The sequence below is a fragment of the Lutra lutra genome, chromosome 1 (genome assembly GCF_902655055.1).
Source record: "Lutra lutra chromosome 1, mLutLut1.2, whole genome shotgun sequence".
Taxonomy (NCBI): Eukaryota; Metazoa; Chordata; class Mammalia; order Carnivora; family Mustelidae; genus Lutra; species Lutra lutra.
Window position 1 is genome coordinate 67,572,229 of NC_062278.1, and position 72,089 is coordinate 67,644,317.

At 43.8% G+C, this 72,089-nt stretch overlaps 1 protein-coding gene across 1 annotated transcript; it reads right to left on the reverse strand.

Moving 5' to 3' along the window:
• Positions 1-650: 650 nt before the first annotated feature.
• On the reverse strand, positions 651-52,581 carry FSTL1 (follistatin like 1). Its single transcript, XM_047726073.1, has 11 exons — positions 52,428-52,581; positions 52,215-52,271; positions 17,958-18,062; positions 15,775-15,904; positions 14,706-14,738; positions 13,224-13,354; positions 9,830-9,948; positions 8,380-8,492; positions 7,937-8,047; positions 6,127-6,203; positions 651-3,360 (listed from the first exon to the last, which is right to left on the reverse strand). The coding sequence occupies exons 1-11, from the start codon at positions 52,428-52,430 to the stop codon at positions 3,316-3,318; spliced, it is 924 nt and encodes a 307-aa protein (XP_047582029.1). The 5' UTR covers positions 52,431-52,581; the 3' UTR covers positions 651-3,315.
• Positions 52,582-72,089: the final 19,508 nt, after the last annotated feature.

Sequence of the window (72,089 nt, forward strand, 5' to 3'; positions counted from 1 at the left end):
CATAGGACTAAAATTAAGAAAGCTTAAGCCTCATCAGCCAGAATGAGCGATTTTGGAAGACAGAATTACTGGGATTATGGAGTGGACCATAGCTGTAAGACTTGCACAGGGAGGTGGAAACCAGGTATTGGTCATGTGTCCCCAAGATGAAGCAGAACAGAAGGTTTTAACCAGCCAACAGTCAGTTCACTTGGAAATGTTTACCCTTATGGGGTATGTATCAGACGAAAGCCATTAAGGCTGTCTGGTCGGAGCCTGGCTCCCTGGGTCACTTTCCCAAGTTTACTTGGCCTCTCAGTTTCATCCACAGCCAGCCTCATTGCGCATCATTCCAGTCAGGAATGGGGGCTTCAGGGGCTTCAGGAGCCATTTACTTTAACCTCTTCCCAGTATAGAAGTGCTCCCTGACTTCTCATCCCTTCTTACTTCAGACCTGAGGTCCAGGATTCATTTAAATAAACTTGTTCTATTGGTCCTTGAGTAAACTTGCCCTCCCGGCAGCTGTCCCACACTTTATTAGGAGAAACTCTTTGGGCCTCTTTTAAGGCTCCTGAAGGCCAAATCCACTTTTATGAGATAAATGGTTAATGTTCTCACAACTTTATTTGGTCTTGACTGGGGGTGGGGGAGGGGGGAGGAAAACAATACAATGACTATTTTAATTTCTTTATTTATCAATAGTATCCAAATTAAAAAAAAAAGGGAACAACAACAAAAAAGGATCAAGAGTTACAAAAACAAGTTAAATGCAATATGGAAGCCTACTAATACAAATACATTTCACAAACACATAAGCAACGGAAACCTGTTCAAATGTGCTTCTGGAGATTTGATTATTTAAAAACTTATGTGTAAAGGAAAGACATTCAGATTTGTCTACATGGGCTTATAAGCAGGTGGAGGAGACCTGCTTTCTAAAAAACAGTGATGGAATCCAGAGTCATGGCATGTGAAAAGGTTTCCATGAATACTGAATCTTAACAGATGCTGTAATATGTTAATAAAATCACATACACACCGAGAAAGCCCTAGGAAGCTTGCAGTCTAAGACCCGTGCTTATAGAGAGCTGGAGGAACTGAACCTGGTTTAATCCTATTTGCTCCATGCAAAGCTCTATGCAATGCTCCCCAAACTAGGCTACTTAGCAGCTTTCCATGAATGGTCATCAGATAGTGCGATTCTATGGTGCAGACAATAGTGGCCCTATTTACAGGAGGAATGCAGAGTTATTCTTGGCGATTCCATGTTGCAGGGTAGGGTAGTCTCTGATTGCAACCACTGTCCTGAATATAACCGGGGAGGAGACACTCTGGCTTCTTGCTTTAAACAAATTGGTACTCCTGCCCTTGCCCTCTGTCCAGGGGCTGGCAAAACTCAGTCAAGTTGTGCTGTTGGGAGTTCTTCGAGGTGACTGGACAGGAAGGTGCATTTCAGCGTGCACAAGTGGGGCTCAAAGAGACCTTTTAAATGGGATGTATATAAAAGCTCAGAATTCTAAACAAAATGGAATGCTGTCCTTTCAAAGGAGAATAAAGAAACTTTAGAAGGAATTCCACATTCAAGCACAACCTTCTCAGAGTCACCTGGGCAGTGTGATCTACCTAATTTCCCTCTCATAGTCTGTAATCTACTTTCTGAAAATGAGCTCTCAAGTGTTTAATCTTTGTTGTTCCAAGTGCATCTTATATATGGTAAATAGTGAGGTTAATAATCAGAGTCCAAAAGATAGGAATGATGGACTTCCTCCCAATCATGGTTTGAAGACTTCATTTCCATTCCCTCCTGCCTCCTTAAAATGTGAAATCATCTTTTGTCCTCATCTTGAAAGGGAAAGCTATTTCTGTTTCCAAGAAGGTTAAGAATGGAGCACAAAAGTGAGGGCAAAGTGGAAGCGTTCTCTTTCCCATTCTCTTCCTGGATAGACTTTACCCGAGAGGGCTCTACCTCACAGCACAACCCGTACAGCCTCTGAGACAGAGGTCAGATTTGGTCATCTTGTTTTTAGCTGTCAGACCCTTTTGTTTTAACAGTAAAGTTTCATTTATCCTAAGGAGAAGGGAAATCATAGGAACCTGTACCCTTCTGGACCAATTATCAGAACCACAGAATTTATAATTTATCAGATTGAAAGGTTAATGCATTCCTACTTGTTCACTGAGGAAACTGAGGCTCCAAAATACGAAGAGACTAGGTCAAAGTCCCCCTCCTAGCTAGTGGTAGATCAAAGAGCATATTGATAGGCTAAGCCTTGCTTGGCTACACTTGTCTCCATCCTTTGGAACGCTGATTTGCATGAATGTATCAGAATAAAATGGAAACAAACTAGCTTTTTGGACCTTAAAAACTTTGTATGGAGATGCTTTGTATTCCCCTGGCTTCTGTCTGAGCACCCACTGGCAGATAGCCGATCCACTGGAAGCCAGGGGGACAGAACTCTGGGCTGTGTCTAATATATGGCAGGCTGTGTAGGGTCTGGGTTATAGTGGTCCCTGCACCACAAAGAACCGCAAACTCTCCCACCCCTGAAACGGTAGGACTACTGAAGAATAATTACAAAAGCTTAATTTCTAGTCAAGAAAATAAAATACTAAACAACAACAATAATATAATGATAATAACTGAAGAATGAAGTCAACTTGCCAACAAAAGTATTACAGAAAAATAGCACCTTTGGTAAAAAGTATTTTAAAAATTTGGTTCAGTCTCTAAGGGGCTCAAAGTGGACAAGTATCTGCATCATTTGCATGTACTCCCCCCACCAAATTCCCAAGTCTAAGGGACACCAGGTACCTGGAAGGATGGCTGTGTTATCTAGAGGCAGTGGTTGGGGCCGTGAGAAGCACAGATGCTGGAGGTCTGTTAGGCTGATGGCGACAGAGAGGGCTGGATGCAGAATGCCTTCCTCTCCACTGAGCCTCCAACCCCCCTCACTTCTCTGGGGCAGCCTGTGAAGTTCGGGCCAGCATTGCCTGCACTCCCCGTAGCATGTTTACTGCGGTGGCAGACTGGGGTTCAGATCTGGGTCCGCTCCTCTCCCAACTCTGATGCAGTTTCCTTACTTGTCTCCAGCCCCTGAGAACCATTTACAGTTTCTCTCAAAGCACTCCTAGAAATGAAGGCTATGGCCCTGCCCTCCTAGCCAGCCACCCCCATTTCCTTTATTGCAAAACAAATAGACAAAATAAAAACTCATCGCTATACAAGCAAATACTGGTGATTGGGCGATTGTAGCAGACACTTGCATATACTGGACTCAGCGCGGAAGTGGAAGAGAAGGTGCCAGGCTCTGGACACCCTTCCTAGGTGCCTCCTCTTTAGATCTCTTTGGTGCTCATTTTCTTGGTCTTTTCAGCGGTTTCCTTTGAGAAGCAAGAGAAAATAAGCATTGTGAATTATAAAATAAAGAATCACTAGCACCTATCTAGTCCTCAAGATTTTACACAGCATTGGCAGAGACATGCTTCTGCTACATTTTCGTTCTGTTACTTGTCTGTCTCTTCCGTGGATGAGAACAACCTGAGGGAAAAGATCATGTGTTCTTTTTGACATGGTCGCATAGGGGCTGTCATTAAGAGCTGAGCCCATTTGAATGCCTGTGAAACCACAGGTCAGACACAATTATCCCCATTTTAAAGATGAAGAAAAGGATGCTAAATGCAAGTGCTACAAGATGTGCCAAAATCCCCGTCCAGAGAAGGGTGAAGCAAAACAGGCTCTGGAGGCAGACGGTCTGAACTTCAGTCAGGGATGTACTCCTTTCTGGGGGACTTTGGGCAAATTATAAAAACTGTGCCTCAGTGTCTTCATCTACAAGACGAGGGTAATAAAGGACCACCTCTTACAACATGTCACATTCCTCCAAAGAAGCCATTCTTATTTATGGCCAGTAAGCACAGGAGAAAATGTTCAACATCATTGGTTGTTAGGGGAATACAAGTCAAAACTACAATGAGATGCCATTTCACACCCACTGGGCTGGCTAAAAGAGAACATAAGGGACAATGACAAATGCAGTGAGTTTGTGGAAAAACAGGAACACTGCTGGTGAGGACGTAAAATGGTACAGCCGCTTGGAAAACAGTCTGGCGGTTCCTCGAAAGATGAATCACAGAGTTACCATATGACCTGGCAATAGCACCCTATAGACCCAAGAGACCTGAAAATGTATGTCCACACAGAGACTTGAACAAGAATGTTCACTGCATTCATCATAGCCGAAAAGGGGTAACAACCAAAATATCTGTCAGCTGGTGAACAGACCCACCAAATGTGGCTTATCCATACAATGGAATGTTATGTAGCCGTGAAGAGGAGTGAAGTACTGACTGATGCTAAAACAAGGACAAGCCTTGAACGCATTATGCTGGGTGAAGGAAGTCACACCAAAAACACCATATAGTGTATGATTCTATTTGTCTGTCTATGTCCAGAATAGGCAAAGCTGTAGAGCTGGAACGTAGATGAGTGGTTGCCAGGGCCTGGGAGAAGAGAGAATGGGGAGTCACTTCTAATGGGCCTGGGTTTCTTTCTAAAGGGCTGATGAAAATGTTCCGGAAATAGTAGTGATGGTTGATCCTCTAGTGAATATACTAAAAACCACTGGACTGTATATTTTAAAAGGGTGAAATTTATGAGATATAATTTATATACCAAAATCTCTGGCTGCTGGAGCCTGCTCTACCCACACATGCTGGCAGGCCAGAGATGCTCGGGAATTCATGCTGCTGGTGGCGGCCCTCGCCAACGGCGGCTGGGGAGTTTGTGGAGGAATACTCCTGCTCCCTTCCCACTTGGGCTCGGGAACTCTGGTCCCAGCCCTCTGCAGAAGGACTAAGTGCCGCAGGAAGACTAAGTGCCGCAGGAGGACTAAGTGCCACCCACCCACTGTGGTAACATGCCTGGATATACACTCTTTATTGCTTCCTTCCTGTCCTGGGCTTGCTTCCCAACTCCCCTTCTGGTGTCTCCTAGGATTGCTAAATCAACTATTTGTACTCGAGTCCTTGCCTTAGCGTCTACTTTCTGAGGGAACTCACATAAAAGGCATAAAAATGTGAGCTATTATAATTCACTCCCCACTGTCTACTCTGATCATTTCCCCACCCCAGAGGAAAGGAATTCCTATTAAGTTCTTGTTTTCTTTTATGTGGTTGGACTTGTCTGGAAACTCAAGGCTGATGAAATATGGAAAAACAGAAGGCCAGGAGCTTCTGCTTTCGCTTAAAAAACTGACATGAAGATTCTACATTATCAGTGACAGTAGTGACAAAATGTGTGTTAAAAACCACTAGTATGAGCAATTATTATTTTTGAGCACTTAATATTAATAATTATTTTCAAGTCAAATACGTCAATCACAGCAGCAGTTCTTGCGACTGTTACATTCCCTCAGAACTTAAGTCAGACAGAAGGCTTGTATACCAGACCCAGTCTGCAGACAGGTGACCTACGGCCCAATTTCCTTCGTTAACTACGCGGTAAGCCAGCAGGAAGATAGGCCCTTAGAGGCCGCATATCCGTGTTTTCCCTCCAGCCCTTACCAAAGTATGTCAGTGAATCCCTATTCTGCCAAGAGCCTTTTTCCCAGGAAGGCCTTTAACTTAATGACATAGCACCTGAGCAGAATTTTTATTTATTATATTCTCAAGTCTCCAGGAAGCAGAACCTCTAAGTACTCTGGCCTTGTCAATCCCAGGCTGTTTTCTAACCAGCTTGGCATTTAACTGAAATCCTTTCCGCTGTGGTCCATGTTCACTAATTTCCTGTTCACTGCCCCCAAGGAGCAACTAGTCTTTGGGTTTGGGCACTGCTCGTGATAGGAAACAGTAACACTGCTCATTTGCAAACCACTGCCAACCAATTTACAGATCACCACCTGCCTAATTCTTACCTATAAAGCAATTTACCAAATTGTAGCCTATATCTGCTGAGACCTGCTGGACCCTGGAGGGACTCCATCAGGTAACTATCTAGATCATGGTTTGATACTGTGGGTTTACCATTCAGGACTTACTGTATGGGCCAGAGTGGCTCCTTGGTCTCCGGGAGCATTAGGCAATATCTGAATGGTGGAAGGGCCGAATGGCAGCAGCAGAACCCAAGACAGCATGGACGCGGCCACTCACCTGGTGCTTTTGGAGCTCCTGGACATATCTGGTCATCTCCTCTTCTGTCTGGCTCTGGGCCCCCTTCTGATTCTTTCCTGTAAGAAGAACCAAAGCTCACTGCTGGGGACACTGAGGGAAGCCAGTTCAGAATCCCACCAATAGCTACCTTTTAGGGTCTTGATTTCCTCTCCCATTAACCTATGGAAAGAAGGGTGAACTGCCTGCATTTCTGTGAATATGAAGTGTCCCAGTGTGACGGACACCTTCAGAGGAACACTGAACAAATCAATCTCCTTCCCTTGCTCATCTTGGGGCACCCCCATTTCCAGTGCTGTTTATACCCATAGAGAGCCGTGAACCTGGGCCATTTGGAGAGGGAGGATGAGCTGTCCAGTGTGGCTGTGGAAATGGGCATTGTCTGATGGAGGCGATCATTTGGGTTTTGTCTGATGCGTGTGATGGGGCTTATTATCCAGATGTTCAAGCTTATTCTGCATGACAGCTAGCTATTTAACAATTGCCTGTGTCCTGGAAATGGATGGCTACCCTTCCAAAACGAGACCAGGCGCAGTTAGGTGTTGAGAGCTACCGCAGGGGTTTTGGGAAGATAAGTGTAGGATGCTTCTTGATTGAGGCATGCTGGGTAGAGTTTTGAGACATTCTCTCTTGACTTCAATAGCTACAGTGTGCTTAGCCTGGCTCCGCTGACTTAGTTTTGACTTCCAGCAACTTCTAGGATTTCTAGTTTCTAAGCAGCCTCTTCCCACTCTTCCATTTGTCTCTGGAATTGTGTTGGCTTCTTGCCTTCCCACATGGGGAAGAGACTTGGTCCCGGGCAGTGACAGACTAGGGATCCCCTGGCAGGTCTGAGCTCACTTTGTACTGTTGCTGCTGCCTAGGCTTCATATCTACAACTACCTTTTCTGGGTCCTTGACCTCTCTCCCGGTTACCGTCTTTCCTGACCTTTCTGAATATGATCCCAAGACCAGCCTGTTCCTTTTTTGTCTCAGTTTTTTAAAGATATAATTTTAAATTCACCCCATCTGGTATAAATTTTGGGCTTGCTTCCTACCAACTGACCTTTCTTCTCAAACCCAGTGTGACTCTCCAGTCTAGAACTGGCTTCACCCTCACTCTCTTTCCTCTAATCTGAATGGTGCTTGTTTTTCCCTATGACCTGGCTCCCATTTAAGCATTTCTTTTGATCTCTGGCATCATTCCAACATGCTCTGGTCCCTCAAACTCTCTGATGTCTCTATCTCTTCAACCCACCCTGACCATACTCAACTTTTTTTTCTTAGGGATTACCCAAGTCTGTTAATTCAAAGAAGGCCTGTAAACAGTTCTCCTTTTTCTGCTGGGTGTGGATGGCAAGGAGGAGACATTCTGTCTTCCAACCACATGAGTCTTTTACACAGAGGATTTCCTAAGCTGTCCTAAGGATTAAGTGGGTTAATATGTAAAGTGTGTAGAAGAGTGCCTGGCGCACAGCTCTCACTAAGTATTTGCTTTCATCATCATTATTATTACTATTTCTATCATGATTAGGCCAGTCTCATATCAACATCTGATCTTGCCCTGCATCTTAAGCCTCTCTGCTGCCACACCTCTGGAGCGAGTATTGAACATAATGCATCTGGCAGAAGTGCTTTGCCCTCGATGCTGCCCACGGGGTGTTCGGACACTACAACTGGAGTCTGTTCCTTGCTCCTAGTCCCTGCTAGGATGACTCTTCTCCGTCACCCCCACCCTGACTTCTCCTATGCTGAGTTCATAAAGGAAGCTCTCTCCCCGCCATGCCTTCCTTCTGCCTGAGGGACAGCTCACCGTCACAGGTCATGGCTGTGCAGACCCAGTTTCCGCAGGCACAGACACAACGGTTACAGTCCACCTCGGTCTCTGCTCCGTCTGCATAGGTCTCATCCTCCAGAGCACACTCTGTTGGGACCGGAAATAAGGGGCAATGGTTTAGGGTGAGGATGGAACAAGACATGCTGGCTACTCTCTATGCACTTTACCTATCTCCCAGACAAGACCTGCTTCTGCTTATCCTTCAGAGGCAACATATCTGGATAAATGATGTCATCGATCCAAGGATTTTTGGATCAGCAAACATGCTCAGCATGTTGATGATGGGCTAGGGCCCAGTCTAAAATTGTGGGAGGGAATTTTCTTAGCAAGCTCTGCAAAATTTCATCAAGTCTCTCTCTCTTGGCCCTCCCCAAAGGCCCCCATTTCCTACAGCTTCATATTTCTTAGGTGAAGCATACTCTTCTCTGGAGGATTGAAGGTCGGGTTGAGGCACTTGAGGAACTCTTGGAAGCTGAGTTTCCAGTCAGCATTTTCATCAGACAGTTCGATGAGAGCATCAACACAGAGTCCTCTGGAACAAAACACAGGAGAAATCAGCAAGATCTCAGCTTCACTCCCACAGAAAGGAACAAAACATTGGGATCACATACTCCTGGGGCCTCCAGAGGAGGCCAAGGGGGCAATTGTTAACTAAAGAACTTTCTGCACTGCCTTCCCACAAGCATCATCCATCCTGGCTCCTGTGAATATCCAACATTTATTTTGTTATACTTGTCAGATCATTCACACGGTTCAAATGTTCTGCCCAAGAAGACTAAAGTTTGCTGAGAGGTTTTGTCCACTTTAACTGACAAATGTTCTCACTGCCTATGCAGCACCTTCCATGAGCAACTGCCTTTCCCCGCAGTATTAGTCAGGTCAGCCAAACTAGGGAAGTCAAAACAGAAGGGAGATGAATAGATGACAGGAATGGAATGTGCGACGGAGTTCAAGTAGGCATCATCACCATCACTACTCTAGAAAGATAAACGTATGTTCAGAAAAGTTTTACGGAACTCCAGTTCCCTCATTCTCCCCTTGGCCTGGATTTGAGCCCTGGTTCAATCACTTCCTACCCAAATGGCCTTGAGCTAGTTCTTTAACTTTTCTGAGCCTGTTTTCTCATCTGTAAAACAAGGACAGGGAGCCCTCCTTCACTGGGATGTTAGGAAGATCAAACATTGAACTTGTAAAATATTATCTAATTTCAAGTGATCAAAATCTGAAGGATTTTCAGGTATTATACTGTAAGGTCATGGACTGCTAAGAAAGAATCATTCCAGAATCTGGGCTTCATGCTTTCGATTTCTTCTGAACAAAAGAGGTGCTGTTCCTATTTTTAATTCTCGCTGATGTATTGGAACCACATTGGAAGTTTCTTAGGGGTTAATTTTGATTAATATTTACTCTGGTATAATGTCAGAAAAGGACAGGGACACGCTCTCATTTGTGACAATTAGGGTTCTCTATGTGAAATAGCACTGATTATCTTAAAGTCAGAACCAAAGCTATTTTAGACTTGCAGTTAAATAATATAATAATGTAATTCCTTTAGAAAATTAACCATTAAAACATTACACACGACACTCAGGAACGCTTTTGCTCTGATATGACCTTGATAATTTATTTTAAGATTACATTCTATTGTTTGCAAGTTCTGGCCAAAAACTAACTACTTGATCAGATACCAGGGGTGCTCAATATGTTAGTTCATAATGTTCACAAAATAGACCAGGACAGAATCCCTATTTTTGCTTTTTACTTTTCATTTGCCCTGGCGGCTCCTTGCAGGTAGGAAGGGGTTCAAATTCCCATTCCTATCCAACCTTTGCCTCATGGACCACCCCCTGAGCCCTCAACTCCACTCACCTAAGCAGTTTGTTGTCCTCCTGGTCTGCATACGTGGTGATGTTGATGGCAGTTTCATTCTGCTCCACGAATTTCAGTAATTCGCTGGAGTCCAAGCGAGAGTCACCATTATCGACGTTCTAGAAAGGGGAAGAACTCTTTCAGGAACACTTTGTACAACTGTGTCCCATTTAGCTTGACCCATCTTTAGTTCATCCTGCTCATTCCAACCCTGCCCTGGCCTCAGAGCTCCAGCAACACAAGCTTGGAGATGTGAGACGGCACCTGCACCCTAAGATGAGAGAGTGAAGGTGTGTGGGCAGAGGCCACCGAGGGCCTTTCAAACCCAGACCCTGCTCAGAGCAGCAGCTGGGACACAGGCCTGTGTTTGCCCAAGCGGCCTGGGGTGCTTGAGGGCGCTCTGTGGCCTCATCCCTGACACTGTCCTGCAGACATTCTCCAGGGAACATCTGGGTTCAAGCAGCCACCATACCCTGTCCTCAAACCTCAGTGGACATGTAACAACAATGTTCTGAATCAGAATCTGTGGCAGAGCCCAGGATGTGTGTTTCTAACCAGCTGCTTGAGAACAGCAATGCAGGTGACCCTCCGAGCTCACTCTGGGAGTCACAAGACCACTTTTTGCTACTTGATTTCCCTGGCATGCTCTCACACCTAACATTCACACTGGTACCCCTAACCAAGCACATCAGTGAGAAGTCACAAGTAAAGGCCCTGAATTGATAACCTGCAGGCAGAGGTGGCGCAACCCCCTCCCCCCACCCCTCTGCTGTGGGCTGGGGGCCCCACTGCAGATGTGTGCAAGGTCCTTCACTTACAGAGCACAGGCTTCCTCATGACCCAGCTGACATCCCACAAGCACAAGGTGAGGGTAAAGTGAGCTCAGGTATTACCTCTCTTTGGCAAGATGCTAAACCTAAACCATAACCATTTGGGACCATTAAACATGCTCAGGCCCCCACTGCAGGAGAAGGGTGTCGAGGTCAAGGTCTTATCAAATTCGAAGTTGGTATCGCTGCTCTCCTAAATAGTTCTGGTGGGGGAAAATTGTTTTTGAAAAATTCTTTTTCCCTAGGCTGTCTTGTCCTGCTGCCTTGGGAAATACTCAGCATTCCCATGTTACTTTCAGGGTGGCTCCCCAGATGGTGTAAGGGCTTCTGGAAGAAAAGTCTGTCCAGGCTCCCAGGTAGAAGGGTCTCTCCTTCCATGGCTGTCATGTGTCACATACAGTCTACTCTAAGGTGGTAAATCTTTCCATAGTATGTATAATGCCAGGTATGTCTAAAACAAAGCATGCCAGCCCTTGCTTAATGCCTTTTCATCATTCTTGTCTCCATACCCAGCAACAGGTCTCAGATGTTCTCTAGTCCCTATACATCCACCCTGAGGAAACCGCCATTCACCTTGTGAAGGCTTGATTAACTAATGGAGAGAAAGGAAATAAAGTTGGCCAGGGGTCATTCTTAACAGTGCAGAATATTCTTGAATCCAAATATTCCCAGTGCTAGACAGAAAGAAGCAGCCCTCACAGACCCCAACAGAGTTCACAACCTAATAAGAGTGAGCCTGATGAGGAGCTACACAGCCATGGCTGCAGACCTGGGGCCACGTGACCCCTGGGGGCACCAGGAAACTGCCACTATGGCCCAGGCAGCTCTCAAAAGGCAGTGCTAAGTGCCCACACTACATGTTCAGCAGGGCCAGAATCCAGGCCTGAAGCTGAGGGGAGAGCCAGCCAGCCTGCACGCTCATCTCAGGAGGACCAAACAGGCCTCCCAGGCCAGCTCTGCATGTGGATCCAAAGGAAAACAGAGGTCTGGTACCTGCCCCAGAACTAACCTGGACTGCCTGGGGGCCTGCCTCAGAGGCCGTGATCTTGGACCATGACCCAACCTAATTTACTTGGCCTCTGTTCAGCCAAGCAGTGACAGAAGGCACAGTACCTCGTGTGCCTGCTCTCCCTGCTTTATGTATACTTGAGGTAGCACCCCTTCCTTCTGTGTAACTCCACGGTTCTAACAAGGCAAGAAGGTGTGGAATACAAAACCCATGTTTGGGGCTTATTGCCAAGTCTGGAGAACGTTCAGAGGATGGGCTAGGACAGGCACTTGCTCACACACAGCTGCTGTGGTGATGGGGGACACGATACCTGGGTAACGGAGGTAAGAAGTCTGGCTTCAGCTGTGGCCCTGGCCACCAGGGGTATGCCACCAGGAGTCCAGCGTGTGTCTACAACATGGGCCATGACCGGCTCTCTCTACCTGGGTCTGTTACACTTTCACTGGAGAAATCATGAATGAATCACTAGGTGAAGTGAGAGTCTGGTTTTGGTCTTAACCAAATTCTCATTAGATTTTCTTTTCAACTAATTTTGATGTTAGGAATACCAGCTGAGCTGGAGGGCAGTTCCTGGTTCAGAAACCGTTTCTGTGAGATATCCATTCTCTCACCAACAGGCAGTTATGTGCCCAGTGGAAGGCATGTCCCTTTGAAGACTGCACAACACAGGACTCTTATTAGATGGCTATTACCATCAAAAGGTAGATACTGAATCCCCTATTTTCTCAGAGGACACTGCCAGAATATCTAGGAAAAGCAAGCCTTGTTGTGTGTGTCAGTCATGATCAAGCTTTCTGCTTAGATGGCAGAGTGAGCATGTGAATGTGTGTCTGGGAGGAGGTTGTGTCTGTGTGGGGTGTGCATCTCTGTATGTGGGATATGTGTGTGTGTGTGGTGTGCATGCTTCTGCTTGTGGTATTTATCTCTGGGTGTGCTGTACATATGTGTGTGTCTGTGTTCTTGTCAATTAGCTGGAAGAGTATCTTTAACTGCTTCATTCACAATGTCTCAGGCTCTCTGAAAAATCTCCAAGCCATGGGAGCCCTACTCATCACTAACTACTAATTCCGACCTTTTTCAAGGAAGCATCTCTCCTGTCTCCCACTGGAACAACCTGTTTCTTAAACTAAGCGATGGGACAAGCAATATGTAGACTTCGCAAAGAATCCTGGACCCATGGAATGCTGGTCTGTGGATTCTTCTCAGATGCTGAGGAGCTCTACAGGCCAGGGACAATCAAGTTAATGACTTAAAGAAATGTCAAACTGGGTGGGAAACGCCTGGATCTGGGTGCGGTCAGAAAGTATACTGTATCAACAGCGAGCTCTGTGAGGTAGAGGGTAGGGGATACATACAGGGTAGGGGGATAAAGCTTGGCCATATACATGAGCAGTAGATCCCAAAGCCTCTACTGCTGGAATCTCACTTATCAAACACATCAGAATGCAACCATCATAGCTTCGTGGGATGATGGGAAGATGTGATCAGGCAATGCAAGAGGAAGTCTCCCCCTCTGTCTGGGGCTGAAGAGTATTTGACCCCAACTCTGGATTACCTTAAAATACTTGTCTAGGATTTCACTGTAGTTGCTGCCTTTAGAGAACCAGCCATCTGGAATAATCTCTGCTTCCAGCCACTGGATGATGCGACGCCGGAGCTCATCACGGTTGGACTGATAGCAAACGACTGCAGGAAGGGGGAGGGAGGTCAGCTGAGCGGTGAGGACCCCAATGTCCCCAGCATCCACTACATGGGAGGTTCTGTGCTGGGGGCCCTGCATGCAACATTGCATTGAATTTTCATAGTGTTCCAGGGACACAGAATTATCACACATACTTTAGAGAAGTCAACGAAGGGTAGACAACTGGGAAGTGACTTAACCAGGATTCAAGCTTATGTTTCTAAAACACTTAAAAGAAATGAGAATATTGAAAGAGACAGACTATGTTGCTTAGGTGAGAAAAACATCAGCAGAAAAATAAAGGACATTTTCATTAACTTTAGGAAGCTGAGGGGGAAAAAAATCAATCAATCAATAAACAGCTCTCTTGGCTCAAAGATGAGCTGAACTAATAAGAGAATGAAGGAGCACATTATAATTTTTCATGGCACCAGATCTTAAGTTCTCTATAGCTTTTTCCTCTTAACAACTGGGCTTATCAAAACTCTCCCACTTAAAATTTTACCCCTTATTCTAAACCACAGAAGACAAGGTCAAGAAAGGGCCATGCTGAAACTCTGCTCTGGACAGCTCTTGCAAGACACATGGCAATACCAGGTGCACTTGGCAATACCAGTCGGGTAGATGGGGGACAGGGGAGGGAGAGCCTTGGCAAGAGGAAATTCCTGGAAGACAACACACACTGGGATGTGCTAAGGGCCCCGAGCCAGGGGAACGGAAATCTGGGCTGCCACTTCCAAGCTATGTAATGCAGGGAAATTCACTTAACCTGAGCCTCGATTTCATCATCTATGAGGTCATTACAATAAGGTCTGCCTCTCAAGATTACTGTAAAGATCTAAGGAAAAGCATATGATAAAGGTTCTGTAACTATAATGATGAAATTTTAATTTCAATTCATAGAAAACCATGGAAAAACTCCTACTGGCATTTCCATTATCTCCTTTCAAAAAAAGTTATGCCTACTGATTCTGTGCCTTCTGTGACATCAGCCTATGTTACAGAGCATCGAAGGAAAGATTCAGTGGCTTTCCTGTCCTTTTAATGGACTTTTAATACTTTTAATACTTTTAATACTTTTAATGGACCTTTTAATACTCAGCAAAAACTGAAAACACAACCAACATTCGGATCCAACTAGCCACTTCCAAACGTCAAGCACCACACACACACACACACACACACACTAAAAAGCAGTTTTGCAGCTTTTCTGAGCTGTGTTGAGGAATGACCAGTTCTGGGTCACAAATTCTGACACAGATCTTGTGAGCTTCAGCAGGGAATGTGAAACACAAAATTCCATCACAAAAAGAATTTCTTCCCTAAAGGCACCCTGGAGAAAAAATAGGCTCTCACCTGGGCTGGCAGATGGACTTACGGATTTCTTCTCTGCAAGACAAAAAGGAGAAAATGCATAAGGCCAAATGAGGACCAAAGAACACATCTGTGTATCACTGGGATTAAAATCATCCCATGTTCAGGGGACCACTTACAATCTTTTCATCATTTTGTCCTAGTTGCCTGTCTCCCTTCCTTCTTCTAGGGCCTAAGTATGGAGTTCTCTTCTCCCCTGCTCTATTTGACCTTTTTGGGCTACTAAGTTGCCCTCCTGGTCTCATTCCTCCTCCTTTCAGGTTGAGCGGTGGGGATGGGTTGCTGGGACTTTGAGAATTCCCATGGAATCATTATATAGAAGGTAGTGCAGTGGAGACCCACGCGTGGAAACAATTTTTTGTTTCACCAGGGCAGTTCAAGGCTGGGAGGGGCTGAGTGGGGCTGCGGCTTGGCAGGATGCTGGTGTCTAATTAGCAATGAGCTTGGGATCCCCTCCCTCTTATCCTAATGGCAATGGTTTGAGTATAAAATAGAGGAAATATATATACCATGGCTGAGAGGTGCCCAAATTTAAAAAGTGAAATTCAGGTTGCCTGGGTGGTTCAGTCGGTTAAGCATCTGAGTCTTTGTTTTGGCTCAGGTTGTGATATCACAGTCATGAGATCGAGCCCTGGGTGGGGGCTCTGAGCTCAGCATGAGGTCTGCTTGATCTTCTCTTTCTCCCTTTCGCTTTGCCCACACCCCACCGTACTCTCTCTCTAAAATAAATAAATCTTTAAAAAATAAATAAAAAGTGAAATTCGCCTGCTTTTTAAAAAGGCATAGAGTTCGTTTAAACACTTTCTTATTCTGTTGATTATTGATGTGGTTCCCTACCCACTGCAGACAGTACTGGATGCTCCCCTGGGAGGTTGATGCAGGAAACCCCACGCAAAGCCAGTATCCAGGGCAAAGCCAGCAGGCTCATGAGTGCCAAGAGGACGCATCTCCAAGTAGCTGAGTGGTGTCCGTGACCCTAGTGGAAAGCAGCGTGGGACATCCCCTGGCTCCTCTGCTGGACCTGGGAGCTGGTGGTAACAGCACTCTTTACCTTTGCAGTGTCCATCGTAATCCACCTGGATTTTGGACCCAGTGAGGCAGGCATCTCGATGCAGCTCACAGTGGTTGAGGTAGGTCTTGCCATTGCTGCCGCACACAGGCCTCTTGTGAGGTTTGCATTGCTGAAATAGACCCGAGGAGGAGGTCTGTGCACTCAGGGTGCCAACCCACGCACGCAAGCATGCACATGCACACACGTGCAGCCTGTGGGTACACCCTGGTAGGGAGCCTCAGCTCTGGCCATCAGTGACTCTATCCCACTCAGTGTTGGAGGCACCCACCCCCTCACTCTGCAGCCCTGCATAGCCCCCCATGCTGATGCCCGTTCACGGCCATCTCCTCTATTCAGTGAAGAAATGGACAACCCCGACACTTTCAAATCAGCAGGAAGGGCATTTTATTAGAAGCCAGGAATCTGGACACTGCTTCTTTGGGGAAAGTCACTCGATGTCTTTGGATGATCTCAGTTCCCTTAAAACACCAACATTCTATGACGCAAGAGCCAGAGCTGAGAGTGGGGGATGTGGAAACTGACAGGCAGATGCACAGACAGGCATGTGTGCGCGCACACACACACACAAACACACACACCCCAATGCTTCAATTCTTCGGGGGTTTAATTAGAAGGATCTTTGCTCTCTTGTTTTGTGTAGTATTTGGGGGCCATTTTGTTTTCCTCTTGATCTTGCAAAGGCTGTTGTGAGGCAAGGCTGGGGACGCTGGGTCTCTGTGAAGTACTGCAGAAAATCGTTATGGAGAGGAAAATGGACTCAAGTTCACTTGCCAACTCGGCTCTAGATTGGCTACTTAAAGGGCCACGGTCACAGGCAAGGTCGGTTTCTTTAGAATTTTGTGGATTTTGAAAGGCGGTACGGGACAAGCAAGTTCAGCTCAGCCCTAATGAAGGCACCAAAGCCAGAAAGAGCAGATGCGGGAAGAAGAAACTTCCAGAACACTGGAGCTGGAAGGCAGCCCTGCTTCTCCAACTTTAGATAAAAATACCAAAGTCTGGGACGACAAACTATTTAACCAATATTTATTAGGGAGTTCTTACTAAATATTCTACATGCTGGGCAAACACGGTCTCTGTCTTCGCAGCATCCAGCGGCAACTAACTTGTTCGAAATCACACAGATGTATGTGGTTAAGGCGAGTCTAGAAATCAGGTTTCCTTACCCTAAGTACAGGCTCACATCACCACACCGTGGCCAGCTACATTCTGGGGAGGGCCTCCTAGGGTTCCCAATGGATCTGGCTATCACATTTCTAAGTTGGGGGACTTCCCTTCTGAGACAATGAATCTGATTCTTCAGCTGGGGACTAAATTAGGTGTATTTATTTGCAGAAAGGCAGATATATTTCTAGGCTCGTGTTGGTTTGACAGAAAGGGGAAGGATGGGATTTATGTTTGTCTGAAGAGTGAGAACTTGTCAGCATCCTGCTTACAAAAGAAGTAGTCCTCAAAAGCTCACATTGCTTTTTAAACCTTATTAAAAGCAAATAAATGAAAACCCCTAAAAAAAAAACACCCTTCATTTCATCTAGTAGTTTTCTAAAAATGTGTGTATCCTTTGACTTGGCAAGCCCTAGTAGGACTCAATCCTATAGAAATAAAGGCTGCAGCATGTAAGGGTATTTGCACAAGGGTGTTATTGTTTCCAGTGGCAAACAACTCAGGAAACAACCTAATGTCCACCTGTGGGAAAAATTATTGCATAACTATGCCATTACAAATTATTTATTCTGATCCCATTTTTGTATAAAATGGGGGGGACCCTGTATGTTTATAGGGGCATAGAAAAGCAAGTGGGATAATATATACTGAACTGTGAACACTGGTCATCTCAGACTAATTGGATTTGAAGGTTATTGGGAAGATGATTAATTTTATGTTTATACAAATGTCTGTATTACTTGACTTATATATAAAGCATTATTAAAATTTTGACTTAAAAATCTTATAAAACTAAACATCTTTTAAAAAAAGAAAGAATATCCCTGCATTTGCATCTGGTTTTGAACTTCTGGGACCAAAATCCCTTGTCCTTCAGATAGACACGGTATGTTTTTATAAAGGTGATGAAATTATTGGCTCTGCCGTGCTGACTAGTGGCTCCAGCAAGGTCACCATTTGACCTTGGCTATTGTCCTCTGGCTCCTGAGCTCAGGACTTACCTCAATGCAGAGGCAGGTGGGCTCTCCCTTCTCTGTGACTGCACATTCCCGGCCAGCTCCACAAAACACATTGGCACAGATCTTGGATTTGCTCCTTAGTTCTTCCTGAAACACAAAATCATAAAGGAAACCATGTCACGGAGATGAGACTGTCAGGGTGTAAGCCAGTGGTTATGGCAGTTACTTTCCATACTTAGGTCATGGTCAGGAGTTGCAGCTCAGGGTTGTTGGAGGGTCCTGAAAAGCCATCCCCAAGAGCCAGCCCCAGACTTGCTGGCACTGCTCCAGCCTAGGACTAGCTACCTCGAAGTCCTTCAGATTGTTTCTCAAAGAGCAAGAGATGCTTTCTTACATGCTTCCTTTCTTTTAGAAATGATTACTGACCACCCCTTCTATGTGAACACTACAGTAAAGAGCCATAAAGGCAGTCTCTGTCCTCAGAAGCTCCATGGCTCCCTGAGGAAGTTCCCAAACAGAGACTTAGAAACATGGAGATGCAGGACCAGGAACACTAGGAGTCAGAGGGCAGAAGGAGGGCAAGAATCAAATGAGGCTTTCTGAAGAGAGGATGCCTTAACTAATTCCTAAAGGATGAGAAGAGTAAACTAGACAGAAATAGAGACATGTGAGAGAAATACTGTTATCTGAAGGACCAAAATCTCACTGAGTAGTGTTCAAGGTCCTATCATTTCAAAAGGCAAAAGAAAGATAGCTAAACCATTGGGAACGTGAATTTGCTATTATTCAGTATGGTCTTATTCAGCCCCTGTCCATATCTGCCTCTGGCTTCAAGACCAAGAGGGCCAACCCTGCCGACAGACAGAATTATCCTCAAACCACTTGTGGTCACACATTCCTGTTCAGACATGCTCAGCAGAACCTGCAGGCAGGGAATGGTCCCAGTCTACACCACTGAAAATGAGAGTGTCTGTAGGCACTAATCTGTTGGTGACACATTCCTTCTCTCACATTAATTGGTGGCTAAAAAGCAGCCTCACCTCATTTGCCACGCAGGCCAGCAGCCGTGGTGGTTGAACAAAGGAGAATTGTGATTCCTCCAGCCTCTGTCTGACTGCTGAGCAGGCAGTCACCACAGGCCTCCCGCCCCGCCCTGGGGTAGCAATGACTGTGACAAAACCAACAAACATGGCAGGAGCTGAGGGAGGTGTCAGTAAAGGCAGAGGAGGAACCTCAGATTCCACCCTTCCAGCCATGCAACTCACAAAGCTCGTAATACTAAAATTCTTGTGGTCGGTAAATGTTTCATATCTAAGAAGAGGTCAAAGAAAACAAAAAACAAAGTAGATATTGAGAGCTCAGGGCTGTGCCCAATACAGCTGGTCTGCTGCCACCTGGAGGCTGCTTTGCAAACTCCAGGTTATTATTGTCTCCCTTCAGCCATCTTGCCTGTCTTGCAGGGATCCCATTGGTCCAGAAACTCGCGCCATGCTCACATTTCATTGGTTCATAGGCTGTTGCTAAACCCATTCTTTTTTGGATGTTGCTAAGGGGAATTCAATAAAGCTGGCAAGCAGGGAAGAAAAGAGGAAGTAATTCCCAGACTGCTGGGATGACTGGAGCTGTTGTTTCCTAAACCAGGAGTGGAGATAAAATCAAGCATATACTCCGGGCAGGCCCTAACTGTGCCTGGGAAGGGAAAGCAGCTCTAAAAAAGGAAGAGGAAAAGGTTATCGCTGACCAGTGTAAAAAATCTCAGATAAGACCACCTTCTCGCTCCTTCATGAAACAACACTCTAACCAAGAGATACAGACAAGTAAATTCATAAAAAGGCATGCCCTGACATAGGCCTGCACTCAAAAGACACCAGTATCCAGCTCCACGGGCAGACCTTTTACACTCGGCTGTACGTCTGTAACTAGTCGCTTTAATTCTTTGAACCTCAGTTTCCTCATCTGTAAAATAGGGGTAAATACCAGCCCTGCCTTGCGAAGATGAAAAGTGTATTTGGAAGGTCATCATAAACTGAAAAGCAAGCAGCTTCCTGCAGAATAGCCTGCAGCACGCACAGAGCTTCTTTTACCTTCTGTTGTTGCTTTTAGTGAATATTAAAGAGAAACGCTTTTCCTTCCAAGTTGAATTCAACCTAAGTCATTTTTTTCAGAAATAGTTCTCCAAAATCATTTGAAGAAACCGATACTCTCTATTTAAAATATAAAGCCGCACATTTGAACAGTCCAGTTCAAATTTACAAACTGTTTTCACACATACGATTTCATCTCACTGAATGAACAACCCTGTAAGAACATGTCTATTATTAACCTCATTTTATAGGAGAGGGAACTGAAGATCAGAAAGGTCAAGTGACTTGCCCAAAGGTCCCAGAGCTATAACTGGAAGGAGCTAGGATTCCAACCTGGAACTTCAGACAACAGATGAGTAAATTCCATTCACCAATATCTGGCACTTTGCAGGCTGATTTGGATTACACGTTATCTCACTTAAGCCCTAGGATAACACCAAGAGTTAGACATTATAAGGTTCCCCATTTCATAGATGAGGGAACTGAGCCTTAGAGGTTAAATAACTAGAACATGACAGAGCTGAACTCCTACCCAACCAAAGGGAAAGCAGTTCTTTTCTATTTGATTGACCTTCATAGCTAGAAAACTTAAGGTTAAGGAGATTGTGATAACAATGTGACTTACATAATTAGCAAATGTGAAAAAGCACTTACAGGTGCGTCAGAGAGCTAGATTTGAATTCCCACGTCCCACCTCTGCTCCTTCCTTGCCACAGCCATGGGCAAGGTACTTCCTTTAGACCTCAGTTTCCTCACTTGTGAAATGGGACCTCTTATCTCCGCGAGGGGTGTGTGAGCAGTAAAGGAGAGATACTGCCTGCAGTAGCGTGCCTGCCACATAGCTGAGAGCTACCATGGTTACTGACTCTCAGACAATTTCCCTGCTGAGTGCTGTTCCCACCTTGGCTGCCATGTCCCCCATCCAGCTGCGGTTACCCTGAAATGATAATACTGAGAGCGGGAGGACTAACTGAATGGAAAAAACCAAGGGCTAACCATCCGCCTCCTTGCGCCTCCTTGCCCGGTTAAGACCAGAGAGAAGGAGGGGCCCCCCCTCGCTAGTCACACAGGCATTCCTCTTTGCAGGTGGCACATCTGTCAATAGGTGGCAATCTCCCTCTTTGTCTTGCAGAACCCGCCGCCGCAATGCAGAGCTGCAGCCTTTGCTCCTGCAGCTCCAGCTTCCCAGCCAGGGAGCTCTGGGGCAGGAGGTGGGAGAGCGGGGTGGGGCGAGCACCCTACAGCCACAGGCAGCAGGTACAAAGAAGGGGATTTTTGCCGACTTGGAAAGAAGGTTCTACCTGAAAACTTTCATCCTCCCCAGTTCTTCCCATTCACAGGCATGCTTCCATGCAGAAAACAATAATGAAAATTTTCTACCTAGAGGGGGCCTCTTTGTACCATAGAAAGCCCTTCAAGTCCTCTCTTCTGGGGGAACAGGTTTTCAGGAGCACCCCTGAGGCTCCTAGAAAGTCCATTAGCATGGTGGGTGGCCCTACCCCTCTGCTAAGCAGAGGGGAAGAGCATCTTGAGAGGAGATACATATGGCATAAACAGGCTCCCGGGACAGGGCAATCAATGGCTGTCTTTTGGGGAGACGTGGTGGGGTGAGAGACCCAGAAATGAGGCAGGGCAGCAAGTGACAGGGAGAATGTGGTGCTTGGGAATATTAATTTGTGTCTGGTCCCTTCCACCTCAGAAATTCTGACTCAAAGTACAGGGAAGCCTCGATGGAGAGAGGCTGGAGGCAGGGGAACCTGCCAGGTGAAAGGTCGTGATCTAGTGGGGGTGACAAGGGCCTAAGGTCCAATGCTAATATTAATTAGAGCACCAACAATTGAGTGAGACTCTTCATAGTGATCTCTGTCCTCACAACACCTGTACAAGTTTCCATATCTTTAGTCCCATCTAACAGATGGGGAGGAATTCAAGAGTCAGAAAAGCTCTGTGATATACAGAGGCCACATAATGAGGGAGAGCTGAGTCAGGACCGGAAGGCAGGTCAGCCTGACTCCAGAACCTCAGGGACGAGTCAAGGAAGGGAGCTGTGACCAGAGGGGACAGCTATAAGGGCTGGCACAGTGAGAGGCCACAGAGCACAAGGCAGTTCCTTTAGGAATTAGGTCCCAAGGCTATATGAGAATTCCATCTATGACTAGATAACCACATTGGCATATGAATTTACTCTAGGAATGGGGCTGGGGAGGGGGGCATGTTCTGAAAGTGTGGACACTGATATGTTGATAAAAGTCAACAGAATACTTGCTCCAAGTGGAGAAACATTGGATTTCTAGCTTTGACGTTCTGCATCATCGCCATGACCTGCTTCTGTGTAGTCCCCTTAGTGAAAGACTGACTGGGAACATTGCTAACTTTCACTAGGTGAAAACCTTGCTCTCTGAGCAACTGTTAGCCATTGCATGACAATAATACTTTATACTAGCACAGCAATTTCAACTAGTCTGTAATTTTCACTATCATTTTTAATTCTCAAAACCCTTTAGGATAGGTGGGCAGGAATTACCTCTAAGGCACTTCCAGACTCAAAATCAATGACAAAGAAGAAACTGAGGCTCGGGGCTACCTGTGACTGGTCCAAGCCCTCACAGTTGCAGAGCTGGGTCCTGGCCCAAGGTCTCCAGACTTTAATTCCAGCCCTCTTTCCACAAACCACTTTGCCTCCTTACAAATCAAAGCTAGAAAAGGTGTTGCTGGGGGTCCAAGGTCTAAAAAAACAAATTAGTTTTGCAATTAAAAAGATCCTTTGCAAACAAAGTCCAAAGCAACTTATTTGCAAAACTGCCAGAAAAGGTGATGGTGCGTCTGAGTCGCTGGGCCGACCAGCATTACATCCGAACGCAAACTATATTTTGAATGTTTAGAAAAAAAAAAAAAAAGTCTTCTGAAGTCAAACAGTTTCTGGAAGAACAGTGTGCTTTGGCAGGGGAGGAAGCTTGTAAGCAAAACCATAAAACTGTCAGCCTAATAGATCATCATTTCACTAAAGCGAACTGGGTCAGGTCTGAAACCCCCATCCCTTTCCTCCTTCCCAACTTTCTTTTTGGGAAAAAAAAAAAAAAAAAGCCCTACTTGCGCCAAGGTGGAATTTTGGCTCCACTGGCCACTATTTTGTGACAGAGCAGCTTTGTTGATGTGAGAAAGGCTCTCCTTGCTTTGCCAGAATTAGTCATGGAAACTTCACAGGAACACCAGGGCCCCTTGGATACATTGAGCACCACGGAGTTTGGGACAAAGGAATTCACAGAACTGGGGAGAGCCTGGGGGAGGCCTGGGTGGGGCACAGGGTGGGACGCTGGCTGCTCTCAGGCGTTCTGGAATGGAACCCAGTAGCACAGGCTTGAGAGAGCCAAACCTCTTCAGGACCTTGAAATCTAGCTGGAGTGCCATGTGACCTTGCTCAAGTCTCTCCGATTCTTTTGCTCTGAAAAGGAATATCTTGCTGCATCGCACCTACACTAAGGAAAGAGGTGGAAGGCGATTTCTAGCAGCTGTTCTGAAGCACGGGGCAGGAGCTCTACATCTGCAGGGACGGTATGCCTCCCCAGACTTGGTCACAACCAGCCCCCTCACCTCAAGGTGAATGCACCAGGGCCACCGGGTTTGAGGGATCCTGAAGCTTAAACAATTTGAGGGGCCCTCCCTGAGGAAAAGAATACACAATTATGCAAAATTGGGCTTGGGGCCTTGTGAGTAAGGTCTGAAACTAAAGCTTAATTAGCTCACAATAAATCTGACTCTCTACCTACCCTATTATTTTCTTCATAAACAAGAAGGTCTTGGGGCCTTTAGTCTATTAGAACCCTCTTTAATATTTTATACATGTATAGCTTATCTCAAGTGAACTCCAAGTGTCTGCACATTTTGGCTTCTGACACACCCACCACAGTGCCCTGCCTGAGAAAATCCACAATAAATGTTTTTTACATTAAATTTCACTGGCAGGGGGGAGGGGTCCAAGTTAGTGCCAATGTCAGCAGCTGGTGACAGTGGCACTCAGGATATTTGGGGGAAAGTGTGGCTGGCCTTCGTGACATCAAAATAAGGGATGTATCACCCCAAAAGGATTAGCTTTAGGATTAAAAAAATATATAAAAAGTCTATTATGGACCTGTCATTTAAGAACTACTAATTCTCCTTTTTATTAATTTCTTCGTTTAAAAAAGATCTTATTTATTCATTTGTCTGAAGAGAGCATGAGCAGGGTGAGCGGCAAGCAGAGGGAGAAGCAGGCTTCCCGCAAAGCAAGGAGCCTCATGAGGGACTCGATCCCAGGAGCCTGGGATCAGGACCTGAGCAAATGCTTAACTGACTGAGCCACCCAGGAGCCCCTTTGTGTAATTTCTATGTTTAGCTTCTATCACAGCTTATGGGATTAACATGTTCCTGACATTTTCGTCTCATTATGTGATAATGTATTGTGGGTCTAGAAATTACTACTTTCCAATTTCCAAAGGGACAAGGCTGTTTACCTTAACCATTATCTTACGGATTCTGTCACATTCTCTGTGTCTGTCTTGTCAGACTCAAGGATCTAAACTGCTCCTAGGAAAGCTCCCTCATTCTCCCAGTGGCACATTCACCATCCCTGGAATGACTCCCACTTCATATTCTTAGGTCTTTCTTAACATGGCCCAGCCCCAGCATGGCAGCCTAGATGCTTGGTTTCTATACAATCCTAAATCCCATTTTCTGTGATGGCCTTGTTTAGTCCTAGCAGAAGTATAGCAGCATTAAGTAAACACAGAGTTGGAAATATGTTAGGTTCTTTCACCCAGGACTGAGAAAAATCCCACGCGGGTCTATGAGGTCTGAGGATTCATCCCTTTGGCAGTGAGGAGGCTCTGACTCTCCGGAGGGCACTTCTGCTCTCATGCCCTCGTAGCATGAGTCACAGTGATGCACTGGGGTGTCCCTGTGCAGTGCCACACTGTCTCCCCAACTTAGGCACATCAGTGACTCCACTCTGACTGACAGGGTCTACCAGGCTCCCCGGTATCCGTCTATAGTTCTCAGAGTGATTGCTGGGAGTTTCCAAGATATCCTGTCAGTCTTCCTAAGAAGCGTTTTTGGTAAGGCCCCTAGTTGTACAATTGTACCCTTTAGTTTCTTTAGAATTCCTAGGTGGGACCTTTTAAGCCAAACCACTTTTTGCCCTGAATTAGTTTGTTAGGTTTGATAGTCGTATTCATTTTCCATTCTCCAATCATTTGCCTAGGACCTGTCCACTTTAAAGGACAATGTTTGGGGTATGGATAGTCCTACAGTCTTCTTCAGTAAAGACAGGGACAAGTAATTCAAATCCACTAGAGAGCATATTTGATAAGTGCCTATTAAAAAACCCATGAATGATAAGAGCCTGTGACCGGTGTGATGCAAGCTCCATGTCATAAACTCTAAAGGAAGGCAGGATGTGGCCTCCACCTTCTCAGGAGTTTCTAACCTTGGTCGGGGGCAATGAAACTCACAGACACAGATCAAAGTGCAGGACTGAGTAAAGGGGGCTGCTGACTCCAGGAGATGGGGCTTCATGGATGAGAGGGGACATGAGCTGAGCCCTAAAAAATGGTAGGATCTAGATGGAAAAACTTTAGGTTTTTGAGCAAGAGGGTCTTAAGTCTAGTTTGGCAGTGGTTCACAGGAGGAAGTGGGTGAGGCAGAATTGGGGGCACAGGAAACTGGGTAGAAAGTGCCAGGAATGATGAAAGTCTCATGTATGGTGGTGGCATGGATACAGAGAAAGGCGGGAATTCGGGAGAAAATTCTAAAGAACAGAGATCTGGCAACAAAGCAGATAGAAGAGAGGAAGGTGAGAATCTAGGGAACTGCCAAGATCCTTGGCTTTGAGAGGCTGAAGTTTGGCAGCGTCGTCTTCCAGAATCAGAGACGAGGCAGAGACTGAGGAGGGGAGGGGTCGGTGAGGATGAATCAGTTATGGACTTAAGTCTAAGAGGACAATACAGCATCCCACTGACAGCTGAGAATAAAGGATTAGAGAAGCACATCTGGACATGATCCAGGTAGGAGTGAGAAATGGGGCCAAGGGAACAAATGAGCTCAGGAAGCAAGGGTGGGCATGGAGGCCTGAGGTGGCCAAGGAGCAGGAAGAAGAGGCTGCCACTCCAGCTCCCACCTGGGGGAGTTCTGCAAAGAAAAGGTGCCTTCCCATTGAAGCAGATGTGATCCTGGGCCAGGTTACAAGGCTCAGCAAGCCACGCAGGTTGGATTTCAGCTGCCTTCCCCTCCTCATGCAGTGAACAGCATGTATGACTGTCAGGAGGACTCTGAGGGCAAAGCAGCCAAGAAGGCAGAGCAGGCACATTGAGAAAACTGGGAGCAAAATCAGGATGTCTAGAGAGCTCCAAGAAATGGCTGAGGAATGCCATTGTAGGAGAAATGATTTGGCAAATGTTGGGATGAATCAGCAAAAACAAAACAAAACAAAGAAAAAACTATAAAACAACTTTGAAACTTCTGCCGAAACCTGAACCAGAAGCCAGATCAGACAGAAGCGGTGAGGTCCTACGTAAGGAGAACCTACACAGGAACCTGGAGAAAGGCCCTGAACATACCTCTCTCTGCCTCCCAATACTGGGTGTGACTTAAGGCAAGGTGCCTGATTTCTCTGGGCCTCAGTTTCCCCATCCATAAAAGAATTGTAGATGATGCCCAAGTCCCTTAAACTGTTAAGATTCTCTTAACTAGAAAACACAGACATTTGCCATTTCAGATATTCTTGAATCTCAAACTTTAATCTCCTGAAGAAGTTAACCTAGAAGCCCAGACTAGAGACTGGTTATGTACAGAGCCTCCTGTGAGTATTTCAGGGTTTTTCTGGTTTTCGGTGGTGGAATTAAAGTTGAGTTTGTAGTCCAAGGATTTTCATAAGCAATGTCTTTTTCATTCCCTCCTAGGTCATGACAGAGGAAATCAGAGGAACAGTAATGGGACCCCAACTGAGTGGCCTGATTTCACTCTTAGTTGACTGGTTGAAACCCTCTACTCCCTTTGAATGCCATTAATGACATTTTTATTCTATTTGTGTTTGCCTTGCAAGAAGAAAAGGGAGAGAATAGCTAAAGGAAATTCACATGAGATTCACAATTCTTCATTCCTGCCAAGAACCTGTCACTGAAGTATGTCTGGGACTGCCAGGGCTCACATTTACTCAGCATCCATGCTCTAATTATTTCCACATGTAGTTCAAGGCAAATGGTTGATTAAAAGTTTAAAAAAAAAAAACAAACACCCACACACCTAAATCCTAGTACCCTCCACTAAGAAGATGGGGGAGGAGCTCCAGGGCAGCTCCAAGAGGTTTCTGAGAGAACGTTTTGGAAGTGTCCCCTGTAGAGCCAGCCACATCACACCAACATCCCCACACATCCCCACATATTCCCAGCACTCCCATCCCAAGCCAATCCTCCACCTCTCCAAGCTTTCCCAAGCACTGAACCAAACACAATTCATATTCTTTGAACTTCTGAGTGGAATGTAGGATTTATTCCTGCTTTGGTAGAAGGCCTAAGAGATGGACATAGGCTAAGAGCTATAGGTTCTCTTCACCCCTTTTGCCCTGGGCTCTACTGAATTTAGGTAGACCCTGGGTAGATCCTGATATCTCATACTAGGGAAGAAATCCAGGGTGTGGAGAACAGTGGTAGCTTCCCCAAGTAGAACAGTCCCCACATCTTCAGCTCCTTTCCATGATCCCAATTTGCAAATGGCTTCTGCTAAAACTAACTGGAAGTTAACCCACTGTTTCCCAAGGTGGTTCACGTGAACTGGCACTGATTCAGATGCCTGACACTGTCATCTACTGATATCTACTTGGCCGTATGTAACAAGGCCTTTGGCAGTGACTCAGTCTTCTTCCTGTCTCCTGGGTGATTTCATTGTTTATGTGGCCTCAAGATCCTTGACCTCCTCACCTCCAGTAAGCCTCACTTCTGAGGTCCTCTGGCTATGGGGAGCTTCAGGAAGTGTCTGTGAGTACAGTAGGTAACTGTAGCAGACTAAAATAAAGGGTACAGGGCTCCGGAGGTCCTACATTTTGAAATGAAAATTCATTACCCTTTGAAAATGTCAGCACCGTGAAGTATTGTTAGATGCCTCTCTAACCTTCAAATGGGCAGAGAATGTCCCAAAGGACCAGCTAAAAAAACAATGTCACCATCTGGGAAGTCTGATTTATTGTCTGAATTACACGAATTCTTTCTGTCCTTCTAGGCTCAGCTCAAATTACACAACTCTATCCTCGGTGACCTTTCCCTCTGAGTGTTATGAGCTCCTCCTTCCATCTCTAAATTTTCATTCTTCTCTGCACAAACTCATTTGATCACTTTCTAAAAAATGTAATTGATTATGCAGACTTTGTCTTCCCAGCTGAACTCTAAGTTCCTAGAGGACAAAGCTTATGTTCTGAAGTCTTTCATAGGTCCAGGCATAGTACACGGTGCCACGCCATCAACCTTTGCTGAAAGTATCCAAGAGCAACTGAGCCATACTGCCCTAAGGACCTAGAGCAGGGGCAGAAAGATGGCCCCTGGGCCAATTCCTCTCCTAGGGCTGCCTCCTTTCAGGATCGGGTTTTCTTGGCAGGGGGAGGGGGGAAATAATCTAAAGAACCGACCCTTCTCCACAGGCCATAAATATTCAGCCTGTAATCTCCCTAATGAGAGATTGTTTTTGACCAGCGGAAACACATTGGGGTGTGGGTGTGTGTGTGGGGGGGTGATGTGGATAGGAGAGCAATGGGGGGTGGAAAAGGCTTTCAGTCATTTCCTTTGTCCACAATTAATGTATAATCTAGCAGTTGTGCTGAGGGAATGAGAATGGGAAAAGGGAAAAGAATGGAAGAGGAGACAATGTGGGAACGCAGGATACTTCGAAGGAAGGCAAAAGTGGGTGGGACTTCAGAGTGTAGGGCAGAGATTGACGAAGAGCTGACTGCCACCTTGGTGACCTGTACAAGGGAGAAGCAGAGACAAAGATAAGTAAGAGGGGCCAAGAGAAATTGTGAAAATGGGCCTATTACCCAAGGCAACTGTTTTGTGTTAACACTTCTCAGGAACACCGCTCTTAACATTGTCCTATGGTAGCAGGGAGGCAAGATGGTCAGTCTGCCTAGACATGAGAAAGAATAAATTTCCATTGCCTTATCCCACCTCTCCCCCATGTGCAGAAGGTTCTGGGGGTCTCCAAGCACTCCCTTCTGGCCCATCTGCTAGGCTGACTTTACTGTGGGCTGGAATACACTGAAATGGGAGTGGCCAGGGAAGGGCTAGACCTTTGCTGTGCCCAAGCGTTTTATTTTCCAGGGTGCTGGCCATCTTGAAAGGACCTGTGCTGTCCAACCGAGAGCTGAGACCATGTGACAGATGGGCGGGGTCAAGGGGGAAGATAGCAAGGAGGTGAGGGCTGACTGGAACAAAATGGAGCAGAGAGACCCCAGAGACCGGTGTGAAATCTCTACTTTAAAAACACAGACAAAGCCCTGGGACTCCGGGGGAAGTGTGGCTCCAAGGCAGCCATCAAGTTTCTAGCATCCCAGCAATTATTCTCCAGCCCGTGGAATGCATAAGGGTTAAAACACAGCAAGAATCTCCACGCTAAATGAAGCCACCATATGTGTGGCTCCGTATGGTTCTAGGAGAAGCAGACAGATGTAATTAGAAGTTCTTAAGACACTGTGTTGCCATGGCAACTGTCGGCCAGGAGAACTGGAGTCCAAGGAATACAGTCTTCCAAGGAAATGCCAGAGGCGGGTGGTGTTCATCACCCTCCGGTTCCACAGGCCGGGCCTCTCTACCCCATCCCCCTGCCCCTGTTTCCCTACCCTTGCATGGTCCTACACTCTTGGGGACCCTCCCTCTCCAATTCCTTTTCATCCCCACTTCCTAGGCCCCAGATAGGCACCCAGAGCAACTTCACATGCAGATGAAGCACTCCCTTCAGATGGCATCCAAAGGCAGCAATTAAGGAGAAGTCAAATCTTGGGAGAGTTTGTGCGGGTGACATTGTTCTCTGGGCAGTCTCTGGTCCCAGGGGCTTTCTAGATCTGAGTGTAGGGATCACTAAGAGAAGCTGAAAGCTTAATTTACATATCACTCTGGAACCCAGCTCCTCTATGAGGCAGAGGCTGGATGGGTACCACAGGACAAGTAGGGGTACGTGAGTTTGAGCAGGGGAATGTCTGCTCTTAGTAGGCAACCCTGCATTTTATCAGCCAAACTGGAACATTTTGAGAGTAAAGGGGGACCTTTAAAATAGATCTACTTGGACAACGGGCATAGACTGTGACATCTGGTCACCTCAATTAACAGGCCACCTAAGGCGGAAATTATTACTTTTATTTTACGGAGTGGAAATTTTAACCTGGTGTCTATGAGCCCGCAGAAACCCAGCTATGGATTTTGGGACTGGAATTTCCTAGAGCATAACCAAGGAAAGATGAGAAACTCAAAGAAAGTACTACTCTGGGTATGAACTGCCTTAATCTCTCAATTCGATGGCAACATGAGAATATTCATGGGGTTCTGCTGTTGCAAAGCTGGGGAGCCTGAGCAGATGGGACCACTTTCCTTCAAAATCTCTTTGTCATTACAAATCCTTCTAACTGCTTCTCTAAAGAGAGAAACATTCATTTCACACATTGTTGCCAAACAGGGACGATTCTCTATGGATTTATGGCACTAATGTGGTCAGTAGAGTGGGATCATTCCACAGCAGAGAGACCTAATAAATCTCCCGCTGAAGAGTAGAGGTTTCCAGGTGTACGTTCTTACACATTCCTTGACAACTGAACCGGAAACAGTGGCTCAGGGATTCTGTGGTAACAAAACCCAAGGAAAGGTTAGACTCTCCCAGGGAACCAGCAGAAATGGTTGTATTTTCGGCACAATATAACCAGCCCAGAAATTATGAGAATGTGGTTCACCCACAAGCTCAGTTACAGAACTGCGGGATGTTCAGAGGGTAAGGCCCACCCAGGGTGCATCCCCTAGCATTTTCTCAGGGACTGTGGGAATCACAGCCATTCGATAAAAGTTTCTGGCAGTTTCTTGACAACCGTGACTAGTAATGGGCCTCTTCTCTCAACCCTGGCTCAAGGCCGGGGAACCACTGGGGCCAACTTGCCTTATTTACCTGCACCTAAATGCAGACAGGTTCTAGACACTGGAGTGCCAAACTCTGAACTTAATGTGGAGCTTCCCCAAGATTTTTGGATGGCAATAAAAGACTACTTACAACCTGTAATCATCAATTAACACCACTGTTCTCTGCTAGGCGTGTATGGTGGGAAGTCCTGACACCCACTGCACCTCCCCTGCATTTTAATAGTCCAATTTAGAGGAACATTAATCTTTCTGGAACAAATTAAGAACTTGATAAAATCAATCCCTTTGGGGGAAAAAAAAACCAATAACACTGCAGATACAAATTAATTGGCATTTCCTTATCACTGTCCAGAGTGGAATTGGACAAAACCTATTCCCAAGCAAGTAATTGAGCAACAGAATACTAACCATCGAGCTAGATGTGGGGACTCAAGGAAGAATCAAGCACAGTCCATGTCCCTAAGCTGCTGACAGTTTAGTCGAGGAGTTGAGGAGATGGGATACAAATACATGGAAATAAATAAACAAGCAAATAAATAAATAATTCATTCATTCATTCATTTATTTATTTATTGAGAGGGAGAGAGGGGGTAGGAGGGGAATAGGAAGTGGAGGAGGGAGAGAGAAAATCCCAAGCAGGCTCCATACCCAGCATGATATATGATTTCACAAACCTGAGATCATGACCTGAGCCAAAATCAAGAGTCCATCACTTAACTGACTGAGCCATCCAGGCGCCCCAATACATGAAATTTTATTTTGTTTATTTTTATTTTTGTTTGAGATTTTCTTTATTTGTTTGAGAGGGAGAGAGAGCAGGAGCAGGGGAGGGGCAGAGGGAGAAGCAGACTTCCTGCTGAGCGGGGAGCCTGGCATGGGGCTTGAGCCCGGGATACTGAGATCAGGACTTGAGCGGAAGGCAACTGCTTAACCAGCTGAGCCACCCAGGCGCCCCAATACATGTAATTTTAAATAACACAATCTAATAAGTGAAAACTCAAGACAATGTGTAGCGAAATGTAGTTTGTGGTTAAGTGACAAGTGTCTAGAGCTGCATTGTCCAATAGCAATATAATATCAGTTTCAAAGAGGATGTGAACATTTCTAATAACATTTTAGAAAGTCAAAAGAAACAATTAATTTAATAATTTGTTTACATAAGACAATATAGCCAAAATACGACCTTTTTAGCTTGTAACCAACAGCATTAGTGAGATGTTTTACACGTTTTTTTCACAGTGAGTATCTGATACCTGGCATGCATTTTTCATTTACAGCACATCTCAATGAGACCAGCCACACTGCAAGAGCTCAATGTCCACTTGTGGCTTGTGGCTTTTCCTGCAGAACAGCCCAGCTCTAATAAGTTCTGGATGCTGATACATTACTGAGGGCTGAATTGAGGAGGAGACTTTAGGTAGAAAGAGAAAGACTTTCTTTAACTAGGAATGTCTTATGAGCGGTGTATATAATTGAAGTCAACAGATATTTGAATACCTCAGTAAAGGCAGCATGCTGGGCTGCATGGACAGGGATACCGAGGTAATGAACATCCAGGCCTTTGAAAACAGGCAGTTCTGGGCACTTAAGCCTAATTCTGATTCTGCTTTTAATGCCTGTGGCAAGTCACCCTTCTAGTCTCCTCTATAAGATAAAGGAGGTGCCGCCTCCTTTAGTACTTTGTATGGCTTATCTCATAAAACAATTAAGGGCCTAACTAAACTACATATTTTGAAACTTGTCTTAACTATTTAAATACTTTTACTTTTTTTGCATAAAAGTCCATGGACAAATTTGGCAATGTAGTGAATATTTCTCAAAACCTTTTCTTCCTCCCATTTCTTGGCTCAACTATTACACTCTCGCTGCCAACTTTCAATAATATTACACACACACACACACACACACACACACAAACACACAAACACAATTTTAGTGCCTTGAGATTAAAGTCAATGAAAATATGCACATTCTATTCTTCTTGAGACATTCCTGCCTTGCATTCTTTCCTTGGAGTAGTTGGGAAGTCACAGGGGGTGGGGAAGGAGCTGTTAAACCTACATGGGCTGGCCAATCAGGCCTTATCTGTGTCAGGAGACCCACCAATGAGACTACCAGGTATTCTGCTCCACCGCAGTAGCAAAACTCCCTATTTTTGCAAAGATTAAAATCCTGTGAGACCTTCAAACTGTACCAACAATGCACAAAGAACTCTTTTTCTGTTCAATTTGCTTTCCCCCAAGGACTACATTAGAAACTTTACACAAAAACCTACTAGTTTAGTTGCTACAGACAGATTATCATTTGCAGTAAAAACACTTTCTTAGTATTATGTAGCTGTTTAGTTCTCAAAGCTCTGTTCTTTAACTGACTAAACACTAGAGAAATGCCACATATTTAACCGCTTTTGGTTACCTTGACTCCACTGGAAAGTGGAGCAAAATGCTATGGAATCAACAAACTGGTCTATGGGTCAACAGTAAGGGAGTTTTGGAGAATAAGGCTGCAGGAACCCACCCACTGCTGATGACTGGGCCATTGGTGGAACCTTCCCCAGTATGAAAGATACCTCTGAGATCCAGTGTGCAAATCTAGTGACACTGTTTTGCCCATACTGGGGACATCAAAGGTGCTATTCAAATGAACAGGAGAGAGAGCAAGAGCAGAAAGGATCTCCCAAAATAAAGGTCTCAGTATATGGTGATGTCAGAAGACAAAGTAACCAGAGACTTTGAGGCAAAGAATCACCAACAAGAGAATTTCTTTTAAATATATTTTTTAAAGGTTTTACTTATTTATTTGTCAGAGAGAGAAAGAGAGAGGGAGAGAGAGTGTGTACAAGCAGGGGGAGCAGCAGGCAGAGGGAGAAGCAGGTTCCCCTCTGAGAGAGGAGACCGATGTGGGACTCAGTCCCAAGACCCTAGTCATGACCCGAGCCTCAGGCAAACGCTTAACCGACTGAGCCACCCGAGTGTCCCTACCAACAACAGAATTTAATTTAGTGCTTTATGTTATATTCCTTTGGATATTAGCTTACTCTGGGAACGATGCCCAGTTAAATCAGAACTGCTGTTCATGGAAGGAAAGAATAAAAATTATTTACTATTTAGTAAGCCTCCGCTTAAATTCCAACTTCACCTGGAGCTGAGAGAGGCAGAATCCAGGTGTTGAACAAAGCAAGCTCAGCATTACTACCATGTCCAAGGTTAAGCAAAGTGTTGATGGGTAAATGCTGTCAACCATCTTCCCAGGTACACAAACACTTGCAGAATCTGACATAGAGATCAGAGATTATAGGCAGGATACTGTGCATCTCTTCATATTACATATGAGACACTTGGATTCATTAATTAACCCATTTGATCAGTGGATCAATTCAACAAATAATTTACTGAGTACCTAGTATATGCTAAGCTCAGTTCGAGGTGCTGGGGATTCACTGGTGAATGAGACAGTGAAGGACTACATCTTGAAGAAGTACATATTCTAGAGAGAGGAAGAGTGAAAATAAATACAATTAACAAGATCATTTCAGAGTATGATGTACATTTAGAAGAACATGGCATATGTTTGACAGAGAAATCTGGTAGAGGCGACACCACTTAGACTGAATGAGGGGATGCTCTCTTGAGCTAAGACCCATGGATGAAAGGAGCAGTTCACACAATTGGAAGAAAAATGCAAAGGTTGTGATACAGGGCAGAATTTGTTATGTTCCTGGAACAGGAAAAGGCTAGTGTGGCTGCTACAAAGGGTCTAGCAGGGAGAGCAGTGAGAGGTTAGCTGGGAAAAGTAGGCAAGGCATAGGACCTTGTATGCACTGATAAGAACTTTGTATTTTATTCTTACTGAAATGGAACACTAGAGGAGACTGATGTGATCAGGTATGTGTCATGGAGAGAGGCAAGAAGGAAAAAGGGGTGAGCAGCTAAGAGGCTACTGCAATTGCCCAGTGTAAAATGATTGCAGAGATCGGGTTTGTGGTGATGGAAACTGAAAACAGTCAAAGGAGAGATAATATATTCTGTCAGTTGAACCAACATGACTTGCTGATGGACTGGAAATGGTTAGGAAGAGTGAAAACACCTGAAGAAGATTCCTGGGTACTTTGAGTTAATAACCAAAAAATACGTCAGCCAGTTCTTAGTAGGTATGGACATGGCCATGCCAATGGGCTAGTATGGAGTCACTTCCAGAAGGATCTTCCCTTGGACTGATCCTGAGGTCCAGATATGTCCCATGCCTTCTCAATGAAACTGCATTATTTTAGGAAGTGAGTTCATCAGGCCTGCTAAGACCTGGTGTCAGATGTAAATAGACTCAGCTTATGAAAATCTGTCCAGAGTTGACCCGTGTTCCCAACTGTTCCATGGAACACAGCATTGAAGTATTTATAGTATTTTTTGAAATGGTGCCCTATGGTGAAATGTCTGGGAGACACTGCTTATAATACTCTCCTCCCAGAGAAGAAAATAAATGATGTGCACGAACATTGTCAAGTTCTAAAAACTCCTGCAACGAAAGAACCACTTAACCCAGCACATAGATTAACATGACTCACTACAGTTTGAGAAACACGGGTCTAGGCTCTGTATGTCTCTCCCTGTAGTTTTATATCCCCTGGAATTCAAGCAAAAACAAGAAGAGCAGCTCTTGTTTTTACTGAGCACTTACTTTGTGGAAGGTACTGTGTATCAATATCTCCCTTGCTAAGGACACTATATATAGGTGCCATTTAAATGTATAGCTTTTACATTATCATTCGTTCTTGTGAATTTCGCTTTACGGACCATGTGTTCACTTAGCAAAAGAAGACATATAATCTCTGATCATGTAGATCAGTAGTGTTCATTCACAGTACTTCCTCCTGCAGTGCTTAATATAAAGACCCGAAATTCTTCACTTTATTGCCCCATCTTTATTTACTTACCCCACGACAATTAAGAGTAAGAATTTCTCATCCTTTATCACTGCCTCCCTCTTCCTTCAGCCCTCCTCTTCACTAGTTTCCTTCTTCTTATATATCTCACTTATTTCTAAGATAAGAACCATTTGAGGGGCAGTATACCTGCTTTGAACACCATTGGGCTTAGGTTTCCCTACTTTCTGTTTCTCTCTCAAAGAAAATGTCATGACTTTCAGACTGTGGCTGTTGTCACATCTCAACCCTCAGACTGGAGGCGCCTGGGTGGCTCAGTCAGTTAAGTGTCTGCCTTCCGCTCAGGTCATGGATAGGAGGGTCCTGGGATTGAGCCCCACGTGGGGCTCTCTGCTCAGCAAGGGGTCTCCCCTTGCCCCATAATAACCCTCAACCATCTGGGAGACAAATACCACACACCCAAACACCACACACATTTCACCAACTTCAGCACAAAGAAGACCTTTCCTGGACTCAAACAATAGATAAATGTGGAGTGGGGAGGTCTTTACATTCCAGGCTACTGTAACATGAGTCATTATGGTTACTAAATGACAATGCTATTTATTTTACACTGGGCAAAATAATCGTAGCATTACCTGGAAAAATAACCCAACCACCAACTGAAATATAGCCACTGGGGAAGATTGCAGCTTGCTCTAATCCGCCAGCAATTCGAGGATACAGCTTAGGGAGGAAATGAACAGCCTTCTATTTTATCAATGTGTAAAGAGAAATTAGTGGGGAAATGCAATATCCTAGCTGTAAAATGACCAACACTGTGGATAAACACTGTTCAGCCTTGGCTGTTCTTAGAGGATTTCAAATCTTTATGGTTTCCTTATTTTAGTCTAAGCAAAGGGAATGCCTATATAAGGCATGTAATGAACACACACAAAAACCCAACTTTTATATTTTCTTATTATCCAGGTTATATGCCACATGCTTTTTTAATTAATTTTTTTTTTAAGATTTTATGTATTCATTTGACAGAGAGATCACAAGCAGGCAGAGAGGCAGGCAGAGAGAGAGGAGGAAGCAGGCTCCGTGCTGAGCAGAGAGCCCGATGCGGGGCTCGATCCCAGGACTCCGAGATCATGACCTGAGCCGAAGGCAGCGGCTTAACCCACTGAGCCACCCAGGCGCCCCTTAATTAATTTTTTTTTTAAAGATTTTATTTATTTATTTGACAGAGAGAGATCACAAGTAGACGGAGAGGCAGGCAGAGAGAGAGAGAGAGGGAAGCAGGCTTCTTGCTGAGCAGAGAGCCCGATGTGGGACTCGATCCCAGGACCCTGAGATCATGACCTGAGCCGAAGGCAGCGGCTTAACCCACTGAGCCACCCAGGCGCCCCTAATTTTTTACTGACGTTTAACTCACATAATTTAAGTTTCAGGTGTTCATCATTGTGATTTGATATTTTTATACATTATGAAATAATCCCTACAGTAAGACTCATTACCCATATATATTGTTACATATATGGGTAACATATAAGGGACAGTTGCCCAGTTGTATCTCTCAGACATAAATGGTATTAACTTGGTACTTGTTCCTTAAACAATATGGCCCATAAGTAGTTTAGGAAATTTATTAATAAATAAGTCTGCAGGGGCTCCTGGGTGGCTCAGTGGGTTAAGCCTCTGCCTTCGGCTCAGGTCATGATCCAGGGTCCTGGGATTGAGCCCCGCATCGGGCTCTCTGCTCAGTGGGGAGCCTGCTTCCCTTCCTCTCTCTCTGCCTGCCTCTCTGCCTACTTGTGATCTCTCTCTGTCAAATAAATAAATAAAAATCTTTAAAAAAAAAAAAAGTAAGTCTTTAGTGAGTACTGAATTTAGCACATTTAGCAAAGACTTCAGTGTCTGGCCTCTCTACTCAAAACACTTCCCAAAGCCATTCTCCCTTCAAGTCCCGTCTCCTCAAGAAAGGACGTTGAGAAACCCCTAATGAACTCACACCTGAAGTAGGGGTCCTTGTGCCGTGGTTTTCTTTGATCATTAGCCAGCCATTCATGCCATGCAGAAAATTATGCTTCTGTTGAACATGATGCAAACACCAATTAATGCATAAAGTAGAAGTCTTTACCCTTAAAATAAAATAGCTAAACCAGGAAGTCTGCTTCTTTGCATCTGGCTGTCAGCAAGGCCAAGGCCACACAGGATAAGAAAGGAAAGAAAACAGAAAATGCCAAGGATAGAAGACTAGAGGATGGGTGGGGGAACAAAGCACAAATGGACACAGTCCAAAATGGTTCTTAGGACTCTGAGGGGAAGCCAGATGAATTTCTTGCTTCTGACATAGACCTTAGCCTGCCCCCAATCAACTGTAGCATCACAATGATAGCATATAAGGAAGACCTGTGGATAAGGCTGCCCTTGGAGAAGTGAAGCTGGGCATTCTGAGCATTTGTGACATCTGCCTGCATCCCATAGCAGGCTTTTGTGAGCTGAGTGGGCTACCTCAGAAACCCTACCTGGGTTCTCCTGCTAAGGACTCCGGCCATGAAGGGGACTCAGGTATGTCTGAGTCTGTGCTCAGTTCAATAGATTTAGCTGCTCTAACAGAAACTCTGCACATTTATCAATTTCTTACTAAGCTTTAGATGAGCCAGGTATCCCCTTGAGAGTCACCAGAAATTTTTCTGTCGCTGAGTTCCTTATGTATTTTATTTTCCTCTCTTGCAAATATGCCACAAACTCGGGTCCCTCTCCACAGCTGAAAATAGTTAGCCTAACGCTAAGAGAAGCTAGCAGGACTTGCTAGCTATGGGATTTGATTTGAAAAACAGTATGTACCTCTAATTTTTGAAATGAGGTAGGACATGAATGAATGAACAAATGATTAGCAGACATTGATTATGTTAATGTTCATTAACAAGCCAACTTCCCACGCACAAAAATAATTCCTCCTCATCACTGTTTTCTATGTGCCTTGGTTTAGGAAGGAAATCAGGACAGTATAATGGAGGTCACATACTAAACTAAATTAGAAGAGTCACATTAAGGGAAATTTAATAACCTACATGCTTCTCTTCATAAGTTCCAATAGGAATTTGGCGGAAGTATATCGAGCTACAGGTCGACAGTCCTATTCTCTGAGTAGTGAAATCTAATTCAATTAAGTAATGTCAATTAAGTCAATTAAGTAGTGAAATTTATGTGTATGTCTGCGTGTACAGTCTATTCTGGGGCACAGCCAATTTTAACTCAATTCTGACACCGTACAAGTAGATTTATTAGGAAAGCCACAGGCAACATTGGGCTGGGCCCCCATGCAGGACCGATAATATAGCATACTGGGCTCATCCAGCAGGGTTTAGGATTTGGAGTGCAGTTAAGTCACCAAGCCTTTCAGTAGGACTAAAACATCTGTGTTGGCCTCTGTTTCCTTACTGAGTTCATCCTCACAGGTCACTTGATTTACCTGGTGAGGTCAACACCAAAGAGGTCAAGGTCAAGGCCTCAGCTATAATAGCCTTGAACTGATTTGGAGAAGGGCCTGGGGACCAGGGCAGCAACTTCATCAATACCTAGTTAGGAAACCTAGGATCCTGGTCATGGGCCAGATGGCATGGTGAGAAGGCAAGATGCATTCCAGAAAAACAAAACTGGGGTCCACACAGCATTTCCAGACAACTGTTTTTGTAAGCCACTTCAATACTGCATCATTAGCTTTAAAAGAACATTTACAAAGGTCACAGGAAAGTTTTTTTTTTTTTAAATGAGCTCAATAGAAGCTCAAATTGCACACTTTAGAACTCTGAATTGTTTTCCTTTAAAAAAAAAAAAATTATTTGCTCAACCCCAAGCAGGCCCAGCATCCTTCATTTCTTGCCCAGTGATGTTGAGCAGCTGGTTTCTGAAGTGGAAAATCAAGTGATTCCTCTCTACAGGGTAACCAGCATTTGGGATTCCTGGGCGCGCAGACTGTTTGGGGGCTGCATGCTGTACTATTCACGGGGCACTCGGCACATGCAAGAGGAACCAAGAGACACAAAAGGCCTACTGCTTTTAGTTGCTCTTTTCTTCCCATTCCTGGCCAGCTTCTCTTTTCAAACTGCTCCCCCTTGGGCCATCCGCTAAGACAGGAGCTGATCAAATATCTTAACTCCATTAAGAATATTTTGACAATCCAGGGGCGCCTGGGTGGCTCAGTGGGTTAAGCCGCTGCCTTCGGCTCAGGTCATGATCTCAGGGTCCTGGGATCGAGTCCTACATCGGGCTCTCTGCTCAGCAGGAAGCCTGCTTCCCTCTCTCTCTCTCTCTGCCTGCCTCTCTGTCTACTTGTGATCTCTCTCTGTCAAATAAATAAATAAAATCTTTAAAAAAAAAAAAAAGAATATTTTGACAATCCAACCTGTCTGCCTCCTCTCCTATGGATAGGATTTGTGGGCCGGGTTCTAGAGCTCCCCTGCTCCAACTCCCGTATTTTGCAGATGAGGGGTCTGGTGACTTGCCCAAGGTCATACGACCAGCAGAAGGCACAAGGCTTCTGACCCGGGTGCCATGGTCTGGCATGAGTCATTCACTCCAGCCCATCTCTGGCCAATAAGAGGAGGCTTGTCTGTAGCCGGCTCACATCAGGAATCTCTGGGAGCTCAGCCACAGCTTTGGCCAGCACTGCTGGCATTTCCATGACTCCCACTGTCTCAAGACAGCTGAAACCTGACAGTCTCATAAATTCACTTACCTGCTTCTTATGCATGCAGCTCAGGCCAGTAAACCCCCTTTCCCCTGAGACAGTGTGCGACAGACTAAGAAAACTGGGAAAGTGAGAGAGGAGAGGCAACACAAGTCAGAGCTACAGAACTGTGCAGATTGTGCTAGAAAGGCGCGGTGCCAAGCAGACACTGTCTAGACTTTAACCGGCCCCTCCAGAGGGGCTGTGGGAGGAGGGGGAGCGGGGCCAGAAATCCTGCTTGCTTTTTGTTCAGCTAATGCAAACACATGACACAGCCTCTGACAGGCTCCGGGCTGGGAGTTCACTCAATCTAAGACATTTCTTCCTCGGGGGCTGGAATTCAGCTGTGGGCTGAAGGAAGTTGTGCTAATCCAGCAATCAGAGAGAAGCTGGGAATGCTTTTCCTAGTTCCTGTGGAATCAGAGTTCCCCAAACTAGACGGAATTGAGCAGCAGCCCAAAGGAGCACATTTGTGGGTACAAAAGAATAGATTTTTCTTTTAAAAATTCTCATTTGTATCATCTTAGCCAAATCCATGAGGAAAACCCACAAAGATACAGAACTGGCTTTTGATGGAGGCCTGTTACAAAAATTTTATGACTACTGATATTGATTTATAAAATGTATAGATGGAGAAATGGCCACCATGGTCCAATAAGCATCACACATCTGAGAGAAAATGCTGGGTTTGGAGAGTCCAAGTATCGGTTAGAAAGAAGATACCCCCTCCTCTGGGCATAAAGACAAGCTCTATGCCAGGGCACAGAGAGTGCAGGATGGAGTCACCCCATTCTCCTTGGCCAGCTGCACTGGCCCCAAATGACCATACCCGCAGCAGCTCAGTTGGAGCTTTGGAGTGGTCTTCAATTTGGTCTGACTCAATGTGGAACACTGGTGAATTCATCTGAAGCACAAAGACACTGTCTTAAAACATCCCCTAAACCACTGAAAACAATGCAGCAGGTGCCCTAACGTTAGAGAAGCCACTGAACCTGAACCAGGTGGAGGTCCTACCCTACCTATGCGGCCCACAGAAGTGTGGATCCAGACACTTACTCAAACAAAACACAAGGAGACTGTGGGGCACCTGGGTGGCTCAGTGGGTTAAAGCCCCTGCCTTCAGCTCAGGTCATGATCACAGGGTCCTGGAATCGAGCCCCGCATCAGGCTCTCTGCTCAGTGGGGAGACTGCTTTCTCCTCTCTCTGCCTGTCTTTCTGCCTACTTGTGATCTCTGTCAAATAAATAAAATCTTTTTTAGAAAGTTTAAAAACACGAGGAGGCCTGTACAGGTTTTTGGTCTGGGGTTTTGTTGGTTTGTTTTTATCATGTCCATGTGACCTGGCAAAAAATGTTTTTTCATTTGTTTTCAGAGTCCCTTTCAAAATTAAGACACGATGGGCCTAGCACAGAGGGCAACTGCTTCGAGAGCTGAAGTCTGAATTTATATCCTAGCTTTACTCTTTACTAGGTGGCTGATTTTGAGTAACTAACTGAATTCTCTGAGCTACGGTTTCTTCATCAATGGAGTAATGAAAATTACAGTATCTTCTTATCAGGTTGTGAGAATTAAATAAGACAAGGCTCTTTCCCTCTCCTCCTACAGTTGTCTGGCTAACTACCACTCATTTTTTGGGGCGCAGCTTTGGGAGACCTTTTGGAGGCCTTCTCAGATCCCCCAGTAATGGGGTAGGTTCTCAGGCCCATCCTGGTACTTCCCACACTGGGTCACTCTGAGCCTCTGTCCCTGTCTGTCTTCCCCACTGGACTGCAGGCTCCTGGGGAACACGGTCTACATCTTAGTCACCAGCATTACCTTAGTGTCTGACAGAGAACAGGGTTGTGGTACTTTTTACTTTTTTCCCTTGAGTTAACTTTGTAACTTTGTGAAATTTTACTTTGTCCTGGAGGGGTGAAGCAAAACACTGCAGGAACACTTTGTGCAGGTTTGTGTCTGAATAAAATGTGAACCTGGTGGTCGGTGGATATTTTGGCAGCTCCCAAGGCAGCCTGAACCCTCCAAGATGACCTCTCTGTAACGGTGTTGGAGGAACACAAGAAAGAAGAGGAAAGACAAGGAGGTAGAAGGGAGAGATGAAGAGGAAAGAGCAACACAGTCAGCAATAAAGACCCAGCTCTGGGTCCTGGAATCAGTGGCCACGTGGGGTTGCAGTCAGGGCTCGCTGCCAGACACAGCAGTGCCCGGCAGAGGATTTAAGGTTTGTGTGCAAAACACATAGAGCGTTGCCTTGGTTCCCAAGGGACAAATTGCAGCCTGTTCCAGGAATACTCCCCTACCCTGTCTTTGAGAGTAGGTATTTATGTTTTGAGCAATGAAAGCTAAAGGATTCTAGTCCTTTGCCTGATAATATTTTCCGAACCCCAAATTTAGAATTCGTGTCCCACTAACAGGTGTGCTATAGGGACGACGGCAAGAAAATATGAAAATGACCATCCTACAAAAAATCCAATCTCTATCGGTGGCCATCTCCAGATGTAAGAAGGAGGGGCCCAGGGGAAAGAAAAAATGAATGTGGAAAAACTCCAGGAGCTTTAGTCCCTCTTTGCTTTTTCTCCCTCTTCTTCCCTTTCTGCTATTCTCCCTCATTCACTGTCTTTAGGGAGAACCTGTGCTGGTTGGCACAGCCCACTGCCTGTGCACAGGAGGTGCTCAATGAGCACCTAATTCTTTTCCTGCAGGAAGGATAGGAAATACTATCTAGAAGTCTGAAAGCAAGATTCGCTCAGTAGAAGCAAGGGCTCTGATACAAATTCTGGGCATCAAACCATCCACTGAAATAAATATCCTACTTGTCGTTTATTGTCGTTTAAAAAGCAGATGATCCTTAATCTCTGGAGAGAGTAAAAGAGGCAAGGAGAGTTTTCTGCAAGCCATGGGTGTGTGCACCCGCACCCACTCCCACACCCCAAGAGTTCTGGAGCTCTTCCAATAAACAGACGCCACAAGAATGATACTAGTAGCTAACACCACATTCTATGGGCTGAGCCACTCTTCTAACTGCTTTACATATAAGAGCTTTTTTGATGCTCACAACTAACCTATGGAGTAAAAACTCTCTAGTAAAACCCATTTTATAGATGAGGATACAGGCTGAGAGAGGTTAAGTAACTTCCCCAAGATCATAGGGCTAGTACTGAATTCAGGTAATCTAGCTTTAAGGTCCTAGCACTAAACAATTATGCTGTCCTTTCTCTCAAAGATAAATCAGAAATGAAATACAGTGACCTTGAGCCAGCGCACAGGTTGTACAAATACAGACAATGCCTAGTGGATATTCATACGTAAATTGAGAATTCTCTTACTGAAATCATTACAGAGTCAAAAACAGCCTCAGTGCGTTGTAGGAGCTGGTAACAGGCACTTATCTCTTGCAGGTGTTTGGTGTTGACTATGTTCCATGAGTAGAGGAAACCTTACCCATTATCTAATTGGAGAGATATGCAGAGAGATGGCCATTATCCCCATTTTACAGATGAGCAAAGTGAGCTCATGGAGGTTAAGTAACTTATACAAGGTCTCACAGCCAGACAAGGGCAGCATTCAAACACAGCGCATTACCCAGAGCCCTTGCTATTAACTGAAGCTGCAAGTCAGAGATATTAGGTGGCTTAAGAAAGGGGGCAGAGCAGGACTTTGAAGTCAAGGACTCTCCTTATTTTATAATGTCCTTCTTAGTGATGAGAAGGAGCTGTAGCAGGGTCCGTGTAAAAGATAAAACTTGGCAACACCCAGATATGCGAACAAGTGAAGAAAGGGACTCCGTGGAAGGCTCGAGTGATGTGAATGTAAGAGAAAAGCATCAGCACGCCAGGAATAGACACAATTTCCACACAGAAAGCTGCCACCTATTGGACGGGCTGGTCAAGCAGTCCAGGTGGACAGGCAGCAAATGGCCCCAGTGACTCAAGCAGGGCCTCCCAAGTTCTGAGAAGGCATTCTTCTCAGAAGGATGCTACAGGATTTTCTGAGAAGTTTTCTCAGAAAATCCTGCTGCATTTCAGGGTTTTCTGGACCAGCAGCCAGAGTTGAGGAAGGGGGTGGTACTTTCTGAGAAAGCCATAAATCTGGCCCCCTAAATCTGGCCAGATCCAATTGAGCTGCACAGGAGCTATGGTAATAGCAACTCCTTCAGAACAGGGATCTACCCGGTACTGCCTTGTAGTTCCACACTCTTCTCAGTAGCAGCATATGGGCAAAGGGACTGGCATAATGCCCGGCATGTCCATAGATCAATAAATTACATTCATTTACTATTACTGAATGACAGAATCAAAGACTGTGGGGGAAAAGACAAATTTTGCCTTAGACACAAAAATTTTAAATCTTGAACAAGATAAAAAGTAACGACAAAGAGGAAGTTTCCTTCTATCAACTGAAGCCAATATCCCATTACACACACATGTATAAATCGGGGCCTGTAACATGTCATGGCTTTTGCCATGTGTCACATGACTTGTTTTGACACGAGTTAAGCTGATCAAAAATAGTGTCCGGGATTATTCAGGGAACATTTCAAGGGTCATAAATTCAGACTTAATCCTGGGAATAGCTTCCTGGTGATGGTTTCCAAATGAGCACATAAAAAGTCTATGTGGAGATTTCATGGAACTCCTCCAACCACAGCAGAAAATGCAGATTTATAGGGTATATTTTGTACTCCAACTACCCAAAGAGCTTTCTATTAGCAAGTTATTGCCAGATGGCTGCTAATGCAGGAGCTGTTATCTATGACAGCAGCAGCTCATAGAGCCTTAGCAAGAACAACTGTTTACTCCATCAGAACAGCCAAGAAAATTCTCATTATCATATTCTTGTTGATGGCCAGCATTAGAGGGTTTGGCTCCCTTTAAGGTGTTCGAATTTGTCTTAAGAAGTCAAAAGCTTGGGAAGGAATAAAGTGCCCCCCCCTTTTTTTTGACATTTTCATCTATTCATTACCCTAGTCACACCATCTATTACCCCATGTTTTCTTTGTTTCACATAGTCCTGACCTCTGCCTTCTAATCACCTTAATTTTGCTTAAAGATATACCAAGGTTTGTCAGATTGGATTGATGTTTCTAGAAGGAATGGCAAGTATCTTTTATATCACACACAGAATAACTAATTGCTAGTGGCTACCCAGAACCTCGCTGAGGATTTTCAAAGCTTCTCCAGACTCAGGAGGACAGTATTCTATGATTGATTAGCCAATGTCTGTCATGGGTTAGGGAGAGGGGAGTTGTGACATGCATGCCATCTTCGTACCATCACTGCAGGCCATTTATCTCACAGTGTTGTGAGATACTTACTTTTATTGCCTACAGTGTCTAGTAGGCTCACCACATACATCTGTTGATTGACAATTTCTCTGAAAGGAGGGATAAAGGGCTGATTTATCTTTAGGTAGTAGAATCATGGTAATTTCATTCTTTCTTCTAGTCTTTTCTATATTCTCTAAGCTTTTCAGGAGCATATTACATTTTCATATTTTATCAGAAAATAGCTCATTTTTTTTATTTAAATAGAATAGCATATATTAGGAGGGTAAATTCCTCCTGAAAAAGAGGGGTCACAAGAATACTCAAGATGAATTTTAAAGCACTTTGTTATACTTCTCTATAATTCTGTATGCAGTTGTGAGGATAATGCAGAGTGGCAAGTGTTCTGCTTTTTAAATTAAATTCTAATCATTTGCCAGAGCCTTATAAATTTTTGTAAACATAACTTTTAGTGGCACGTATTGTTGTTAACCCTTAACTCTTCTCCTATTGTTGGATATGCAGTAGATTTTAAGTTTTTTTTGCCATCATAAATAATGTAATGGACATCTTATGCAGTCCCTCTGAAAGTAATAATGGCCAGGGCAAAATGGTCAAAAGAATTATTTTAGTTACCTTCCTTGATTTAATTTCTCAGTGTAGATTATATTGAGCCTCGGAATACCCAGCTGCAAAATAGCCAAGTCAGCTCCCCCAAAGCTGATCCAAAGTCTGCTAAAATGGATTTATGTCAATAAAGACGGTATTTAACTGTGTTTGCTCTACACCTGTGTAGTTAACAAGAAAAACAATTTCCTAGTATAAACACTGTTAACTACAAGCTAAAATGCTTACAATAATATCCAAATTGCAATTATCATATGGAGAGGGTCAATTTACCTTTTCATAATTATTAAAGGTCTACTGTTAAAACATGAATTAAAAGCTTGCCAAATATTACTAGGGCCAAGCATGAAGAGCCTGGACTAATTAAATGATGAATGATAAAATGTAACTGATCATATCAACCCCTCACTCTTTTCATCGTAACTGTTTCCACATACCTTGAGTTCACAGCCTGCTTTCTGCATCTATTCCCTCACTCTTTTTTTTTTTGTTTGTTTGTTTTTTTTTGTTTTTTTTTTTTTTATTTGACAGAGAGATCACAAGCAGGCAGAGAGGCAGGCAGAGAGAGAGGAGGAAGCAGGCTCCCCGAGAGAGCAGAGAGCCCGATGCGGGGCTTGATCCCAGGACTCCGAGATCATGACCTGAGCCGAAGGCAGCGGCTTAACCCAATGAGCCACCCAGGCGCCCCTATTCCCTCACTCTTGATTGGGTGGTGGCTACTTGGATGTATCTATCTGTAAAATCCATCAAGCTGTACCTTAAGGATTTGTGCGTTATACTAACGTTAAACAAACAAACAAAAAAACCACAAAACTTTAAAAACCAGGGAAGCCCTACATTAATGTAAAACAAAAGAGCAATAATTACAATTATAAAGACACTTGTTCATCTTGTAGGTATAACAATATTATAGCTGCCACAGTTTAAAGCACCTGGCCCATCTTTAGACTGAAAGCAACCTGAAGGCAGAGACCATGTCTGCACTTCAGGCATGACTCTGCCCTGTGCGCAGGGCGTGCTCAGCCTGTGGCAGGAGTACTGCCTGATGGGCTCTGTGAAGAGAAGGCCTGGGCTGGTAATGACTCTCTCCCACAGAAAGCACCCCATGCCCAAGTCACAGGCACCAGAAGACAGCAAACTTAGAGAAAATTATGCAGTGACTTGCATGACATTAACCACCTGGCTTACAAAATTAATCCATCTAAGTATAAGGTTTTTTCAATCCTATAATATCTGATGTCATTACATTCATTCTGTTTATGGCTATTGGGAATTTTATCTTGATGTCCAGTTATTTGAAGAGGAGTAGGAAAATGACACTGACATTTTCAATTCATGGTGTGTGACCACTGGTATTTACAGTTCATCATGTTCTCTGTTTTCCTAGAAAAACATCTTTCTGACCCACTGACTTTGAAGACTTTATTTTCTTCTCCAGGACATTACATCCATCGCAGCCTCATGCCCACTGATTGCCACCTCACCACTCCTTCCCAGCTAGCTCCTTTGAGGTTGGGAACGGACTCCTGCTTTCCATCACTCAATCCGGAGGCTTGCGTGGGAACAGTAACATGTCCTTTGTCTAAAGACAGCTTCAGTGGCCAGGCCTCAGTGTGCAGGGTGCTTGCCCTTCCGTTCTGGTTATTCAGCAGAGGCCCCACTATGTTTAACATTCTGATTTCCAATAATGGTCTTTAGAATCACAGCAAGTAGTTTATTTGTGAATGGATAAACAATATATTATTTTAGAGGTTAATGTACAAGATGAATATTAGACTCCTAGTTCTGTTGCGGCTCTAAGGAGGAGTCAGAGAAAGTAGGTCAGACTCAGGCCCTCCATGAATCCACCATTAGAATAATTCTGAAGGATATAGAGAAGATCCCACATCAGCCAATAAAACCCCATTAGTGGTTGATTAACTTGTACATTGATAATGGGCTATAAATGAGAAACCTGGCTTCAACAGGACAAGGACCTAATAATCGCCTCATTTCTCTGGGTAATTATTATTGTTACTATTATCTGAAGTGATGCACTCACAGTTCATGGGTCAAGTTATGCCTTAATGGAGTGAGTGTTCTGATTGGTGCATCACTCCCTTGCACATGTGACTTATCATGGTGATTTTATAGACCTGGGATGCTGGCAATCAGAGCACTAGCAGACACAGCCGCTGAGGGAGAGCGGAAGTGTGCTTGGGTGCTCGCCAAGGCTTTCTTTCAGAAGCAGGCAGCTGGGCCACAGGGTCCCTTCCAGCCTGCCATGTTAGAGTGGACTTGGATCCACCCACTGAGACCCAAGGGCACATGGACTGTCCAACTTTCCTAGCCTCTGTCCACACCTCTCACTTAACTGCAGTAATTCTCTGTAGGAGGGGAAAGGGTGAAGGAGAATGAGCAAGCCCGCACAGCACCCCCCACCAACAGAATCTAGAAAAGGGGTAGCCTTGTCACTGTTAGTTGAAGCATTCCCTCAAGCTGCTGCCAACCACCCCCCCATTCCTCACCCATATAGATGCTAACATATGCTCTTCAGCAGACCTGTGCCACCCTTGCCAATATCCCCTCTCAAGCATAGACTGCAAAGAGTGAGCTCAGGTGGAGGGAGCAGAATGTGGGGGAGGCTGCCAGAAGGCATACATTGGTGATAAGAATATTAAGAAAAGAGAGAGTAAAAGAGAGGAAGCAATCAAAAAAGCAAGTAGTACCAAGTGAGTAAGAGACCATAGAAAACATGTGAAATAGAACACTTCCCTTAATGAGATTTGTTAATAGTTTCCCGAATCTAACCAAACAGGATTTACAGACTGGCATTAATAATGACAACCACCTTTTCCCAAGCCTGGGACACCTCTGATTCTGAAGTCTTGGCTCCTTCCAATAGCAACATGATTTGTCAAGGAATCACATATGTTGAGTTAAGTACTTGCACTTGTATTAAACCAAAAAGCACCAAGAAAACTAAGTTGATTTTTTAAATTTCGTTTTTTGAAAAAATTCAACAGTATTTGTACACCTTTAGCCCTAAGGTCTACTAACAGGGATTCATGTCAATAAAGGCTGTAAATATCATTATTTGGCTTTGTTTGCTGTACGTTCTTATAGCTGGTAAGGAAAAAAGTTCTATCCCAAGCACAATTATAAAAGACTTAAAATAATATACAAATTGCTAACATGGATTAAAAACTTGCCACATGTTACTCAGGCCAGACATCAAGAGACTGGATTGATTAAAAGATCACTTGGGGCACCTGGGTGACTCAGTCAGTTAAGTCTCCAACTCTTGGTTTCAGTTCAGGTCATGATACCGTGATAGTGGGATCGAGCCCCACGTCAGGCTCTGTACTCGGCATGGGGTCTGCTTCAGATTCTCTCTCCCTCTCTCTCCCTTCTGCTTATTCTCCCTGCCCTCTCAAATAAATACATAAAATCTTAAAAAAAAAAAAAAAAAGGATGATCCTTAATAATCTGGAGGCATGAAATGTAACCAGGATCATACCTACTCCTCCTTACTCCTCAGGTACTCTGAGTTCGTGTCTACTTTCTGCACCAACTCTCTCAGTTTTCATGCCTTGGCACCTTGATTGGGAGAACTCTCTGGTCTTCTACCCAAAGCAGGAAATTGCTGCTGGGGGAGTTTCCTATAAGAACAAAACTTTTCCCTGCAATGCTAGTCAATGCTAGTCAGCGGGGGAGGGGGGTATAGTGCAGGCTGCCTAGAATAGATCCTGGACCTTGGGTCACAGGGCCTCCAGCCTTCAGTCTCCTGGTGCGGGAACCAACAGCTTCCTCATACCTCACATCTGCATTCCAGTTCACTGAGTGATTTCACACACTAGCTGGCAATTCCTAAGCCTGCGGTAAAACCAACCAGGGATTCACCTCATCCATCATTGGACTGCAGCTGCCTTTTGAGGGCCACAGCAGGAATGGAAGGGTGTTCCCCAGCCAGGGCTAAATTAGCCAGTAAAGAGCGATCCTCCCTCAAATTCAAACCCTGGAAAACAAAATGCATAAGAAGCAGATCTGGAGTTCAAGATGGGCCCCAAACACTGAGGGAGCTGGATTCAGATCCTTCTTCAGAACTGATTAGCTGTGTGACCCTGGGCATGTTATCTAATCTCCTAAATGTGTTTCCTCTTCTGTAAAATGGGGATTAAAAAAACTGACCTCATAAGGTTGGTGAAGATTTAAAAGAAATGACACATGCAGTCCAATGTCTGCTATGTAAGAAATGCCCCAAATGTGAACTCCTTCTGTGGGGTAGTGGTTAAGAACCGGGGGTATGATGCCAGACTGTTTGGGTTCAGATCCCTATCCCTACCATGTAACAGCTTAGGGCACTGGATAAAATACATAACCTCTGACTCAGTTTCCCCATCATTAAAATGGGGTTTCATTATGACACAAAGTAGATATCCAGTAAATATTAGCTAGTTTTTAAATTTCATTGTGAGCTTGTGTTTCCAGTGCAACCAATAACACAATAATGAATTAAGTGAGAGTTTATATATGAATTAAGTGAGAGTAATATATGTGTATTTTTTTTTTTTTAACTCATGAAGACCTTGTATGCTTTTATGATTTTTTTGCTGGGCAGAGTCAAACTGTGATGCAAAGGGTGGGGCTAAACTGTAACTGGAAGAAAAAATTCAAAGAGGGGGAATAACCACCCACCAGGGAGCTACTTCTTTTGTAATGTACATTCCATTTCTTCTCCCTCATGCTTTTTAATTCCTTCCACATTTCCTGCCATAATTATCAAATGTTTGGTTTCTGACCTCACTCTTCTGGAGACTAGAGCCCAGGGAATTTGGAATTGTTTATTTTCTGTCCATAAACCTTTGAGTTAATGGAGGGGCTTGTGAGTGAAGGGTTTGTTGGTTTGTTTGTAGTGTCTCAGGAAGGTCACTGGAGTTGAAAGGAAAACATTACCAAAAAAGCGCTGAAATAGTTTGACTGGAAACGTGGAGCCCCCAAAGAGCAGAGCAACGGATCTCTTACACTTGCGCAGCGCTGGATTAAGGGGAAATTGAGCTTTTAAAAGACTGTTATGGCCCTGATATTAACACAAAATCCGAGGGCACTTTACAAAGAAAGAAAGAAAAAAAAAAAAAACGGCTGGGAATCACAATCTTACTTTATAAAAAAAGAAAAAAGCATTCCGCCCTAAAGGAGAATCTCTCCCTCCCCTTTCCCCGAGGAGTTAGCCTTGGAAGGAAAAAGCCCCCAACTATTCTTAATTTCCTCTTAAGTAAAGGAAAGAACTCAAAGTCGCCTTTTTGAACTCAGGGGCTTCCCTCGTCGCACCCTCCGTCCCAATCCGCCCAGCTCGTCCTCTTTCCCCCTCCTCACTCTCCCTCCATATTATCGTGGTGGGGCTCCCGCTTATGGCCCAAACTACTTTTCCTGATTTGGAGGTTTAAGTTTCGCAAGTAGCATTTCTGCTCGGAGCGCCCCCTCGCCCCACGCATGGAAACTCCCAGTCCCACCCCGGGAGAACATCCCCAGGACGCACTCCTCGCCCGGCCCGCGCGCACACCCAAGTGGCCCCGGAGCCCGAGTTCGGACCTCCTCGGCCGCTCACCTACCTCGGCGTGGACCCAGGCGACCGCCACCAGCGCGAGCGCGAGCCAGCGTGTCCACATCTGCGGAAGAGGGAAGAACGAGACTGAAGGCGCCGGGCCCCGCGCCCACCCGCGAAACTTCGCGGGGTCCCGTGGACTCGCCCCCTCCGCCCGCTCACCCTCGTCCGCCCGAAGGGGTTGGACCACCGCGCCCCGCGCCGCGCGTCCAGCTCTCACCATGGTCCGGTCCCGGTCTCCTGAGGGCGCGGGGCAGGGCGGCCGCAACGAGCTCTGAGGGAAGGTGGGAGCTCCGCCGCTCGGCAGCCTCCGAGGAAATCCGACCTGCGCTCACCGCCCCTTAAGACCCCTCCTTCCCCGACTGCCTGGCCCCCAGCTCCTCCCCATTCTCCTCCCCTTCTGCAGCAGCGGCCCCCGCGGCTCGCCGCTCCGCTCGGTCCTCCCCGCCCCTCGCTCTGGGGAGCCCGCGTGCGTCCTGGTACCGCCCGAACAAACCCCTCTCTCCTCAGGCCGCCAGGACCTGGAGGCAGAGGCAGAGAGGGGGTGTCCGGGGGGCGCTGCAACAAAGGCGGAGAGGGATGGGGGGCCGAAACCCCACCCCCGGGAGGGCCCTCTGGCTAGCTGCAGCTCTGGCGGGCAGTGGGCGCGGGCTGCGGCGATGGCCAGGTGGGCGGTGCTGCAGGGGGCTCCCGGCCGGGTCTGGGGCGGCAGTGTGCAGGGAAGGGCTCCCTGCGGCCTGGGGAGCCGGAGCCGCCCCCCACGACTGATGGAAAGAGGGCTGGAGGCACAGAGGGACCCCCTCACGGCCCAGGGACCAGGGCGTCACGGCAGACAGAGTGTGAGGAAGTGGGTGCAGAGGCCGGGAGACCAGCCAGCCAGGGGAAGACTGCTTTGGGTTCAACCGTCAATTTCCTTGGGGGAGAGCTGGGAGCCGGCCCCCTCTGCTAAGAAGATAATGACTCCAGCGTTTGCCAGCAACCTCATCCCGTCCTTTCCTCTGGTTCAAGAGTGGTGTTCCCCTTCTTTCTTCAGTTTACCCCCCATTACCTGTGCCCTTACTCCCACCCCCATCATCCCAGGGCCCCTCCCTATTCTTGCTTCCCATCTCCACCAACTTCTTCCCAAGATCCTTCAAACGTATGCTACCTCTTTGAAGGTGTTAACTCCCCAAACTCCTGGCTGTGGCGTCTTTCCTACCTTGTGCCTGGTGTCCCTGGTACCGAAACAAATCCCCTTGACACCTGACAGATTTATCAAGCCCGAGGCTGAGCCCCCCTTCTCATCAGCTCCAGGGCCTGCTCACCTACTTCTTTCAGAGGAGTGGAGTGCCATCAAAACGTTTCCCCACTCCCTAGACCCTGGTTTCAACGTGTGCTGGCAGTTTGCCCTCACATGCATCTCTTCACTGCCATTCACATTTCCACTTCCCTGGGCCAGACCTTCATCCTCCCTCGTTCGGGAATTCTGGAAACCACCTCTGGTTGCTTTCTGGCTCCAGACTCTCCTCCCCTAGTCTCCACTGCAACCCGTTGCAGTGTTTTCACCACCTGATTTCAACTGTCCTCCTCAGGCTCTTCCTCTCCTCAGAAACGTTTAGCACTCTTCTTCCACATCGCATTCACTCTCCCCCTTTCCTGAAAGGCTCCCATCACTGGGGCCAACCTATTTATGTTACTGTACTTCACCTATTTAATACAGTCCTTTTGCTCAAATCAGGCCAATATTGTCACTGACCTCTGAACTTTTCATAAGAATCGGTTTCTTGATTGCTTACTGTTGTGATTCTAGGGGGTTTCAGATAGCACCCATGTTCCCCATGAGGGTTTGCAATTCCTTGAGATAGCCATTAGAGTCAGACTCATCACAGGAAAAATCTCAGGTTTGTCCTGGGGGCAGGCACTGGAAGGGTGGCCATGGCTTGGATCGGGGAGGACAATGGATCTGCATGTACTTTGCCCCAGAATTAAATACAATAAGACATGTTAAATGGATCTCATAGTACCTGGCAGTCCCAAGAGGGTTTGGACAATTTGCTGTGTAACATTGGGAAGCTAGAACTGCCCCCCAACTCCCTCATGACTGATAGAAGCCTGGAGATGCAGAGGGACCCCTTTTGTGAAAATCTGCTCTTATAAAATTGACTGCAGTTTTGCAGTTTTTGGAAAAGCAGAAAACACATGATTTCTAGGGCAGGCGAGCTCCCCAAACTTGAGGGGTCAGAGCGACACATATTTAGTTCCTCTTTCAAGCTCACCAGTCAGACAACTCATTCTGCTCCCTTGATATGGAAAAAAGAGAGGTAGGGAATAGATGTCCTCCCAGACCTCTGCTCCAGTCTCTGTGCTAGGATTGAAGGCAAATGTGATGTGTAAGGTTTTGCTCCTGCCCTCTAATAACTCAAAATACTTTTTATCCCTCACACATCAACTGCACCCCCTCGGAATCTGGCATGATCTCCTTTCCTCTCTCTCCTTGTCTCTATTCAAAGTCAAAGTCTGTCTTTCTCTCCCCAGGACCCAAGTGAAGTTTCTTTGCTTCTCTAGCACCATTTCTGACAATAACTTGGCCATAGTGGACATGAGGTTTAAAGTCTAACAAACCTGGCTTTCAATGTGGTCACTACCACTTACTAGCTGTGTGACCTTCATCAAATTACTTAAACTCTCTGAACCTAGGTTCCTGCATCTGACAGATAGCAATGATAATGTCTTGCAGAGGATTGTGAAATGTAAATGTGGTAGGTTCTAGAAAGTGTCTGGCAAGTTGTAGACCTCTATAAATGGTAGCCATTATTTCATTGACCCTGTTTGCATCTGAGTTGCAGCTGGGACTGTGTACTAGGTACTACAGAGTCATTCAACACATCTTATTTTATTTAATCATCACAACAAACAGAAAAGCATTTTTTTCATTGCTTCCATTTCCCAAATAAGGAAACCAAAACTCAGAAAAACTTGTATACTTTTCCAAGGTTAACAGTTGGTTATAAAGCCTTACAACTTGGCATTTTATAATATACTGTTATGCAATGTTTAACACTTGTTCACATAATTGTTGTTCTTGATTCTCCAGCTAGATTTTAAGATGCTTAGGGCATAAACAAGTTTTTTGTTTGTTTGTTTTATCTTTATTCTCTCTACACTTGAGGCACAAATAATGGATCTGATTTTATCAAAGTTACAGATTCCTGTTTAATCAAGGGAACCATAAAAAATGATAAATTAGAAGGAGTTACTCAATATCTAAAACTGATATGGAACTCCTAAGTACCAATGTAACTCCTGCAAATCAGTAAGAAAAAGACTGGAACCCCAAGAGAAAAATGGACAGAGGGTATGAATAGGCAGTTCCCAAGAAAAGGAATCCCAAATGATCAGCAAGTAGAGAAAAGATGCAAAAAATCACTGGTATTATTTAAACTGCCAATGATCCTATGAAATCAATATTATTTTACTACCTCCATTTTATAGGTAAGGAAATCGAGACACAGAGGTTTAATGTAATTTGTCCAAGGTTATATATTAAGTGGTAAGTATTATTTTATAATCATCACAGAGGCAAAAATTAGACAGTTGGACAATGCTAAATGTTAGTGTGTGAGTAGTACAGTCTTTCTGGTGTATTGTTGATTAAGAGCACGGATTTAGAAGCCAGATTGCCTTGGTAGTAAATCTTGGCTTACCTACTTACTATGTAACCTTGGGCAAGCTATGTACCCTCTCTGCATCTCCGTTTTTTCACTTGTGAAGTGGGGATAACAATAGTACTGATTCCATAAAGTAGGGTTATTGTACAGATTAAATGTGTAAATATATGTTACTTTAATAGTGTCTCATACATAATCATTGTGCGCTACTAAGGGAACGATTCAATAGAAGGTCCTTGCAGGTACTGATAATTCTGTGCTACAGAATGGTTAGTGTAACTCTCTACAACAAACAAAGAGCAGAACAAACAATAACAACAAAACAAACTTTATGAAGGAGTTGACAGTTACAACTGAGGAATTTTTTTGGTTACAGGTAATAGAGAAGCTGACTTAAATAAATGGAATTTATTAGCCATATAGCTAAAAATTCCAGGGGGTAGTTTTCCCTTCAGGAAAGACTTTATCCAGGAGCTCAAATAAGGTCGCTAAGGATCCAGTTTCTTGCCACCTCTCACCTTTACCTTAAGCAATCTTATTTCATCCCTGGGTTTCACACAGTGGCTCCTGGGAGTTCCAGTCTATTCTCTGAGAGTGGAAAACTGGTGTAGTCCTGGCCTCCTCATGCCCTTGGACCACACCATCTGGGTGAAGGAGAGAGCCTCTTCTGGGAGCTACTACAAAAGTCTTAGGATTTGTGTTCTTTAAAGCCTAAATCCAGTTTCTTGACATCCTCACGCTGATGACTGTGACTGGGGGGCTGGGCTGGGCTTGATAGGCTTAAGCCAATAAGGATGACGCAAAAGAAAATCAGTCTTATGTCAGGAAAAGAAGGAACTGAATGCTAGGACTAGCCAAACAATGTCTACTGCAGCAACAAACCACCAACCTACACTATGAAACCAGTAGGCTCCTAAATGGGGTGTAGGTTCCCCAGAGGGCATGAGAAAAGAATATTAGAACTTCTATTTTTACTTATTTCCGGTCCAAAAATAGAAACTAGAGTTTCTATTCTATAGTCAAATAGATTTGACTTTGCAAATAAGTAGATAGATTCCAGCGCTCATATTTAATCCATATGTCAGACAGTCATGAGTTATACTCCATTGCCAAGTACCATGAGGAGAGTGGGCGTTCTCCCACACAAAGGGACTGACAGCAGTTAGCTCCTTTTAACATATTGTAATATACTGCAGTATGCCCACTTAAATGGTTTTACATATTATACTATTTAGTTTTAATTAGATTAGATTAAAAACATTTCAGCTTTGAAACCATAAATTGAGGCTAAAGCTTTTTCCTATTAATAAGAAAAGGGCAGAACTGACATGTGTACTACTTCTGGGAAGAGCTGTCTTTCACATAAACAAGGTAAAAGTAATAACTTGACCATATCTGAGAGTAAGTCAGTCAAAAACCTCAGAAGTAACAATAAGACTATTTGAAATATTGGTTCACATTCACTGTTACTAGTAATAACTTCACCCTAAGTATGCTTTGAGATATCAGTTAAAAATACTTAGGACTGACAAGAACTTTAGAAACTATCCAGAATATAAAAACAAATAGCTACTTTTTTTTTCTTGGTGATGTCTGAAGATATGCAACACACAGCTAAATTCTTTAAAAACTTTCTCTCAATTTTTCACAAATAAGTAAATAAACCACTGGAACTCTTTGTTGGAAGATTTTTGAACAGACTAAAAATTTTTGTTGAAGTTTTAAATATGTGCATATATGAGAGTTTTTATGGATTCCACGTCTTTATTGTTTTAGACAACAAAATCACCTGATGAAATATTTCCAAATATGCAATTTGAGAATGTTTTCTCCACAGCACAAGTTTATTTTAAAAAGCAATTACCTTGTCACTCATCATTAGCATAACAAGTTTTCCTTTAAGTGGTAGATTGTGTGTAGATTGTTAAAAAAAAATCTGATAGGTAAAAAAAAAATTTGATAGGTAGCATTCTACTTGTCACACAAATAGACAACAAATTTGGAAGCACTGTTTTATGTGAAAGATTTGTCTTCAACTTCAATAACATTTACGGCCTCTGCCCCAAGATAATCTGTGAGCCTCAGTGTGGTAAAAAATATTTTCATATCCCATAGCATTTCACTTCCCATATCATTTTTTCCATATGTAATTTTTAAAAGATGTATTTATTTATTTGGGGGGGAGAGCATGCATGCAGTTGGGGGGAGGGATAGAGGGAGAGAACCTCAAGCAGACTTCCAGCTGAACACAGAGCCTACATGGGGCTTGACCCCAGAACCCAGAGATCATTACCTTGAGATCATGAACTTGAGCCACAATAAAGACTCAGACGCTTAACCCACTGAGCCACCCAGGTGCTCCTCACTTCCCATATGATCTTTAAGTATAAAAATATTCGCTATATGTGAATTTATAAAATTAACCACACCAGTGTCTTCCTGTAGGATGCTCTGCAGCTCTGGCCCAGGTGTCCTTGCTTGTAGTAGCTCAGTTGTGAATGATGCAGCAAAACATGCCAGGTGGAGAGGAGAGGCACGATGGCAGAGGAATAGTGGACTGAAATGACATCAGGTTGCAGGAGTTCAGCTAGATAGTTATCAAACCACTCCAAACACCTACAAACTCAACAGGAGATTGAAGAGAAGAAGAGCAGCAATTCTAGGAACAGAAAATCGACCACTTTCTGAAAGGTAAGATGTGTGGACAAGTGAATCTTAGGCGATGGGAGGATAGACCGGGGTGGGGGGGGAGGGTGGGGCTGGCTCCCAGCAAGCCGTGGAGCAGTGGAGCACAAAATGCGAATTTTTAGAAGTCTGCTCCACTGAGGGATATTGCTCCAGAAGCTAAGCAGGGGTGGAGCCCTCACACGGACAGTGTGGTCTTAGGTCCTGCAGGGTCACTGAAAGATCAGGAGTGTCTGAGTGTGACAGATCTTCCAGGTATCAGAGCAGGGAGGCTGACTACAGAGACAGAGCTGAGGAGTGAGCTCTCAGCTTGGGGTTACCTTAAATTGTGATCTGTGGCACACTCAGGCCACTGCTCTTTGAGCAGGGACCCCACAAGTGGCAGATCCAGGGAGTCTCACCTTCCTCCTCTGGAGGCAGGAATCTGCTGGGTTTGGAGATTCCAAATGGGACTGTGTGCCAGAGACAGAAACACTTCGTCACAGGCCGGGTTAGCCCAGAGTGTGGCTGGAGACCAGGGAGATGGGAGTGATTGACCGCTTTTCTCTGAAAGTGCACTGAGGAGCAGGGCCCTGAGCACTCAGTTCCTCTGGGCTGGAGATTGGGAGGCCACCATTTTCATTCCCATCCTCCAGACCTCTACGGAAAGCGTTCAGGGAACAGAAACTCCCAAGAGTGAACTCGATCAGATTTCTTAGCCTGGCCCCTTGCAAGGGCGGTGCAATTCCGCCTTGGGCAAAGACATTTGAGAATCACAACAACAGACTCTTCCCCCAGAAAATCAGCAAGAATATCCAAGCTCACATCCAAGGCCAAGCTCACTGATCAAGGAGAACAGCGGAACTCCAGAGCTAGGGGAAAGCAATGCATGGAATTCATGGCTTTCTCCCAATGATCCTTTAGTCTTGCAAAGTTAAATTAATTTTTTTTTATTTTCTTTTTTTGTATTCTAACTTTTTAACTTTTTCTCTTTTCTCTTTTAACGTTTTTTAACTAGTTTATCTTAACAATACCTTTCTTAAAAAAATCTTTTTAAACCTTCATTATTATAGTCATATTTTACCCTTCATTGTATTTAACTTTATTTTTTGTACACATATAGGGTTTTTTTTCCCTAAAATATTTTGGGATACAATTTCTTCTAATAGATCAAAATATACCCTAAAGCTAGGACAGGGCTTTGGTCTAGTCTCCATCCTAAGCTCATTCTCTCCCCAATCTTTTTTTTTTTCTTTCTTCTTTCTTTTTCCAACCAACTTATCAATTCCTTTTATTAGAACTTTTAAAAAATTTTCATCTTTACAGTCATATTCCATCCCTTCATTGTGTTTACCCTTATTTTTATATGTATATAAGTTTTTCTTTCTTTAAAATTTAAAATAAGGTAGTTTCTTCTAAGAGACCAAAATACACCCAAAATCAAGTGGGTGGTCCTGTTCTAGGCACCAGTCTAATATACATATACAGCATATGTATATACATGTGTGTGTGTGTGTGTGTGTGTGTGTGTATTTCTTTTTATCCCCATCCTTCTCCCCCTGGTTTGGGGTCTCTTCTGATTTGGTTAGTGTACATTTTTCTGGGGTTGTTACCACCCTTTTAGTATTTAATGCTCTCACTCATATATTCTTTTTTTTTTTAAGATTTTATTTATTTATTTGAGAGACAGTGAGAGAGAGTATGAGAGAGGAAAAGATCAGAGGGAGAAGCAGACTCCCCGTGGAGCTGGGAGCCCGATGGTACTCCAGGATCATAACCTGAGCCAAAGCAGTAGCTCAACCAACTGAGCTATTCAGGTGCCCACATTCATATATTCTTATCTGGATAAAAATGATAAGGCAGAAAAACTCACCACCACCACCACCACCACCACAACAACAATAACAAACAAAAAACAAAAAACAAAAAGCAAGAGGCAGTACCAATGGCTAGGGACCTAGTCAATACAGACATGGGTAAGATGTCAGATTTAGAGTTCAGAATGATGATCCTCGAGGTGCTAGCTGGGCTTGAAAAAGGCATGGAGGATATTACAGAAACCCTGTCTGGAGAAATAAAAATCCCTTTCTGGAGAAAGAAAAGAACTAAAATCTAACCAAATTGAAATAAAAAAAGGTATTAATGAGGTGCAGTCAAGGATGGAGTCTCTTACTGTTAGGATAAATGAGGCAGAAGAGAGAATTAGTGATATAGATGACCAAATGATGGGGAACAAAGAAGCTGAACAAAAGAGAGACAAATAACTATTGGACTACAAGGGGAGAATTTGAGAGATAAGTGATACCTTAAGATGAAACAACATTAGAATAATTGGGATTCCAAAAGAAGTTAAACAGAGAGAGGGGCAGAAGGTATATTGGAGCAAATTATAATAGAGAATTTCCCTAATATGGCGAAGAGAACAAGCATCAAAATCCAGGAGGTGCAGAGAACCCCCCTCAAAATCAATAAAAATAGGTCCACACCCTGTCATCTACTAGTAAAACTTACTAGTCATAGGGACAAAGAGAAAATCTTGAAAGCAGCTAAGGACAAGAAGTCTGTAACATACAATGGTAGAAATATTAGATTGGCAGCAGACTTATCCACAGAGACCTGGCAGGCCAGAAAGAACTGGCATGATATATTCAGAGCACTAAATGAGAAAAATATGCAGCCAAGAATACTATATCCAGCTAGGATATCATTGAAAACAGAAGGAGAGATAACAAGTTTCCAGGACAAACAAAAATTAAAAGAATTTGCAAACACCAAACCAGCCCTACAGGAAATATTGAAAGGGATCCTCTAAGCAAAGAGAGAGCCTAAAAGTAGTAGACCAGAAAGGAACAGAGACAATATACAGTAACAGTCACCTTACAGGGAATACAATGGCAATAAATTCTTTCAATAGTTACCCTGAATGTAAATGGGCTAAATGCCCCCAATCAAAAGACACAGGGTATCAGAATGGATAAAAAAACAAAACCCATCAATATGCTGTTTATAAGAAACTCATTTTAGACCCAAAGACACCCCCAGATTTAAAGTGAGGGGGTGTAAAACAATTTACCATGCTAATGGACATCAAAAGAAAGCTGGGGTGGCAATCTTTATATCAGATAAATTAGACTTTAAGCCAAAGACTGTAATAAGAGATGAGGAAGGACACTATATCATACTCAAAGGGTCTGTCCAACAAGAAGACCTAACAATTTTAAATAACTATGCCCTTAACTTGGGAGCAATATAAACCAATTAATAACAAAATAGCAATATAAAATACAAAATACAAAATAGCAATATAAAATACAAAAATACAAAAAATACAAAAAAATACCAAAATAGCAATATAAACCAATTAATAACAAAATCAAAGAAACACATCAACAATAATACCATAATAGTATGGGACTTTAACACTCCCTCACTGAAATGGTCAGATCATCCAAGCAAAAGATCAACAAGGAAATAAAGGCCTTAAATAACACACTGGACCAGATGGACATCACAGGTATATTCAGAACATTCCATCCCAAAGCAACAGAATATACATTCTTCTCTAGTGCTCATGGAACATTCTCCAGAAGAGATCACATCCTGGGTCACAAATCAGGTCTCAACTGGTACCAAAAGGCTGGGATCATTCCCTGCATATTTTCAGACCACAATGCTCTGAAGCTAGAACTCAATCACAAGAGGAAAGTTGGAAAGAACTCAAATACATGGAGGCTAAAGAGCATCCTACTAAAGAATGAATGGGTCAATCAAGAAATTAAAGAAGAATTGAAAAAATTCATGGAAACAAATGATAATGAAAGCACAACTTTTCAAAATCTGTGGGACACAGCAAAGGCGATCCTGAGAGGAAAGTATATAGCCATACAAGCCTTTCTTGAGAAACAAGAAAGGTCTCAAGTTCACAACCTAACCCAAAACCTAAAGGAGCTGGAGAAAGAACAGCAAAGAAAGCCTAAACCCAGCAGGAGAAGAGAAATCATAAAGATCAGAGCACAGAAATCAGTTGTATTTCTACACAAACAACAAGACAGAAGAAAGAGAAGTTAAGGAGTCGATCCCACTTACAATTGCACCCAGAACCATAAGATATCTAGGAATAAATGTAACCAAAAAGGCAAAGAATCTGTACTCAGAAAACTATAAAGTACTCATGAAAGAAATTGAGGAAGACACAAAGAAATGGAAAAATGTTCTATGCTCATGGATTGGAAGAACAAATATTGTGAAAATGTCTATGCTACCTAAAGCAATCTACACACTTAATGCAATCTCTATCAAAATCCCACCCATTTTTTTCAAAGAAATGGAGCAAATAATCCTAAAATTTATATGGAACAAGAAAAGACCTTGAATAGCCAGAGGAATGTTGAAAAAGAAAGCCAAAGTTGGTGGCATCACAGTTCCAGACTTCAAGCTCTATTACAAAGCTGTCATCATCAAGACAGTATGGTCCTGGCACAAAAACAGACACATAGATCAATGGAACAGAATAGAGAGCCCAGGAATTGACCCTCAACTCTATGGTCAACTGATCTTTGACAAAGCAGGAAAGAATGTCCAATGGAAAAAAGATAAATCTCTTCAACAAATGGTGTTGGGAAAATTGGACAGCCACATGTAGAAAAATGAAACTGGACCATTTCCTTACACCGCAAACAAAAATAGACTCAAAATGGATGAAAGACCTCCATGTAAGACAGGAATCTGTCAAAATCCTTGAGGAGAACACAGGCAGCAACCTCTTTGACCTCAGCCACAGCAACTTCTTCCTAGAAACATTGCCAAAGGCAAGGGAAGCAAGGGCAAAAATGAACTATTGGGACTTCATCAAGATCAAAAGCTTTTGGACAGCAAAGGAAACAGTCAACAAAACCAAAAGACAACTGACGGATTGGGAGAAGATATTTGCAAATGACATATCAGATAAAGGACTAGTATCCAAGATCTATAAAAACTTATCAAACTCAACACCCAAAGAACAAAGAATCTAATCAAGAAATGGGCAGAGGACATGAACAGACATTTCTGCAAAGAAGACATCCAGATGGCCAATAGACACATGAAAAAATGCTCAACATCACTGGGCACCAGGGAAATACAAATCAAAACCACAATGAGATACCACCTCATACCAGTTGGAATGGATAAAATTAACAAGTCAGGAAATGACAGATGTTGGAGAGTATGTGGAGAAAGAGGAACCCTCCTACACTGTTGGTGGGAATGCAAGCTAGTGCAGCATTCCAGCATTGCATTTCCAGTGCAAGCTGGAAAACAGCATGGAGGTTCCTCAAAAAGTTGAAAATAGAGCTAACCTATGACCCAGCAATAGCACTACTGGGTATTTATCCTAAAGATACAAATGTAGTGATCTGAAAGGGCATGTGCACCTGAATGTTTATAGCAGCATTGTCTACAATAGCCAAGCTATGGAAAGAACCTAGATGTCCATCAACAGATGAATAGATAAAGAAGATGTGGCATATATATATATATATATATATATATATATATATATATTATGCAGCCATCAAAAGATATGAAATCTTGCCATTTACAATGACATGGATGCAACTAGAGAGTAGTATGCTGAGAAAAGAGAAAGATAATTATCATATGATCTCCCTGATATGAGGAATTTGAGAGGCAGAGTGGGGGGCTTGGGATATAGGGAAGAAAAAAATGAAACAAGATGGGAATGGGAGGGAGACAAACCATAAGAGACTCTTAATCTCACAAAACAAACTGAGGGTTGTTGGGGGGAGGGGGGTATGGAGAGAGTGGTTGGGTTATGGACATTGGAGAAGGTATGTGATATGGTGATTGTTGTGAAATGTGTAAGCCTGATGATTCATAGACCTGTACCCTTGGGGCAAATAATACATAATATGTTAATAAAAATAATTAATAAAAAAATACTAAGTCTAAAAAAAAAAAAAAGGCATGCCATGTGTGAGCATAGTCCTGGAACTTACCCTGATTCTTCCTGTTCCATTCAAAGAAACCATTCCTCTATAGCTTCACTTACATGGGTCTTGCAGAAAATACTGCTTTCACTACAGAAGTCATTTATTATTTAGAATGTATCTTTCCTAGTTGAGGTTTGTGTAGTTGCTCACAAAAAAACTTAGTTCTTGCTTTATTTCATTATTCAAACAGAATGGATGATGAGAAACATTTGAAACATGTTTTCACTTACTATATGGCAAATATGCATGAATTTACTCAAATACTTGTTTTCCCTGCTCATCTTCATATATATACATATATGGAGATTTCATATATATATATATATATATATATATATATATATATAGTATTGAATTTTTTACTAATTCCAATGGTATAGGCTGACCAAGGGGTACACTTGAGCTTGTCACCATATCGGTTTCCCTGCACTATTTCTACTATTCCTGATTAGAACAGGAAGACAATTTTTTCCCCTCAAGGTATGTCTTTTGCCATTAAGTCAGAAACTTAAAAGAAAGTCTTAGACATTTAATATAAATTTTGACAAAATTTCTATGTGTATTTGGCATGTATTTGGTCTGCTAGGACTACCATAAGAGAATACCACAAACTGGTTGGCTACACAACAGCAATTTATTTTTCAGACAGTTCTGGAGGCTGGAAGTCTAAGATCAAGACGTTGGCCAGGTTGATTTCGGGTAAGCTCCCTTTCCTAGGCTTGCAGATGTCCTCCTCCTGGCTGTGTCCTCACATGACCTTTTCTCTGTGTGCATGGCTCTCTGGTAGTGCTTCTTCTTCCCGGAGGGACACCAGTCCTGTGGGATTAGGACTCTACCTTTCCAAACTCATTTAACTGTAATTGCCTTCTTTAAGGCCCTGTTTTCAAATACAGCCACATTGAGGGTTAAGGCTTTGACGTATAAATTTTGAGGAAAAGCAATTCAATCCATCACAGTGAGTTAACTTTTTTACCTCTGACAGTTTTAAAACCAAATATCGAAATAACCTGGACTTAAACCTTCGATTCTCTCTGTCACAAAATGTTAAGTAAATGTTTCCACATGAAATAACAAGAGCACTCTCACCAAATCTATTATTTTTTCCAGTGAGACAAAAAAGGTTTCTTGATCATTAATAAGCAAAATGAAGTGCTTTTAAAATGTTGATTATTTTATCTTTAACTAATTTTGTTATTTTATATTTTGTGTATGTTTTACGGTATGGATACTATATTTGCTCATTGTTACTGGTGGAGGTATGTGACCCTCAAGTTTGAATACCATTGCCACAGAAAACCAAATTTCACACGTAGGCCAAAAGAACAATTCTAGAATTGAGTACAGTATCTGTTACTTTAAATCACATTTATCGTGACAATCAAATACACTGTGACATTTTGTTTAATCATCGAGAACACCTGTGACAAGATGCTTTCATCAGTAACTTAGGGAAATAAAGTATTTATCAAATATTTATGTGTTTATTGACATATACAGAACGATGTGTAATTTAAATGTATGCCTATTCTGCTCTGTCTAAATGTGCTAGATCCACACAATCTCCTTCCAGTTAATTTCTGAAAATTCCATAATTGATAGTAAAAAATTTCATGTTTTATTCACAAAACTATGATGTATGATAATCAATCTACTTGTCATGAGCTTGACAGGCCTATTAATTTGGATAAATATGAAAAATTTATATGATGAAATCCTCATGATACACAGCACATATCTACTCCTTTGGCAGTCAGCATGTTTTCACTTCACTTCAGGTAACCCTATAGTTTTCCTCTAAAATCCCATTCCTCTTCCACTCTCTATCTGTGTGTTCTCCTCCACTCCAGAGGTAAAGCAGTGATCTAGAGTAAGCAAATCAGTGCCTTTCATTCCCTTGGTCTCAGTTCAGAAGTCAGGCCAAATCTCACACACCAAAAGAGCTCTTCTAGAATTGAGTACAGTATTTATTATTGTTAATCACATTCATTGTGACATTAATCAAATTCATTGTGACATTTTTGTCTAATCATTGAGAGTACCTGTGACAAGACACTTTCCTTACCAACCTGGAGGAGTAAAGTTTTTATAAAATATTTATGTGTTTATTGACCTGCGGGCCAATGAGATCCAATTCCAAGATTTTTGTTCTATCCAACTGGCAAACTAACCCACTGTTCCACTGGCTCAAATACAAGGCAATGTGAGTCTGAAGTTGCAGGAGGTCCCCTCCTGGGGCCAGAGATACTGCCAACCCTAAAGAGGCAGAACCTAGAGAAGGGGCCCAATAATATCATCGAGGCCTCAAACCGAGCTATTTTTTGATTGGTATCAGACTCTTTCACTTTGTTGTCTGCTTGTTTTTGCTCAAGTCTCTTAAGCTGTTTTTCATTTGTTTGTTTGTTTGTTTTGGGTCACAAATGAAAAAAATCCCAACTGATCATTGAGCCAATAATATAATTAGAGTGTTTAAAACAATAATATAATTAACATGAATGACAATCCTTCAAGTCTAGTATTTATAAGAGTTATCAAACATCAAAGCTAGAAAAAGGAAATGATTTACTCAAATACTTGCAGAATAGCAGACATTCTATCCACTGTATGAGGCTGCCTCCTCCATTCCCCAGCCTGCTGCAAACAGGAGCATGTGTATTATTTCAGACATCCTTAATGCAAGTTACTAAACTCATACTGCCTAAGCCAAGAGGGAACTTATTGGCTGGTGAGGATACATGGGGTTGAAGGAAGAGCTGCAGGAACTAAGGTCTGAAGGACTTGAATGGGACTGATGGTAGGATTAAAAAGGGATCCCTGCATCCTTGCCAAGATATTCACTTCCTAATCTCTGGAACCTACAAATGTTACCTTACATGCAAAAAAAGAGAATATTATATGGCACATTTGTAAGGAACTTGACAGGAGAAACTTCTCCTGGATTATCCAGAAGGGCCCTATATGCAATCGCATGCATCCTTATAGGAGACAGGCAGAAGGGTATTAGTCACAGACAGAACAAGGGAGGAGACATGCACAGAGAAGGCAACATGAAGATTGAGGCAGAGACCAGAGTGGTGTAACCACAAACCAAGGAACTCCTGAGAATGCTGGCAGCCACCTGAAGCAAGACAGGGCAAGAAACAGTTCTGCCTCAGAGTCTGCAGAGGGAGCGCTGCCCTATCGACACCTTCATTTGAGTCTCCTGGCCTCCAGAACTGGAAGCGAAGAAATTTCTGGTGTTGTAAGCCACCGGGTTGTGGTACTATTTCTTGGTAGCTCCAGGAAATGAATACGGGACTCAATGCTATAAGTTCTCTTTATCTCTGCCTCTGTCGCTGTCTCATTAGACTCTCAGCTTATTCTGCAGGTTACGTTTCTCCATATGGCTGAGGAGATGGCTAGTGCAAGTCCCCAAATTGCATCCTCCTAGCTTTGGAACCTTGGCAAGAAGAGAGCATTTACTTTCCCAAGGTCCATACATCTAAGCCAGGGACGGATTCTGATTGGTCCTCTTTTATGTCCTATGCTCCCCACTCTCCTTGGACAAAGCATTTGGATGAGGGGGAGGTCCTGTGGTTGGCTGAGTTTGGGTCATGTTACCATCCCTCTAACAAGCAGCATACTCTTATTGATAGCTTCACAAGCCACATGGCACGAGGGAAGAGGTTTTTCCAAAGGGACACTGGGCAGGCTAAAACAACAAATATCCACTGCAAGGCAGTCAGCCAGATTCCTGGGCTCTTTCCCAGCCTGGGACACCATGAGGACATGTAAGGTCGTGAGCAAAAGAACAACAGACTTGTCCCTAAGTTGTGGAACATTGGATATTCCCTCCTCTAATCCAGACATAGAAGAAAACACCTGCCTTTGGAATTTATGTGGAGACTGGAAAAGCTGCATGTTTGATCAAAATGATGGGCCCATCCTCTATAGGTTCTAGTCAGAGTGGAACTAGTCTAGGCTGGAGAAGAGGGTGGCCTCCATGGCCTCATGAGGCACCATGAAGTAATTGGCAACATCAGGTTATGGATTGTTTGGGGGCTCTCCTGAGATGATCCCTGGGAAAAGGAAAGGGGTTTTCATGGCCAGAGCCCAAGTCTGGAGAGTCGTTCCTCATTCTCTGGCCACTTCATGTCCCTCTCTTTATCCCTTCTTTTCTCCCTGTCTCTAATTCTCTCCCTGCCCTTCTTTTTCTCTTCTTCTCTTCCCTCTCATCTCCCACCCTTGGGAAAAGAAGCAGAGGCTTATGCATCAGCCATGGGCTTTGCAGAAAGCAATTTGTGCTTTTTAATTTTTTTTTTCCTTTGAAAAGAAAATGCCTTCTCCTGACTAGTTTTGTTGGAACACTCTATTATCAGCATAATCACTGACATTTATCATAAAACCTCACTGACTGAGATTCTCCCAGGGCCTGGGCTACTCCTTGGGAGTAAATCAAGCACTTTTGAGCAATGACTGGGCTTCTTTCAGACCCTTAGGTATTACTTTTAATGTACCAGCAAAAGCTAAAAATGGAAGTGAATAAATGCAGCTGTTTAAAGGAACTGACCTGCACATGAAGGTCATGCAGTAGAATAATTTGGCTCATTAAGAATGTGTGAACACGGCAGAAAGTGCTTATTTTTACTGGCTTTTCATGGTAAATAGAAATGCTGCCATTAACTTGCCAAATACCACTCAGATTGAGCCTACCAGAGACGTTGCTTGGACACCCCCTCCAGCTGGGTCTGCCCCCTCAATGTCTCCTCTCTGCCCTCGTTAAATTTTTATTCACTTATGGCCACTTTCAAAGAAAGCTGACTCTTTCAACTTATGGACTTAAATAGCTGTAATGGATGTATGAGGGAAGAGGATGTAATATCTTTGCAAGGAAGAGACTTAATGTTTCTTTTTTTTTGCCCTTATGTGAGGAAATGGTGCCACTTCAATGTGAATGAAAATGTCTGGACATGATTGCACGTTGGGGATCCCCAAGAACACTCCCAGATTCCAGGATTTGCTAGAAGTTCTCAGAGGACTGGGCACATACATGTGTTCATGACTATAATTTGTTACAGGGAGATAATTCAAAACAACAACAGTAAAAAGAAAAGGGCACATGGGGCAGAGACCAGAGGAAACCAGGCAGGAGCTTCCAAGAGTCCACTCCAGTCACCCAGTGGAGTCACACAGGATGCCCTTAATTCCTCCAGTTACTACCTGAGACAATATGTGTGAAATGTTGTCTACCAGGGAGGTTCACTAGACACTTGGGACCTATGGTTTTTATTGGGGTGATCACGTAGGCACTTTCTGCCTCGTACATACAGAAATCCAGACTCCTAGAAGGAAAGCAAGTGTTTGGCATAAGCCATAGTCTTTGCACAGTTTAAGCACAATGAACCAGGCTCATTATTTCTAGCCTGAAATCCAACTGTTCTGATGCCAGCCATGGACCACCCTTACAGTCAGGAATTTCTAAGGATAGAAGTCTTAGGCTTGTTATGCAAACTCTTTAATCTGCATGGTTTCCCAATGGCCACAGCATTTTCCACATTAAATGAAAGTGAAGTTATAGAGCAGAACTTATTAATAAAAATTACAGACCATGCAGACTCAAATGTCTTTCATGTGTCCAGCTTTCTTTCAAATGGTACTCATATGCCATGTGTCTATCCTGCTGTCCTGGCCATAAATAATAGAATAAGGGATTTCTCCTTGAGTCAAAAGCTAAGAGGTATAGTTGGACATAATGGAGACCAAGTTCACAGAGTCTGACCAGTAGGGGAGCTCCATAACGTGGGGTGACAAAAATGATCCAAGCCACTGTTTTTAGAATAATAAATGCTAAGTAGAGAAAGGGAAGGTGAGTGACTAATGCTCAGACTGAGTGAGAACAAATGTTGGGTTACTGCTCCAGGTCTCTGTGAAGCCTAGTGTGCTCCTCAGTCTTGGAAGTCTACAGTCAAGACAGGTGATGGTACACAGTCAAGATGGATGATTCTACCATATCCTTGCAATGAATACATTTCCTTCACGAATAGGAGTGTGCCTTTTCTAAGCAGTCTGAATGAAACTAGCTAACACCTGGGTAAATATTCCCTCTACAAAAGGATTTGGCAACTTAAATGACAAGAGTTGTGCTTAGAGGGCATCCAGGGACACTTGGAAGAGTATAGTTTAGGTCAACAACAAGAAGTAGCATCTTACGCTGCAAAAAGGAAGTTTCAGAACACACCCCACTCTCTCAAAAATAGAAAACATAAGTAGACTTAAGAAACACTTTAAAAATTATTTGTGTGGTTAGGTCACAAGGAGTCATTGGGAAAGGTCGATATATTGGGACTATTTCCTTTCCCACGAGATGGATGTCAAGAGAGCAATGATCTTTGATGGCATAACTCTCATGTCCTTGGCACATACAATGCCGGGCAGGATGAACCCAGGATGGTCTGGTCTGGAGCAAGGGTTCCTCCTGACATGACTGCCAACAGAGGCTGTGAAGTTGAGAATAGCCCCTGAAAACGTGAGCCGTGGAAGCCCCAAACCCAGACTTGAAAGGTGAGCTGAAGCATCCTGATGGGTTCAGTGGGAGGCAATACTCAACCCCTGCATCCACATCAGGCTCAGGGGCAGGAGTAGAGTGTATTTATCAACTTGTCTGTAGATTAAATATATTTTGAGTCAACATTTTGCGACTCTGCAAAGATGAGGGTGATCAGAAGTGTATTCCATGGACATTGTTTAGTCCGGATGTTCTTGTAGCAGGCCCCTCAGAACACACAGGTGGTGTCAGGGAACACATCACCTGCCATCTGGCTAAACAATTCAGAGACTCCCATTTACATGCCCTTGGCTGAGGCAGGAACTGTGATTAGAAATGATGGTTTCATTCCAGCACCGTCACCTTCTTGAGGAAAGGATAACCTTTCTTTATCTGGCATGTGACCTTTCAGTTGTACTTGAAGTATTTGGGGTTGTTCAGAAATAGTACCAAGTGGCATGAGAATACTTACTCTGGAATGATTGTTCCCTAGTGAGCTTCCTGTAGTAAAAGTGATAAGCGTTGTCTGAGACTATCCAGTTTTAGTATTGGGACAATTTCAAGCTTTGGTTATTAAGAATGGGCTGAAGTTTTCCTTCTTTAAAGGGGGAGGGGAAAATGAATAGCTTCCTTAAGCATTCAGGGCAAAGTTATGCTCTTACATCCAGAATAATGATTAAGACTGCAGATGGGGTACTAGAGTCCTGCAACTGTGGGATGGCAGACTGGATCACAGAGCCCTGGAATCGTTCTCAATCTACTGTGTATGGCAACTCTCCTTTTAAAACTTAGTGTTTTGGTTTTCCTATATTCTATTTTCTTTAATTACAAAATAACCAGAACTAACAGACTTTCTTTATTGCTCTTTTAGAAACATGAAATTTACAATTTAATAATTTATAATATGGTATGATTTTTATGCCCTGAATCTTTTGGGGTATTAGCTTTCAGTATCTAAAGACCAAGCTTTTGGATCTCAAAATGCTTTTATCTTGCAAAGCCTATTTTGAAACACAAAAGCTAAGAACTGACAGTGTTATTTGCATTTTGTTGAACAAACC

Coding starts and splice junctions, on each gene's coding strand:
- FSTL1 (XM_047726073.1), bottom strand. Junction 8,048..8,379: donor CTTCAATCCTCCAGAGAAGA/GTATGCTTCACC, acceptor CGGTCCCAACAG/AGTGTGCTCTGGAGGATGAG. Junction 3,361..6,126: donor AGGAGCTCCAAAAGCACCAG/GTGAGTGGCCGC, acceptor TGCTTCTCAAAG/GAAACCGCTGAAAAGACCAA.